Below are 71812 nucleotides of genomic sequence, written 5' to 3' on the forward strand. Positions count from 1 at the left end.
AATCCAGAAATTTGCTGGGATTTGGGCCATAAATTTGTCATAACATTTCCTTTCCAGGAGACATTCCATCTTCTGTTGGCGTTGATGGCTATGTACACTGTTATGCAAATGCAGGAGATGTTCCCGGATATCTCTCTGGAAGAGGAGGCTGTCTGTCTTCCTGTCTGTTTTTCTCAGAAGGAGGACATTGATGTAAACTCTTCTCTCTCTGTGTCTCAATGAGGGAGGTATGGCAGAGGACCCAGTCTGGTGAGGGGCTGTGTGATCACACATGAACATCTTGGCAGGGATCAGATGGGTAATGGAGGGGTTTTCATGGCCCTCGGACATCCATGACCAAATCAGTCAGAGTGGTCATTTAGTCCAAGCCAGCAGTAAGAAAACAAGTCAAGGGGAGATTGGTGTCTGGCCAAAAGCAACATGGTGGATTCGCTGTCTTTTACTCCTTGATGAGTGCCCCAGGCAGATATTCTGTGAATGAGAGCATATTCTTCTCTCCCCCTATTTCATCTCTCTACCAGAGGTGATTCATGCATGCATGATGTCATATAGGATGGCATTTCTTAAATGGTCTTATGTGTGAGGGTCCATTGGCCTTGTGCAGTGTCTGTTGTACTGATTAAAAAATGCTCTGCCTCTGCTGATAGGCTATGTCTGAAATGATGACCAGCTAAGGAATACAAGAGCTTAGAGTGAGACAACAATAATCAATTGATATTGGAACTCTGACTCATATAAAATAATTATGGGTGGCTCTCTGGTGATGGGAAGGGTCTACCATGATTTCCTCACATCATGACGGCTGAGGCTGATACGATCTTGCTTCGGCTATGTACTGATAAGCTTAAGACAATCATGGCTTCAGTAAGGGCTTCAGGAGCAGGGGCCTTTAGTGCTGTTGCAGGACATGTAAAGCGTGGTGTGAAAGGCCCCAGTGATTCCCGTCGGGCAAGTAGAAGGTATTTTAATGGCTCACTGACCCCAGTAGCCAGGCTGTCACCACCTCTCTCACAGGGTCCGCATTGTCTTGCTGTTAACTAGACATCAAGACCTCAGAAACCCAGGAGGCTCCAGCAGGCCCCTCTGACCAAGGGGCCATGAAAGAATGACATGGAAGAAAAACAAGAGTACCTCTAAAAATGTCTTAAAATCACATGGTTGGCTGGAGAGACCAGGAACAGAGACATATTTTTACATATCAGCCAACCACCGAAACATCAATTCTTCATGCAACTCTGGACTACAAAGGGAGTGCCCTGTACCCTAGTCATTATGTGATCGTCATGCTTAGGGTTATCTAAAAGGGAAGGAAATAGACCGTTTACACGGTCAAAGTTAGGTTTAGACTAGAGTGTAACAAATGCTTTATATTTGCCCCATGATGTATGGAAACCTTTTCAATGAAAGAAAAAGAGATGCCCAAAAAAATCGACATGCAAAAAACCCAACAATTAAATCAGAATTCCTGTTGTCATACTTGCAATGTTCTGGACTCTAAAGCACTTTAAACTCCAGGTATAGGCGGAGTTGGCCTTTAATGCAGGGCTGACAGACACCTTCCTTACTGTCTAGCCATGTGTTTAAAGGTCCAATGCATCCGTTTTTACCTCAATCGCAAATAATTTCTGGGTAACAAGGAATAACCTTTCTGTGATTGTTTTCAATTCAAATGAAGACAAAAATAGCTTCTTTAGCAAACAGCAATTTCTCAAGCAAGAAGCTTGCAAGGACTATCTGGGAATGGGGAGGGGAAAACGAAACATTTGCTGTTATTGACCAATAGGTTTTGAACTCTTTTTCTTATTGGTCTATTAACTAATTTATGCCATGGAAGGTAAAAACTCAATCCCACCAAAACAGGCTGAAATTTGCAGTTTTTTTTTGCAATTTTCAAATAGCTCTTACACTAAAAGGGCATTATCATCATTTTCACAATTTCACATTATTATCCCAACCTCATAGTGTGGGACTATATATAAAACACATGAAATCACGTTTTTTGACTGTACTGGGCCTTTAACCATGCAGATTACCTTTCTATCTAATAAACTATGTTAGAGTTTACACATCCTCTTCCAATCATAATGTGAGGAGATCAAAATAATAATAAAAACTGTTTACCAAATCTAACTCATTTTAAAATGTTGATTACTTCTCTGTGACATTATCATTCACCTGATGACAAGACAAGACATGTGAAAACCTTTTTTTGTTTGTTGTTAACGTATGATGGGGGTCCTGGGTCGCTGGTTTGCCTTGGTACCTGAGAAAGAGACCCCTGACATATACTATGCTATTATATTCGGTTCTGTTATGTAGACTATTATCATTATGGGATCTTGCAGACATTGATGTAGCTTTGGTCTAACTTTATGAAACGAGCACCATTCGTCTGAGTAGCCTGTTCTCTACGCGTAAAGTAGATTCTGATTCTACAATGGGGAAGATTTGTGGGCTTGACTCTCGTTGGCTGAGCGCTCCAAAGCGTCACCGTCTGTCACTGCTAAAGCCGTAGGCTTTCCCCTGGTCTCTCTAGTAGTATTAAACAAGTGTGGAGCTATAAGCTGTAAAGTGTGCCTGACATACGATTTACCTTTTTTAAACACTTAACGCCAATCTACATATGAGTAAAAAGATAACACCAATCAAGCGCATCCTGGAATTGCACTGCAGATCAAACTGTGGACGGCTTTTCTCACATTTTGTCACATTCAAATACTAAAGAAAGACCTAACTTGATGGAATAACGCGTTTTGAATCGAAAATATGGAAAATATATTATTACATCTGGTGCATTTGTTATTATTTTTAAATTCCAGTATCGGGGAAGTTTCATCCGTGGAGCCATCCGACATGACGCAGCACGAGAGCAATATCGAACAGGCTACGGATCACTCCTCCGCGCGCGAAACCGCATCTCGGGACATGGTCTCAATCAATATGTTCAAACTCTATGAAAAGTACAGTAAGGAGCCTCACCGTTATCGAGACGGAAATACCGTGAGAAGTTTTAAAGCTATTCCAAGTGAGTGTTCTCCTACATGTTCATATTTTACTGCAAGATACCAGAATATCACACTTAATATGAACGTGGTGGGCTGCTGACAGCTGTAGGCAGGGTACTTTGAACGCAGCAGCTAGAGTAGCCTTGGAACCATACAAAGTGACATAAACATAGTTTTGCAAGAGCAAAAAGTTAATAATAATTAAGTTGGGCTATTTGATTGTGTTTTATATAAGCATCAACCATGCCCTGTCACCGTTTTGGTATAGCCTCACTGTGATCAGAGAGTATGGGCTACTGTTACTATTCATGAGATGTTAGACAAGAGCCTATTATGACACTCACTCAGACACTATTAAAGGCACACAGACAACTCTATTCCGTGCTCTCCTAAGCATTTCCCTATGGCTGAGACCTATTCAGAGGCAATTTTTATTTTTCAAACATTAGTGGGAGTCAAGGGATGATATTAAGAATATTGTTTATGGTAGTCAAAATAGTGTGTATTGCAATCAGTGTAATCATGCCATATAATGATTGCACTGTAGCCTATTGCATGTGATGATATTTCACCCACAGATAATAATCAGTGGCTTTTATGACATTGTGGTTGCAGAAAAGCTGTGGAAAGTAGGCTACATGTTGAAAAAGAATGTGTAGAATTAAAAATGCTGTCGACACACATGATCATGCCTTTCTTTTCTTTGCAGGAGTCTCCGCGGACAGCGTGTGGCTCCATTTCAACCTGTCGACCATCCAGGAGTCGGAGGTCATCCTGTCCGCCACATTCCACTTCCTGGACCAGCGTCCCCGCCACCGGCCCTGGATCTGCCGGCGCTCCCGAAATGCTTCCTGTCGCCTCCAGCAGCTCCCCCCGTCCCAGCTCCTCTTCCGAGGAACGTCTCCAAACTCAGCCTTTGCCTCCCCGCTGGGCAACGTCACCCTGCCCCCTCCCAGGAGAGGGTCCTGGCAGACAAGGGAAGTCTCCGGTGTAGTCAAAGAGGCCCACGTCCTGGGAGAGCTCCTCATCTCTGTAGAGTTTGACTTTGGGGTGAGGCCCCAGAGGAACCAGGAGCGCCTCTCTCCAGCCAGCCTACCATACGTCCTGGTGTATGCCAACGACATGTCCATATCTGAGCCCAACAGCGTGGCCATGACCTTGCAGAGGTACGGGCCTTTCCCTTCAGGCGAGGAGCCCACCCGGTCCCCCAATGCATCTCCTCCAGCCTCCAGGCTGAAAAGAGAAGCAGTGTCCCCCCTGGACCAAATACAGAACAATGACCTGCCTGAAGTCCAGTTTCACACCCTGAAGAACCATGAACTATGGGAGAGCACTTATTTTGCTCCCAAGATTAAGCCCTCAATGAAACATGGGCGAAAGCAAGGCCAGGACAGCAGTGACGGCTTGAATAAGCCCCAGGTGCTGAGCTTTGATGAGAGGACCATGAAAAAGGCTCGCAGGAGACAGTGGAGTGAGCCCAGGGTCTGCGCCCGACGCTACCTGAGAGTGGACTTTGCAGACATCGGCTGGAGCGAGTGGGTGTTAGCCCCGAAAGCCTTTGATGCCTACTACTGTGCAGGCACCTGCAGATTTCCTATTCCAAAGGTAAGTTAGTGTAGTGTTTTACTTCAGTGTGTCGTGTAGTATTTTTTTAGTAAATAAAATGTTCCACTGTCTTGAAAATATGCTTGAAATTGATTTAATTCATCCGATGATACTGCATACAGGGTATGCTGTATTAAATACATGCCTGACAAATGTGATGTCATCCTCATATTTCCTTGTGAAAGAGAATCCCTCTCAACTCCAGCTTCTTTCCCTCTCTGGCTCCCAGTTTCTTCGGCCCTCGAACCACGCCACCATCCAGAGCATTGTGAGGGCGGTGGGAATCGTTCCCGGCATTCCGGAGCCCTGCTGTGTTCCGGACAGGATGAGCTCTCTGAGTGTTCTCTTCCTGGACCCCAGCCGGAACATGGTGCTGAAGGTTTACCCCAACATGTCTGTGGAGACCTGTGGCTGCCGGTAGAACCACCCGGGAAAGAGCCTCAATGCATAAATGCATAAAAAAAGATGACAATGAATCAGACAGAGTGGAGCAGGAGAGACATTCAGTCAATAGAGTACAAAAATAAATGCATCTTTGGATGAGACTACAATGGATGAACTCACCATGGAGGGAGATATGGATTATAGATAAGGGTTTTACGGGTGGTGGGATGCAGAGAACGCTATGTCTGACGCTCCGATGAGTGTGATTCACACAGGATTTCCTCTGTCATTCAGCAGCTCGACTGTAGGTGATTTGGGGACTGTTTGACTAACTGTCAGTTCCAAGCCTTCAGCCATCCAGAGCTGGCTCTTGATCTATACCCAGACTCCAGAGTAACTTAAATACTGGACCCTATTGCCATATACTGCACTTAGACTATTGGACTCAAGTCTTCCTACGGCACCAGACTCAAAAGCTCAACCTCTGTAAATAATATTGTAACTAATACAACTAAATGGGACTTTTTTTTTGTAAATAATTGATGGAATCCTAAACTATGCTTTGCCTGTCGTTTATGTAGTGTTCACTAGGTGTTTGAAATAATCTGCTAAAATAAATGGTTAATGCATGAGAGATTGTACTATTTTAATAAATAATTCCATATCGTTTTCTGACTGTATGCATACTGTGGTCATCTTATAGGTACTCACTGTGGAATATCAAATGTAATGGTTGCATTAGTTTGAATTAGGGATCCGCTGTCATCATTTTCAAAGAAAAGGGAGATACGCAGCACATTGCTGCCACCTGCTGTTTTGAAATAGAAAATAGTTACAAAATTGGCATTTTTGAAGATGTGGACCTGAGATTTATTGTTTTGATGTTATTGATGAAACAATTCACCACTAGTGCACAATTATTACATCCAACATTTTCAACATCATACTGTATGTACAGTTGATTCATGTAAAACTACCACAAAGGTGTTGAGAATATTGTGCTTATGTAACTTCTATTTCCCCATTACAGTTTTTCTCAATCGCTTTGGCTCATTTTCTGAATCCGTCTGAACATTATCTAAACTGTAAGTACAATTGTCACAACTGTTTTATGGGACATCACAACTCTATTGCACGTCTGCAAAAATGTAGTAACTCACCCAAAACATTTAATTCATGCTTCAAAACCTAATTACTGAGTCATTGAATTGGCCAATGCCACCAAAATGAAAAAAAAATTGTCATCGTGTGAGCAGTACTGGTCAAAATGTTTAGATGTTTTTTCACCATGACAGTCAACCCTGGAAATGTTTGTTATACACACATTTCAGTTTTGTTCTACTTTTTTTGTAGACACTGACTGCTTAATATCATATACAATAATGTCAGTTTTGTCTAGCTGAATGCTATTGTGTATCACACTGAGCTTTTTAGATACCGACTTCAACAGTAGATAAATGTTTACTGGGAGAAGTCAATACTGTACATTTGTATGTATACAGTAAAAAAAATGTGTAGCAATGTGTTACATGTAAAACAGGAAATTCACATTTGCATGTCCATTTTTACATATTTCTTACATGTAAAGTCATACACAGTGAACAGAAAAGTTGACACAAAATGGTAGTTCTGTAAAAAAACAATCAATTGTACCTCCTCACAGTACGTAACACTACAAGTTCCCTTCTTGGTGGACATCCTGTCACTCTTGTTGGCCTGGCAGGTCATTTTCCAATTTAGCAGACATCACAAACATTCCATGTCATAGATATTTATGGAATATACATGTATGTCTGACAGATTTTGATCATTCAAATGGATCATTTGGCACGTGATGGCTCACACGATGAAAGAATGCTTAGAAGTTGTGAAGAGTATGACAGTTTCAATGAGAATCAACTCGTCAGTTTTGATCAGCCATGTGCATGTAGTTATTGTGCAAATTGTAGACAATTGTACTTACTCTTTTGCACACGTGCCAAAACACGTGCAATTTGCTTAAATGAAAAGGAAATGCAAATCTGGTCTGAACAAGAAAGTAATTGTTTTGAAAATTTTGTTTTGAAAAAAATCATTCTCATTCGAGAATTGAGCCAAAGCGATTGAGAGAAACTGTAATTGAATTGTGAATATGTCCATTTTTTATCGTTTCTGCTTAAATTGCCAAAATATTGCCTAGATTGACTGTAAACTTAAATGGAAATAAACTGAATAGAACATAAAGTATAGTTTGTATAATGAAAAACATGGAAGATTGTGTGGCTTTGTAATCATTTTAGGATGATGTTGGCCTGAGTCCTCTTTGTGTATCATCATCCTATGATGATACACAAAGAGCATCCTACATACTTACAGTTTTAGTCAATAGGCTAATATTAGAATTAAAGGCTGCTCCAGGAATGTTTCGGAGATAGGAATGTGTTACTCATTTCAGACAGGTTAAGAAAGTCCCTTCATTTCCAATGCATTGGAAAATGTATGTCAGAGGATATTTCAATGGTCTTCACTCTGTTTTTAGGGAGGGGTGGGAGGAGTGCCCCTGACTCAGGCCAACGTCCTCAGACACATTTGCCTCTGATGTACCCCCCACGATGACACTGGATCCTAGCCACTGTATGACACACTGGTGATGAAGAAGGTGTTCTACCCAACATAGAATGATGCAGCTTGATTCATTCAGTGCTAGCAATTGAACCTGTAACTGAAATTGAAAAGTACATTTGTTACTGTTTTCTCTGTTGAACAAGTATGATATCTATATTGTATCTGAAAGATAAACAAGTCTTACTTTGTTCAGGGTTGGGTAGGTTACTTTCTAAATGTAATCCGTTACAATTACTAGTTACTGGTCCAAAATTGTACTCGGTAATATAACTTTGGGATTACCCAACCTCAGTAACATAATCACTTTTAGATTACTTTAATTATAATTATAATTACTTTTAGATTACTTTCCCCTTAAGAGGCATTAAAATAAGACAAAAAGGATCCATCAAATTAATTTGGTGTATCATTATAGTGGTTTCTGACTTGTGCCCAGACACGCTCAGATGGAACCAACTTATTATTATTCGACCATGCTGGTCATTTATGAACATTGAACATCTTGGCCATGTTCTGTTATAATCTCCACCCGGCACAGCCAGAAGAGGACTGGCCACCCCACATAGCCTGGTTCCTCTCTAGGTTTCTTCCTAGGTATTGGCCTTTCTAGGGAGTTTTTCCTAGCCACCGTGCTTCTACACCTGCATTGCTTTGAGATATCAGCTGATGTACGAAGGGCTATATAAATACATTTGATTTGATTTGATTTGATTTGATTTAAACTTGCACCTTTTTTTCATTGCTGAAATGAATGTCATTGAGAAAGCAGAAAGGTGTCATCAATTATTTTTATTGCAAACATCCTTTCTAAATTCAGTAGTAATCCAAGAAGCAATAATCTAGTTTTTCAAAAGTATCTGTAATCTGATTACAATACTTTAGCTGGTAATTTAATTCATTACAGTTGCAGTTTTTTTAATATTCAGATTACATGTACGTCAGTTACTCCCCAACCCTGATATGTATTTCACTGCCTTTCCGAACATATACATTTTGATTTCCGTTGGCCTGAGCTTTGACCCGCATGTGGGAAGCAAGAGAGAAGAATTTAGTAAAGTGTTTGTCAGTAGCCCCACAATTTCCAGCGTCTCTCTCATTATCGCAGTGTGTCTGCAAATGTTTACAGAATCTTCATTAACTTCAAGCCCTCTAACGATAACAAAGCCTAAAACAAGACATCAATGGTCGAGATAAGAATGGCCGTGCTACTATTTCGGTTGACATGAGGCTACTGTTTACTCTAGAGCATGGGAGTGGACCCCCAGAACTATAGCCCTAGCGTAGAAGAATCTCAATTTCAACAGATTGTCACCCAAAGTCAGTTTTAAATACATAGTGGGAACTGGGAAGGTAAAGCGTGTTGATTGTGAAGGATCTGATCTGAAGATGCAGTGCTCAAGGCGTTTCCTCTTCCAAATGTGTCTGAGTTTGCTGGTGTCCACGGGCTCCTGTCGGTGCAAACCACTGAACGATGTCCTCCAAAGTGAAGATCGCGGGGGCTTCTCTGAGACTTCCGAGCAGGACCTGGTCGAAGAGGAGGACAGGTTACACAGCTTTCTGGGAACCATGAAGGAAGAGTTTCTGAGGAAACTCAATTTATCCGATGTCCCACGGGAGCACAGCAAGATATACCCGCCGCCGTTCATGATTGAACTGTACAACAAGTATGCCTCCGACACGTCCTCGATGCCTCGTTCTGATGTCATTCGCAGCTTCACCGTTCAAGGTATGTACATAGGCAAGTCAAACATGAATTTGGGGGATTTTATCAATGATCACAACATTTTCATACATAGACACTGTATTATGTATGCTTATTAAGCCTGTGTGCCTCTAAGGCTGTTGATACAAATAAGTGATATCAAATATGAAACTATGTATGCCTTTTGCCCAATGTTGCAGATGTCAGTCACTCTGAAAAAAATGGCACCAAGTCAAAACACAGACTTCTGTTCAATGTAACTGTCCCAAATCACGAAGAGGTCAACATGGCAGAACTCAGGCTGTTCACCCTGCTGGATAATAGGACAACCTCAACCTCTACCAATGGGATCGGGGCTTCCATAAAGGTCTATGAAGTGGAGTATAAAGGAAACAAGGCCATTGCCCACCTTGTGGATGGGAAAGAGGTCATTGGGACTCATCACTCTTGGGAAACTTTCAATGTGACCACTGCCATCCAGAGTTGGGTCAAGTCGGGCCGCGGGGCCAGTGAGTTTGAAGTGGTGGTCGACAGGTGGGACTGTGGGCCTTTCAAAGGCGGAGGTTTGGACGTGAGCGTGGGCGTGGGCGTGGGCGTGGGCGTGGGCGTGGGCGTGGGCGTGAGGGATAACACGGCAGCTGCTTTGATAGTCTTCTCCGACGACCTGGGGAGCAGGAAGAGAGAAGCCAAGAAGGAGCTGAGGGAGATGATAGTTCATGAGGAAGAGACACTCTTCTCAGGGAGCGACTGGCAAGGGACCGACTACAATGAGATCCCCGTGGACCTACACCCCAGGCGGAAGAGGCAGGCGGACACCAACTACTGCCGACGGACTTCCATGCGAGTCAACTTCAAAGACATTGGCTGGGACCAGTGGATCGTAGCACCCCCTGAGTATGACGCCTTTGAGTGTAGAGGGGTGTGTTACTACCCCCTGACTGACGACATGACCCCTTCCAAACACGCCCTCATCCAGACCCTGGTCAATCTCAAGAACCCCAAAAAAGCCAACATGGCGTGTTGCGTTCCCACAAAACTCGACCCCATCACGGTCATGTACCAGGAGAATGGTGTCATCACTATACGACACCCGTACGAGGAGATGAAGGTGGCAAAGTGTGGATGTAGGTAGTGAGAGGTAACATCCATGGTGGTCCACTTTAACCCTTACTGTAAATCTGTACAGTTCTGTTGTGAGATGCATTTGAGTTATTTTATTGAGTATATGTTCAGCAAATGCACAGTCTGTCTAGAATAGCAATAAAGCCTATGATACAATATTTATAAATTATTTATGAGCGTTATCATTATTATTATTAGGGTTTTAGAAAATAATATAGATCATAAATTGGATCTACAGATGTAGGATCTTAGTTAGGTGCGCATGCAAAGCAATTACACAACTCTAGATTTCTTACATACTCATATTATTATTATTATTTAATTTATTCTGTTCTCTCAGACGCTTAAACGACTTAAGCTATGAACATGAATCCAACGTCCCAATGTGCAGACTGCCCCAACAGACTGGCCACCATTAGCATAAAAGAACTCACCAACAATAACTCTTGAAATGTTCAAGCTGGAGACACCAAACCAACTTTCACATTTCCAGACGATTCTAATTTCAGATTCTCTAAAACTTTAATCAACTAGAACGATAAACGTTTGCATAAATTAGCATAAAATAACTCACCAACAGTAGCTCTTGAACAGTACAAGTTAGAGACACTAAACCAACTGTCATATGTTCAGGCTATTGTAACTTCACATTCTTTCAAATCGTAATCAACTATAACTATATAAAGCGACCAGCGACTCCTGTGGCGGGCCGGGCGCAGTGCGCGCTAACCAAGGTTGCCAAATGCACGGGTGTTTCCTCCGACACATTGGTGCGGCTGGCTTCCGGGTTGGATGCGCGCTGTGTTAAGAAGCAGTGCGGCTTGGTTGGGTTCTGTATCGGAGGTCGCATGACTTTCAACCTTCCTCTCTCTCGAGCCCGTACCGGAGTTGTAGCGATGAGACAAGATAGTAGCTACTAAAAAAATAATTGGATACCAAGAAAAAGGGGTCAAATTCAACAACTAAAAAAACTTGCATCAATTATAACTATATATATGTGCATTCATTTGCATAACTCTTCAGCCATTCAAGCTAGAGACACTAAACCTACTTTCAAATGTTCAGGCTATCCTAACTTCAAATTCTTTAACACATGTATCAACTATGACTGAATAAATGTGCATAAAATAACTCCCCAACAGTACGTCTTAATCTGTTCAAGCTAGAAATACTGAAGCAACATTTAGATGTTCAGGCTATCCTAACTTGCAATTCTTGAAAACTTTCATAACGATAAAAATGTGCATACATTTGCATAAAATAACTCACCAAAAGTAACTCCTCAACTGTTCAAGCTAGAGACACCAAACCAACTTTCACATGTTCAGGCTATCCTAACTTCAATTATTTCTTTATTTTTGAACTATAACTATGGACATTTGCATACATTTACATAAAATAACCTACCAACCATAACTCTTGAACTGTTCAAGCTAGAGACACCAAACCAACTTTCACATGTTCATGCTATCGTATCAATCAAATCAATCCTTCACCAGCTAGCATGCACATCACATTTTCTTCAGAAAATACACTTTTCTAGTTTGATCACTCTTTTGTTGCTGAGGATTTTCCTGCACAGCAGGAAATGCAAACTTGTCGTGTATTGGAGTTTTTTTAAAGGATTCTCAAGTTTGTCATTACCTCTTTGACATTTCAGACTTGATTTGCCTAACAAAAAATTTAGCAACCCCTACAAAAATGTCCATTAATTATAATCCACATAATAATTCACATTTGTTGCAGGATTATTTTCCTGCTGTAGCAACCTGGCTCAAATTAAGATCCTACGTCTGTATTAAGTCTGTGTGCATCTGTAGTTTGATATCTATAACAAAATTAGCATGATATCTAAAGAGTTTGTACATAGTGTCGTTTATTTATCAGTTGGCTATGAGGACTATCTTGCTCTACAAGTTTTAATGGTATTAGAGTTTTAAGTATTTTTATAGCAGGGAATTTCTGATTATGACTTCTAAATTATTGCTTTGAATTAAATATGGATTGTTCTCATTAGTTTCATATTAGAGTCAGAGATTGTGGATTATAGGTAAAGGTTGCACTATTACATAACAGTGCATTTCTGTGCTGCAGTTGTACTATATGAATATTCAATGTGCATTTATAAAGTTAAACTTTTGTGGAAGTTCTTCATTGAATAATGTGTAAAGAGCGCACTCTACAGGTGAACAATAAGCAGTTGTCTCAACACATCCATAAAACTTAAAACGGAGTATCTTTTTGTAACTGTGTGTTCATTTGAATGTATAATTGTTCTATAAAGTAAGGAATTGGTTTGAATGTATTATTTTTTTCTTATATATCTTACTCCTTCATTCATTTTCAGTTATTTTGAATATCTTTGTAATTATTGAAACGCAAATACTGCACACACGTCTTAGTATTCAGTACATGTTGATCCCAACATGTCAAAACCAGACCATATTTCAGTTGTGAACAGGTCACATATTAGTCAATACCATAGTGGTAGATAAAGGACTCCAGTGCCCAAAAGTCCATTTTAGCACGAGCAGCGCCATTGAGGACTTCCGCCATTTTGAAGTAGTCAACTGAGTGGGATTTCCTATGGGCTTAGGAAGGATCACATAATTCCATCCAGGTCACCAGGAAGGATCAGCCAATGAATTATACTCGTGAGCAAACATTCCATAACTGCAGGTGGCAGTAAAGCGCCAACCTTGGCTTTATAGTTGTTCAAACAACACACTCCAGGTGGAATTGTGCACCCTTCGTCGAAAAATTATCTTACAAACGCCATTATGGGAAAGACACAATGAATTTGATGTCTATCTATAGTCAATGCACATCAATGTATTATAATCAGAGGTGATGTGTCCCCTCCTAATGAAGCTAATGTTTGTCAGGAGGGGATGAAAAAGTCTGGATGTAGACACTTACATCACCACTTGACAATAAAAACAAATAAAGCCCAGTCTTAATATACCACCTTTCCATTAAAACACTACATGACGTCTGATTTTAGCCTAATTAACCGAGACCACAATTGCCTAAATTAGTTCCTCCCCCTGATGACCTCCCCTCTATCCATATTAGTGCCAAACATGCCCTCTTAAATGACGCAGTGAGCAATGAACCGGGAGTGGAGTCTTAAAATGAGATTCCAGGTCCTGATTGGTCACAAAGAATCACCAGACGGGCTTATGTAAGACTGGGTATTAGAAGTTAAAGTGAGATTAACGTACATACTGTGCTGCAGCATTAGATTATATGTGGTTGCGTAATTATGGGTTGTAAAAATTCCCAGTGTTGTAAGGCTTGTATTAGCCTGCCTTTAAATTTCCGTTTTGAACTCACTCAACCATAAATTATATTCCAACCTAAATGAACACAGTGGAAATGTCATTAAAATCAGTGAGTAAAAAAATGTAAATGGTGAATATATACTGCGAGTATTTTCAAACTAATGGTAGTCCATGTTCATATTTATAATCACTTCTGCTAAATCTTTGGTTTTCATCCTAAATCCCGTGTTCAAGGCAGTGTATCACATGTACACACGTGAACACAAACTGTGTAATCATCTCATCCACTCGCCCCAGACATGACCTCATAAAGCCTGAACCTTATCTCCACCTGGCCAAACCACACTGCCTTATAACTGACTGTGAGTTTCACAGGGGGCTTTCATACTAATCAGGTAGTATTTGACCTCTACAATCTTCTCTAATCTATTTTCTCTATCTCATCCTCTTTTTTTTCAAGAAAATGTGTATGACATGGTAGAGCATTTCATAGAAATTCTAATAAAGAATATGGGATGCGAAGGTTTTTTTATTTGATTTGATGCCTAAAACTAAATACATCCCGACAGAAGTCTCGTTCTTTACAGTAATACAACAAATTAAATACAGTAAAACTAGAAAAGGTACTGGCATACCCAAATACCTACTTCATAATACCTTCGATGTAACATCTCCAATTTGAGAAAAAACATTTGTCTGTGTTTGTCTGGTGGACGCACCGCAGATAATACGATTAAAGGTTTATTGAGAACAGAAGCCTCTTATGTCGTTGTTGTTGTCCGAAACCTGCCGGTGAAAACCATTCTCTCCTGACAAAGGACCGTCCCGCTGAATGAATGGACCAAAAAGCAGGATAACGCAGATCAAATATAACATTCTCCACCATAATGGCAGTAAGTCGGTTCTCACAAGCGTTGCTGGTGCTTTTTTGCCATGTTCTCTACTCCAGCGCTTCTTTCCAGCCAGCTCTGGTGCTGGATATGGCGAAAATTCTCCTCGACAACTACTGCTTCCCTGAGAATCTAGTCGGGATGCAGGAGGCCATTCAGCAAGCCATCAACAGCGGAGAAATCCTCAAAATATCTGACCGCAAGACCTTAGCATCTGTGCTGACGGCTGGCGTGCAGGGTGCACTCAATGACCCTCGGCTGACTGTGTCCTTCGAGCCAAACTTTGTCCCAGTGATGCCGCCTGCTCTCCCATCTCTTCCCACGGAGCAGCTCATCCGGCTGGTCAGAAACTCTGTGAAGCTGGAGTTCCTTGAGAACAATGTCGGCTACCTGAGGATCGACCGGATTATAGGGGAGGAGACCGCAGCCAAGCTTGGCCCGCTGCTCCAGGAGAACATCTGGACCAAGGTCACCCACGCCTCCTCGTTAATCTTTGATCTGCGCTACAGCACAGCTGGGGAGCTGGACGGAGTCCCTTTCATCATCTCCTACTTCTCCGACCCAGAACCTCTCATTCACATTGACACAGTGTTTGATCGGCCCTCCAACACCACTAAGGAGCTATGGACTATGTCATCTATCATGGGAGAGAGGTATGGAAAGAGAAAAGACCTCATCGTATTAACCAGTAAGCGTACTATGGGTGCAGCTGAGGCAATCGCCTACACTCTGAAGCATTTGAACAGGGCTATAATTGTTGGAGAGAGGTCAGCCGGGGGGTCAGTGAAAGTGCAGAAGATAAGAATAGGAGATTCTGGTTTCTACATCACAGTTCCTGTGGCCAGGTCAGTGAACCCAATAACAGGCCAAAGCTGGGAAGTGAGTGGAGTGTCTCCCTCTGTAAATATCAATGCCAAGGAGGCTGTTGCCAATGCCAAAAATCTATTGGCTGTCAGGAGTGCCATTCCAAACGCTGTCCAGAGCGTCTCTGACATCATCAGGCAGTACTACTCATTCACAGACAGAGTACCGGCTCTCCTTCAACATCTGCAATCCACCGATTTTTTTTCTGTCATTTCAGAGGAGGACCTGGCGAATAAAATCAACTACGAACTGCAGTCTGTGTCAGAGGACCCTCGTCTGGTGATCAAACTGACCCAAGATCACCCGGTTATCATTGAGGAAGACTTTGAACCTGAGAACATACCAAACGATCCAGCATTTCTCACAAACCTGGTGGATACAGTCTTCAAAGTACGCATCTTAACTGGAAACACTGGTTATCTCCGCTTTGACAAGTTTGGAGATGTGTCAGTGATGGCCAAATTAGGAGAGCAGATTGCCCAAAAAATCTGGGAGCCCCTCAAAGACACAGAGAACCTCATCATCGATCTGCGATACAACACAGGTGGGTCCTCAGCTTCCATGGGCATCCTGCTCTCTTTCCTCCAAGACCCATCACAACAGTTCCACTTCTTCACCCTATACGACAGGATCCAGAACACCACCACTGAGTTTAACACGCTTTCCGGCCTCCCAGGCCCACCCTATGGGTCTAAACGGGGAGTGTACATCCTGACTAGTTACTATACTGCTGGTGCTGGGGAGGAATTTGCTTATCTGATGCAGTCTCTGCACCGTGGCACCGTCATCGGGGAAATCACATCCGGGACCCTGATGCACTCCAAGTCCTTCCAGGTGGAAGACACCGACATTGTCATCACCGTCCCCTTCATAAACATCATAGACAACAACGGGGAGTGCTGGCTAGGTGGAGGCGTGGTCCCTGACGCCATAGTGCTTGCTGAGGAGGCCGTTGACCACACCCATGAGATCATAGAGTTTCACAGGGAGGTTCGCTCACTGGTGGAGGGGACGGGGGAGCTCCTGGAAGTACACTACGCCATCCCTGAGGTTGCCAACAAGGTCAGCAGAGTGCTGCTCATCAAATGGGCCGAGGGCTCGTATCGATCGGTGGTGGACTATGAGTCTCTGGCATCCCAACTGACAGCTGACCTCCAGGAGACATCAGGTGACCACCGGCTGCACATATTCTACTGCGACATCGAACCCGAGTCTCTGCATGACATGCCAAAAATCCCAACAGCTGAGGAGGTGGGTTACATCATTGACGCGCTGTTCAAGATTGAGGTGATGCCCGGGAACGTGGGCTACTTCAGGTTCGACATGATGGCAGACATAGAAGTGATGAGAGCCATCGGCCCTGAGCTGATTAAACTGGTGTGGAGCAAGCTGGTGAACACGGACACAATGATCATCGACATGAGATACAACACAGGTGGTTACTCCACAGCCATCCCACTCCTCTGCACCTACTTCTTCAATGCTGAGCCCCTGAGGCACCTCTACACCGTATTTGATCGCTCCACAACCACCATGACCGAGGTCATGACCCTGCCTCAGATCCAGGGTCAGAGGTACGGCTCCACCAAGGATATCTACATCCTCACTAGTCACATGACGGGGTCGGCTGCCGAGGCGTTCACGCGGACCATGAAGGACCTTAACAGGGCGACGGTGATCGGGGAGCCGACCATCGGAGGGTCCCTGTCCAGTGCCACCTACCAGATCGGGAACAGTATCCTGTATGCCTCCATACCTAACCAGGTGGTCTTGAGTGCTGTTACTGGGAAAGTGTGGAGTGTTTCCGGGGTCGAGCCACACGTTGTTGCTCAGGCAAATGATGCTCTGAGTGTTGCACAGAGAATCATTGCAGCAAGGCTTTTAAAGCGAGATCAAGGGAAATAATGGTCACGTTATTGTTTCATTTTCCTGTAAATGTTAACTTTGTTTGTCCTGTATTTGTGAATGATGTTTTTTGTCGTGTGTGATTTCTAACAGAAATGTTATTTATTATAATTATTTTTCAGAAATCTGACATATCTGTGGTATAACATAACCACCCCGAAGTTTGTAAAAAAAAATATATATTTTCAAAATAAGGTTGATAGTAGATTGCACATTAGTAATCCTTAAGGCACCTTATGAAAGCTTTCTTTTTGGACATGATTATAAACTCATTTAATAAACAGATCCTTGACTGTTGCAGGTCTGGGATGAAAGTAGTTGCCTTCGATGAATTTGACCAAAATCCCTGTGCGTCATTTTGTATGAGAAATGTACAAATAAATCCTCTTGTTCATATTTCATGAATATCTAAATGTCTTCTTTTTTTTTTATCTCCCCGAGCTACATTTGCTGTTGGCCTAAATATGTGTGAGGAGAAAGGGTTAATATTTCATTTCATTTCATTATACTATCATCATGTATTTAATCCGATTAATGCAAATACTTTCTATATGAATCTGTTAATGCATTTCTTATTTGTCCTTTTTGTCATTTGTCAAGTCATGTAATTTGTCATGTTGCGAGTGAAACATCATATTGCCATAATGTAGAAGAGTCTTCAGACAGTCAGTAGAGGGAGCATTACCCATACAAACCTGTGAACTATTGTGCTCAGTTCTCCTACTGTGTAGCATCAATGATATCAAATATCAACTGATTGTGAATAGTGTCATGACCAAATAGAGGCCATATAGCTTCAGAAGAGGAACACCCATTATCTATTATATACTGGTGTAGTAGGTTGAATCTAACTATATGGCAAATGTTATTGCTTGCGAGTAAGTTTTATTCCATTTCTAATCAACACTTGTTGAATAAACTGTTGAATAAACCTGTGAGTTATTATTACCCGAGGCGGAACTATTTCGAGTTCAATGTGATATTTACAGACCATAATGCTTAGGGTCAGCCAACGGCACATTAAGAGAGAGGAGGGGGTGGATGGCTTGACTATTTCAAATTCTATGTTCTTAATAATAAGTTCTATGTTCTAAGTATAATGCTGATTGATCATGTGCAGCACGAGTGAGAGATTATAAGCCTAAGTATGGTATAAGGACCTTTTGTCAAAATATACAGTTCAAGGTAACATTACACTTCACATCAACTAGCTGACCAACAGAAGGCCTGATTTTAAGGTAGAAACAAAGTAATAATTCATTCAGAAAACAATGATCTATTTAATTAACGCTGATCTACAATCAGTGAGCTTTATTCATCAAATGAAAAACATGCACAAATGTATAACACATTCAGTGATGTGAATATTTCCACCAAGCATAATCTCAACTGACATTTGTGTCTACTTAAACCTTACCTCACACGCATAGCAACAAGTATACATTGAACATCTATATCTTGGGCAATATGTTGCACCTACATTGTTGGCCTGTTATTGTCTTACCAAAGCACTCAAGATAAGAAGATTAAAGGTTTATTGTGAGGAAAATCCTCTTATGTGTGTGTTAACAGAAACCTTTCAGGAAAAAAGGTCTCATTTGACCAAGGACCACTTTGCAGACGGACGTTCCACCGCAGAGTGGCTATTACTGTGGTTTACTGCTATCTAGAAACCCACCAAGATGGCAACGTCTCTCCTCTTGTTGGCATCGGTGCTGGTCCTCAGCAATGTGGCTGTCCACAGCGCTTTCGCACCCGACCTGATTGTCGGCATGGCTAAAATTCTCCTGGACAACTACTGCTCCCCGGAGAAACTGACTGGCATGCAGGAGGCCATTGACGCTGCAAGCAGCAACACAGAGATCCTCAGCATTCCCGACCCTGACACTCTCGCCTCCGTCCTGACCGGTGGGGTCCAGAGCACCATCAGTGACACCCGGCTGGTCATCTCCCATGAGCCCAACTACGTCCCAGCGGTGGCCCCTGCCTTGCCACCCCTGCCCCCAGACCAGCTCATCGGTGTGCTCCAGAGCTCCATTAAGCTGGAGGTCCTGGAGGGCAACATCGGCTACCTGAGGATCGACCACATCATCGGGGAGGAGTTGGCCGACAAGATTGGCACCCTCCTCCTGGAGCTGGTCTGGAACAAGATCCTGCCCACGTCCGCTCTGATCTTTGACCTTCGCTACACAGGCAGCGGGGATCTGTCGGGCATCCCATACATTGTGTCTTATTTCACTGATGCCGAACCTCTGATTCACATTGACAGTGTGTACGACCGTCCCACCAACACCACCACCGAGATGTGGTCTATGCCCACACTGCTGGGCGAGAGGTACGGAACAAAGAAGCCTCTCGTCATCCTGACCAGTGCGAACACCAAGGGAATTGCAGAGGACGTCGCCTATTGTCTGAAGAACCTCAAGAGGGCCACCATTGTCGGGGAGAAAACCGCTGGCGGGTCCGTGAAAATCGAAAAGATCAAGGTTGGGGACACCGACTTCTATGTCACAGTGCCCTCGGCTAAGTCCGTCAACCCCATCACAGGGAAGTCCTGGGAGGTCGCCGGCGTGATGCCCGATGTCGAGATCGGTGCTGAAGAAGCCCTGGCCGCTGCCATTAAGATCATTAACCTCCGTGCCGAGGTCCCTGCCATTCTTGAGGCTACTGGCGCTCTGGTGGCCGACAATTACGCCTTTGAGAATGTCGGAGCGGACGTTGCGGAGAAGCTGGCGGCAACGAGCGGTGACTACAACTTGATATCTTCAAAGGTGGAGCTGGAGACAAAACTCTCCGCTGACCTCATGACACTGTCTGGAGACAAATGCCTGAAGACCACCCACAACATCCCAGCCCTGCCACCAATGGTAAGAAATGAATGTTGAATTGTAGCCTATGTAATACATTTAGCTATTGAGAATACTTTTATGTCAATCAAGATAACTTTTTTTAAATGAATATTTTCCTGAAACAATGGTCTGTTGAATTCAGTAGACCTTCAATAGAATAACATTGCATATCAATTACGGGGAATATTTTTGAGACATTTATGTTGATTTCAGAATCCATCTCCAGAGATGTTTATTGAGCTGATCAAGGTCTCATTCCACACGGATCTGTTTGAGAACAACATTGGTTACCTGCGCTTTGACATGTTTGGTGACTTCGAAGAGGTTCAGGCCATTGCCCAGATCATCGTGGAGCATGTGTGGAACAAAGTTGTTAACACTGATGCTCTGATTGTTGATCTCAGGTAGGACATCTCTTCATAGTGAAAATCAAAGCTCAAATTATGAGCATAGCAACTACTGGCTTACCATTTAGTTGGGGTAAATTGGGACAGTTGAACCATATGGAAAGGTTTTATTTCCTAAATGTTTAATTTTTCATATTGAATGAGTTAGAAAATGTGTTTTTGCAGGAACAATGTGGGCGGACCCACCACTGCCATTGCAGGCTTCTGCTCCTACTTCTTTGATGCAGACAAGCAGGTCTTGCTGGACAAACTGTACGACAGACCCTCTGGCACCACTACGGAGCTGTGGTCTCTGCCTGAGCTCACTGGTAATGAACTTCCCAGTTTCATGATGTGTAGGCTACTGTATAACGAGTTTATCAATTTGGATAAAGCAGAATATAATTGTGGGCTGTCAGCAGAATAGAGCACGTCAGGGATAAAAAAATTACTTGTCTTCTTTCTCAGGCGCAAGGTACGGCACCAAGAAGAGCCTGATCATCCTGACCAGCGGGGCCACGGCCGGCGCCGCCGAGGAGTTTGTCTACATCATGAAGAAGCATGGCCGGGCCATGATTGTGGGCGAGACCACCAACGGCGCCTCCCACCCCCCTGAGACCTTCCGTGTGGGCGAGAGTGAAGTGTTCCTGAGCATCCCCACCACCCATTCAGATACAACGCAGGGCCCCGCATGGGAGGGGGCTGGGGTTGCCCCTCACATCCCTGTGCCAGCCGACGCAGCCTTGGACACTGCCAAGGGCATCCTCAACAAGCACTTCGCCGGCGCAAAGAAGTGAACTCCCTGACCGGGGAAGTTGGCAGCCAAAGGGGTTTAACATCTTATGTTCTCAGAGGAACGAAGTATTTAGGGTACAGTTCAATGCACTTCATTGACCAAGTCTAGGGAGCCAGCCTCTGCACCTAAGCCTTCTTATCGTAGCCTGTTGTAGTGTTCTTATTTTGCAAGAATATGTGAGAGATTATGAACAAGATTGTGGTGGTTTTTACTTGTAGTTTTTACTTACAAAAACTACTGTGATTGTAGACGGATTTAAGAAATGCTATACTGAAATGTGACTCTTAAAGAAGTGGTTCATAAACTATGAATGTGTTTGTGTTACTGATCCACTAGCTCTTGGCCTTGGGGCTAAGATTTGTGAAAGCAGCTTCGCAAGACCATGAAAGCTGAAACTAGTTTAAAAAGGTGCATTGAATCAAATGCTGAAACATATTTGCTTTTCCTGTGATATTCTTACATATTTTCGAGTACCATTTTTTAGGACCTTTACAAACAAATGGTTCTGTCTGTTGGGGGTGCATTCTCTAATTTGATGCAGGGTCTTTTTGCTGTGTATGGGAAGAAGTGTTGTGTCCATACATAGTGACTTTCCATGTGAGGCAATTGGGGTTGCATAAATTCCAATGGTGGGACACAATAAAGTCATTGAGAACACAAGAATAAGTATATATGTTGTGGATCAGAGGTTAGGAGTGGATCAATAAAGCCAAGCAGCTTATTATATTATATAACACCAAACACGTTTTTGCCCAACAATGGAATAACTACAAATCCAACCAGATTTTCTCAATTCAACACACTAACACCTCAAATGAAATCAATCCCACCCATTGTTACACAGACCAGTGAGATAAACTATATATCAGCCCTGCAGCAAAAAAACAAAAACATTTCAGCACAACTATTCTTTCAGATTAGAATTGTATACCTTCCCGGAGCAAGTTCCTCAGTTCAAGTAACACTTAATCATTCTGGTTTCTTCCTCCAGTTTCAACTTGGCCTGTTATCACAAACATAGTGTATTGGTATTATGTTAGAGGAGGTACGCTCAATACAATACAATACAATTCAATGTACTCCCTTTGTCTCGTTCCAGAAGATAGCAGCGCAGCTCATTTCTAACAGGAACGTCACTGTAACACCTCAGAGGCACACAGATACTGGTCACTGGGAGTGGATATCCAGTGAGTGGGCCAGCTTTTGGCAGACACAAAGACCTGTATTTTCAAAACACAAGGAGTTAAACAGGATCCAGTAAGTAAGGGAATAACTATACATAAACACGTGGTAAGCGAGGGGCAGGGGGTATTAGGATTTACTCCTGATGAGGCTGATCACAGGCCACAAACAGTAGCTTTAGTGTAGCTGCATGTGCGTGTGTGTGTGTGTGTGTGTGTGCGTGCGTGTGCGTGCTTGCGTGCATGTGTATGTGTGTGTGTGTGCGTATGTGTGTATGTGCGTGCATGCGTGCATGTGTGTTGTGTGCGGGAGAATTGGGAGATATTATGGAGAAAAACATGTCATAGGTCCAGTTTTCCTGCAGTCATCACTTTCATTTGATAACGCTTGTTTTGCTTGTCTCTGGAGGCGTAGCTTTGATTTACAGCTGACTCATGTGGTACCTGTATCAGCTTGCTGGCTATGGCTTAAATACTGTGGACACACAGCTCCTACCTGCTTGGCTCTTCAATATTTACACTGAAAACCTCCAGTAGGCAACGGAGAGAAGATACGAATGTGCAAATCAACATGTTATGTGTTCATTACAGTCCCAGCAATTGCATGTCATTCTAACTGTGTAATTACATGCCAATTCTATAGGCACTTCATTCCAAAGTGCTAATTAACTGGTAGGGCAAGTAAACAAGGGTTACGACTTAGTGAAGACTCATGCTTAAAAATAATGGATGGCTGCTTGTGTTTGAAAACAGTATAATTAGCCTAACTTACAGTGAGTAAGATTTGATCCTGAACAAATAAATTCACTTTGTTTGTCTAGGGAAGCATACATCCATTGTGCATATAACATTGTGGGCATATATGCTGTAATAAAAGCATGCAAAGCAGCAAAGTGGTCAAATTAGAGAGCAGTGGCGGCCGCTGATTGGCAAAATACCGGGGGAGTGAGGTGGTTGGAGTTGTCAACAGAGCAGCATGGCAGAAATACGTTTTCAAACTCTAGCTACTTTAGACCCCTGTCCTTTGACTGCCTTTGGATGTAGTTGTGTGGTTTATCAGGTCCCAGGCTCCCATGACTGTTATGATTATTTATTTAGAAGTTAATTACAATCTGCTTTTTGTTTTAGAGCCATCTGTACCTGATAAAGCAGAGCTAGTCTCACGGGCGGAAGTAAGCCGTCTGGCACAAATAGTCTGGCGCAGTGGCGGTTCTAGCTTGTATGCCCCCCCCCCCCCCCATAGAACCAGGGCGCCCACTCCAACAAGGTTAATTGACCCACAGTCCCCCACGTGATATCATTGACGTGATGTGCAAATGAGCGATAGAAAACGGATCGCGCAAATGTCACCATTCCGATTTTTTTTTGTGCGGGTGTCCCGTGCCACCGACGGTGGCATCTTGCCCATGTCGCCTATACCTAAATCCGCTACTGGTCTGGCGTGAAGAGCCGAAGAAACAATCCAAGCAATGTTCGCATGGTCTATGTGCCCACGGAGGCGGGGCTACTGCTGGCAGTCACTGAGGGGCAGAGTAGTAGGTAACTGAACAGCTTGGTTTAAACTATATATTTTGGAAACAGGAAAATGTACACTTTGATGAGAATTTTAAACATAATCCATTATTTAATGTATATATATTTTTATGGGGTGTTTCCCCTAACGCCCTAATGGGTGGGATGCCGCTGGTAGAGAGCCCTCAATTAAAATACTGACCTTTGCCACAGCCCTTCCATGCTATGGGTAGGCTAGCCTTGAAAGGATGGTCATGCGAGACTACAGGTGAGGTAGATTCAGTGGCAAGTGGGATGTGGGATGCCTGCCAGCAAAGACACTATACAACACAGCCCTAAACACATTATTTGCACTACAATGGTAACAAACGGTGCCCACAAATGGCCTACATAAATCTGTCCCAACAGTCCATTCAGTCTCATTTACTGCCTTTAAAAAAAACATAGCTGATATGGCTGACTTGCTTAAACAAATGTGGTTTCTACTGACAATTGAGATCTACAAACAATGGCATAAAGGGGACGACAAGGGGATAGGAGGCAATCCGTAATAGCTAGGGCAGACGTAGACAATAAAACTATTTGTTTAGCTCTTTTGAAATGTACAGCAACAGAATTGAGAACATGGGCAGTTCTTACAGTGTTCTCCCTGTACACTAAGACAGAACCGTAGGATAAATAAAAGGGGCATATAAACAGACAAGGAAAGCTGTTACAATATTCAATGATTACATTTCTCTAAAACAGGTTATTGGCTAAATGTGCACCACCAAGTCAGAACAGTAAGCGAAATTAAGAGGGGTAAATAGACCAAAAAGTTAGGGTGAGGCACGTGGGCTACTAACATCTTACTACACAACATACACTTAGTATGACTTTCTTAGCTACAGTATACCCTGGCATACCCTGGCTACAGTATCTCCCTGGCATATTACATCCCAGTTGTCTTGAACTCACTGAAGTCAAGTTTCGCAGTTCCGAGCATGGCCAATGTTGAATGTTAATAATTTAAACTTGGAAAAGAGCCCCTTAATCCCAGATGTGGGACCACACAGCCACTGTGACTGATTCCTTCCAAACCACTCATTGTTGATTTAGCGATTTCCAACTTGTGGTGTAATGTTTATGTTCAATGGCCGATGAGCACCGATACATTGTTATCTCTAATTTCTCTTCATTATTTATCTTCATATGACAAGGATAAAAAATAATTTGCCATAAATATGTAGCAACAGTTGTCGTTTTGCTAGTCCAGTTTAGGTCAGGTGTGTATTGCCTGATCTTTCGCTTATGTCGGTTGGCTCACGCTAGGATGACATGTCTAATTAGGAAATAGCACTGAGATTTGTTTATCAAATAAATACCAAGTAGGCATACGTAATGATTTCGTAAATTATTATTACATTTGTATTGCCGAGTTGAGTTACTGGGCTCAATAACTTTCAGGACAGATGGGATTTTTCTATAACTACATCAGTGAATGCTCAGCTCATCACTTCGTTGTCCATGCCTGTTTTCATGCCTGTTTTCCAAAATTTTGCTTCTTGAGAGGGAGGCGCAAGGTGGATTTTTTTTTCTCTCCTGGCAGAAATATGAAACCTGGTTCATTTCAGCCAAGTTTGTCCCAAGCTCCCAGTTCTTAACATTGCTTTGCATTGCCCGTTTCCATTTTGCTTTTTTAAACTAAAACTCGTTTTGACAATTTGATAGGAAACGTAATTTGTGAAGTATCTATTCTAACGCAGTGAAACATCTGTATTTGTTTATGAAATAAGCCTAGTACACTATCATTAAAAAAAAGACGAATATGAAAGGATTATATGTTTATATCGGATAGTAAAATCACTCTGAACAAATTATTTTATATTTTTTCCCGAGGAGAACAAAGTGCCGTAAGTTTTATGGTATTTCTCGCCCTCATCGCCCATCCAATATTTGCCAGGAGGGAGGCAGTAATTTCTGGAAACTGAGTGCAACAACAATCTCGACAGCTTTGACCGTGTGTTGTTTTGTTATGGGCATCTCTGCCTAGAGAAGTAATTAAAACACTTTTGGGGATGTGAGACGGCATTGACTTTTTCCGATTGAGCTTTTGGAGGAATTTACCTTTTCGTGTGGAACAATGGCGAGGTTTTTGATGAAAATGTCTCTCGCCCTACTTTTCCTTGGATTTTTTATGTTCACTTTAGCATCCGTCAATGCTGAACCAGAACAAGTAGATAAAGAAGAGGAGGAAAGTACATGTCAAGGGGCTTTCGACTTGTATTTTGTGCTTGACAAGTAAGTTACTATCAAAATGCCACATGTATTATTATACTGCATAGGCTAAATAAACGAAAGATACCGTTATATTGAGATGCCAAGCTTCTCTGTTTACACACATATGTCCATAGCATAGCCTACACTGTTCAAGTCAAATCAAAAGTTAAAATACAAAAGTTTTAGTGTTTTTACAACGTTGCAGACTGTTAATGCACTTACAAATAATGAGTAATGTAAATCAGCTATTCCAGCGCTTACAGCTGTTTCTGTAAAGTCTGACCTTTCTCTTTTTTGCACAAGACAGGGATAAAGAATCTTTATAGGCTGCTCACAAATTAACTTGATAAATTCATTTTTCACCTCATTAAAGTCATTACTCAACAGGCAGTAGTGTGCGTGGTGATGCAGTCGGAGGCGGACTCTATGCATCGAACACACCGACATTGTCATTGCATTTTGGTACACCAGAATTACATTCATTTCCAATGAAACTCTGCGTTTGCCTTTGCAGCATTGCGTTTGCAGAGGCATTGGCAGTGCGTTCGGTGTACGTAGACGGCTTGACAGAAATGGTAGCACAGGGTGAATGTTGAACTTTTGTTGCATACATATCCAGATGATGTTACGTACTATTTTGCTCAAAAATGCTTTCGGTGTGTTCGAAGCGTTAGGTGAATAAGCAGTTACAAGTGATCATATACTTCTCTGCATCTTTTTTTTATTCCTTCTGTCCTAATGGGGGAAGCATGATCTGTGCATGCCCGCGGGTACCTTTACAAGGTCCACTACTTAATTTTTCACATTAAAGAATGGGGAGTAAGACACAGTCTGTACTGTCCTTACATGACTACCTACAACTCACATTCAGGAGTATAGTTTTCATAGAGTGGCCAATTCATGCATTTCCTCCTATCCACCCACATAGGAAAAATCTTTGTGGTTCCAACATATTACGCTTGACCAGCAGCAGGCCTCTCTCACTGTCTCAGGAGAGAAAAGTAGACTATACAGACCTTTCTGTCCTGCTATAGCCTAAGCCTAGCGCCTTTATGTAGTAGGTCAGAAGCATATTTTTTAGATAGAATGTCATTTATCAACACAGCTCATAGTAGATGTATGATTAAACCTTGATATATTGTGGCCCTGGTTGAGGATGTTGGTGCCACTGTTTGAGGTTCCTGACTTCAAACAACCGAACCGCTCATTAGGGACATCCCCTCATCCCTCAGGCCTGAGCTGTTTATTAGATGCACAGACCTACGATTAAGGTTAACAGGATGTATGGAGGTTAACAGGATATAGCCCTTTGTATCGTGGCTTGGCTACTGAGTCATGCTTAGGGTCTGGAGTTTTTCCTGAGCTGGAAGAACTCTGTGTCTTATTTACTGTATATTCTGCGGGACCAAGAGTTTCTTTCTCCAGGCCAGGTCAGGGGTAAAAACTCCTGCCTCTTGTCATGCTTCATCGGGCTACAATTAGTCTACAGCAACTTGGTCTCGAGTTTCTTTGAATATCAGTCCATAAATGACTAGTTTATGGAAAAAATCTCCCCCAGCCAACTGGTCACTGAATAAAGGAAAATGGACCATGTGGATATCATGTATCATTACTGTCGTGGGTCCAAATGGATGGTGGATCAAAGAGAACCAATTTTAAGCCGTCCTATGTTGTGGCGTATCATAGGCCGACAGAGGTATGAGTTTGTGCTGAATCAGACTGGTAGGCCCTATCCTGCAGTTTTGTAAGGAACACAACACAAAGGGATTGTTTTAGGCATGTTTCTAGCACCACAGACCGGTACTGATGCCAAATGTTCTGCACAATCAAGATCCTGAAAACACACTCCCTACCCACCACTGTAGCTAATTCTCGTCAGATGGTATGGGGAAACACCCTAGTTTTACCTTTGGTCTGCTAAAATAACTTCCTTGTCCTCACTTAGGCTACTTGTCACTGGCACACCCGCATTTACCACTTGTAGGACGCGAAAACACTGGCCCACGGGACATTCACCGTTTATAGGAAACAGGATCATGATGCGAGAAGCTCTGATGCTCTAGCAGATTTCCACAGATATCAGGGTGGTTCCATAAGATTTGGATCACTTTCAGTCCTTTTGATTTGAACAAAACCTTCCATGCATGTTTACCCAACGGTAGAAGTGGTCAGAAAGTAACCCCTTTTGACCTGAATATCAAAACATTCAGGAGATAGAGGTTCTCAAAGTTTGACCTGTTTTGCATACCCCACCCTATATCATTTGATATCCATATGATATCATTTGAAAGCTTTACAAAGAGAGATGTCAAAGTATTTTATAATTTATTGAACAAAAATGTATTTAAAATACAAATGTTACTTCTTTTTTTTTTTTACCTATAAAGCCAATTATCTAAAAACACGTAAACTCTTATTTTTTTATGTTCATATACATTATGTTGTAGCTTAGACCCTATTTTGCATCATTAGAGTTGTTTGTGTTGTGCCCACCATCGGTTGAGACTCGGCGTGCTCTTGAATACAGGAGTGGGTGTCAGTCATGTTTTGTTTGATGAATGTACTAAAATGTGTGTAGAATTGACAAAGATGGTTGAATGTTCACACATCAGAGAATGTTTTTATTTTGCGTTTTTTTAAATTAGGTTTCCCATTAGCCGACGCCAATGGTGACAGCTAGTCTTAATGTGCATTTGAGTGGGAATATCTGCTGTTTTAAATTATACTGTCAATCTTCCATAGGGAACCAATTGAAATCATAGAAATATAGATACTAGATTAGACATTCCCATTCAAGTTGACATTCGACAGTGTGAAGACCGGCAGCCATCTTTTTCGTTGTCATTGGAAGTTACATTTGAAATTGAAATGGTGTACCAGCTAAATTGCAGTGACCTGAAGGGATAGGTCCATTCTATTAATTATCTTTCTATGATTGAAATGACACCCACCCTGTATTCAAAAGTTATGCTGTGTCTCAACCAATGGAAGGCACAACACAAACACCTCAGATTATGTCAATTAGGGTCTAAACTAGAACATATGCGAAAATAAGACAAATCTGAGTTTACACATTTTTACATAATTGCTGTTGAAGATTAAAATATTGCATAATTGTTCATTTACATAAAAAACAATCTTAAGATATTATAAAATTGTTTGTAAGCTTTAAAAATGATATCAAACTCAACTGTTTATCTTTTCCAGTGATGAAGACATGGAGGTCTAATGGTAGGGGTTGGGTATTCAAAATGGGTCAACTTTGAGCACCTCTATCTCCAGAATGTTTTGGCATTCAGTTCCAAAAAGTCACTTTCTGGCCGCTTCTACCATGTGCAAACATGCATGGAAGGTTCCGTTCAAAAGGGGTGCAGTCAGAAAGTGATTGAATTCATATGGAATGACCCATCATTGTTTTCTGATCAAGCGATAGGGACAAATGGAAACAGTTATGTTTGGCACTCGTGTTTTCCCAATGGTCGCTGCATATAGCAGCCATTTTTTTCAAGTCTTCGTCATTCTTGTTCTTCTCCCAGACCATCCATTGAAGTTGGATGTTAAGTCATGATAATTTAAAAGTCCAAGCCAACCGGACTACAGCTGAAGTCTATAAATAATTGAAATACAGTATGTCAAAACCTTCTCATTGTGGAATGCGCTTTTTGATCTATTCAGGACCATGGTGCCTCTTTGGCCTCCATAAAGCGCTAGAAGTAGCTTTTGGCACGTGTGTTTTGCAGGAGTAAGTGCCCTGTTAAATGTTATCATACCGTCTAGAATTCCGAGTGTGTTGAGGGAGCCGAGTGAGACAGACATTTTAAAGGTATTGCAGTCATTGAATGGCAGTAATTTATTTAGATGAGAAAATATTGCACCCGGAGAACATTTTGAAAAGAAGAAAGTGAGAGAGAGAGAGAGAGAGACAAAATATTCAAGAAAAAGAGAGAGTAGGAGAGAGAAAATAAAGATTGCAGATGGGGGCCTAGTACACAGCAAGTAGGCCTCAAGCTAAAAGTAGGTTAGTGGGTTCTCCGTACAAATCCCTATGCATAGTCAGTTAATTGGTCGCAGACTGGGGTGGTTCTTACCATGCAGGCCCATCTGGAATGTGACACTAGCTTCATGGTGTTGAATTTTCCTCTCAACACGCGTGAGAGCAGAGCCCATCGCCTTTACTGAGCGCCTGGCCTGATGGAGCTTTTTCCCCTAGACCCCTGGCCCAGACCGACTGAACCCTCTCTCTCTGTCTGTTTGTCTCACTCACTCTCTCTCTCTCTCTCTCTCTCTCTCTCCCTCTCTCTCTCTCTCTCTCTCTCTCTCTCTCCCTGACTCACTTCATTTGGCTGGTTCTAGCAGTGCGTTTTCACCCAGTCAGCATAAAGAAAGGCTTGATTAAAAATAAAATGTATTTACTCCGGGTCGTCCAGGCTGTTTAAAATAATGAATACTTTCTCTGACATCTAGCACAGTCCTGACATGGTCTGTTTAATGATCCATGTTGCCTCCCCGAGTGCCATGAGGTGTTTGGATACAGTACAGCTAAAGCAATCAAATCAAATGCTCTAGAAAAGTAGAGACATAGTTGTTGCTTGTGGCCTTGAGACCATAGCCTGTCAAACTGGGTGTACACTACACGGTTTTGGCCCCAATTTAGCTGTCCCAGACAAGTTTTTGAGATTGGAGACAAAATCCCCATGTCGTTGCCTACTTGGGGCGCGCGGGAGTCCCGAGTAGCCCTCAGAGACGCAATCTCAGGGCTACCGATCCCATTTTTGAGCAGTTCCAGAAATCCAAATATTTTGTGTACTCTCGAGCAGGAGCCATGACCATCATTAGTATGCATTTATACTTGCCCAAGTGTCAAATCGTTACATCTCTGACAAGGTCTTTACACACAATGTCATTCAATTCCAAATGTATTGGCTAGATATTTCAACTCTGTATGGCAAGTGTGAATGTTTGACTGAAAATGTTTACGGAGCTGCTTTGAGCCACAGCTAGTTCCAGCTATCACATCACATCCTTGTTTTAGCGAGACAGCGTGGTATCAAGAATCGTCACGACCAAAGGGAGAATCTCGTAGTGTGTGACCCCCCCCCCCCCCAAGCCCCCCCACCCCCCACATCGTGCCACATCGTTTAGTGTGCACACCACCGCCAAGACAAAAAAAAATGACAGGAAAGATGGTCGTCTAATGTGAAGGTCTCGCGTAGCATCAGTCATCCTGTTGTTCCCCAGGGCAGTTTTAAAGGACTTGGTCAGAGCACTGACCTCACCGGTCCCTCAAATTTGAGGATGCTGATCTATTTTGGCCTTTTGTCACTTGTTTGGGCTGACAGACAAGGCACTGGACTGTACATATTCGAAGGATATTTTCAGCCTCCCCTAGCAGATGACATGAATAAAAAGCCAACACGTTGCTTTAATTATCCCTTGTCCTAATGTTACCCCGATCGATCTCTCTCTCTCTCTCTTTCTCTCTCTCTCTCTCTCTCTCTCTCTCTCTCTCTCTCTCTCTCTCTCTCTCTCTCTCTCTCTCATATATATAAGTATAGTCAGAGGATCTATCAATTGTATAACACACTAGGAAAAGGAAACATATACTCAGTCATTTTATGATATAATCGCCAACTCCTGTTGTCAAGGCCTTAATCATTTTAGTCAACAAAGCTGTTGAAGCTTGGGTTAACAACTTCCGAAACATTTTACATGAACAAAACCCAAACCTTTGAGCTGTAATGGTTTGACTCAGTCTATTAAAATTACATCAAAGAAGAGGTACCACAAACATTTTCAACGAGGATCTTACAAGAAAATAGCCCACTTCCTTTCCTAATGCTGTTTATACAGGTGAGGAAACTGCAAGCTCGGCCACAATCCCACGACTGCCTGGTACCTCAGAGAACAGTCTTGTCCAACACAAATAATATCCATCGTAATGCACAAAATATCCGAGGCGGGAGTTCTTAGCTTAACCCGTCTTAGAAAAACACTGAAACACTATCCCTATATGACTGTACAGTACATGAAAGAAGCCATTTTGAGTTGCAGCATTTTCCCCTTGTAATGAAACAAACTTGCATCCCTGACAGACTGTCTCTTCCATCAAGTCAGGCCAATCCAACTGTGTGTTGCCACGTCAGATGAACACTGTTTATCCAACACATTTGTTGAACATCCAATAAGACGTTAACTGGACTCCCCCACAAGTTTTATTTGGGTAAGGCTTGTTTAGTTTGAAAAGTCTTGCCCTCACAGGGTGCATTGATTCAGACGGATGCAATGCCTTGATGTGCTGGACAAACAGGAAGTTTGTTGGAGGGAAAAACAAGAACAAGGGAGGGAGATAGCTTATAAAAGAATATACACAACTCTCTGTCTGCTAAGTATATCATGTATGCTTATCCTACACAACAACAACAAAACATTTACACCAGGAAACCAGTACGGAGACTAAACTGGGAAACAAATGAATGTTATGTCTGGCCCGAAATTAGAACTATGTGACATCCATGTGCGGCTTCGTCAGTAGCTTTGTCCTATTTCAAGCTATTGCTTCAGCTAACGGGTGTGGTTTGGTTCAGTTAAACCAATTAGCTTATTTCCCATGTTTTATATCCTTCAGTAACGAGTCACCGCCACAACCCCCAGCCAGGTCTCTTCCTTCCATTCACACGTGGGTCTGAGAGGAAATGAAGCTCTTCACTGTGGTCCCTCAGGGAGGCTCAGAGCGGTTTCCTCAGCCCCATGGGAGTTGAGCTGGGCAGTTTGCTAAATTAGTCATGACTGGTCCTCAGATGTGTCCTAACCTACTTTCCTCCTTTTCCCGAACGCATGGAGTTAGTTTGTGTCAATGGAGATTTTCCGTGACACATTGTTAGGCCAGTCCGCTTAATAATGATATCTATGCTAGGATTGTGTGTGTTCACTTTATATTTTGCATACAATTTCTTTGCTAGGAGGTGTTGGATAAACATATAGGAAATGTGTGAAGTGTGGTTTTAAACAACAGTTATTCATATGATTTAAGTATTCATCTGTTTATCTTCCTTTCTAAGATCTGGCAGTGTCAAAAACCACTGGATAGAAATCTACTCCTTTGTGGAGCATCTAGCTGAAAAGTTTATCAGGTAAGAGAACGTCAGAAAAATATTTTCAACATCATGTATTGAAAGAAATATTTTTTTGTAATGGATTGAGATATAGCCTGTATTGAGCCAACGTGAATCCTACTTACTTTTGAAGTATAGGAACATCCCATGAAGAAGATATCAAATCAAATCAAATTTATTTATATAGCCCTTCGTACATCAGCTGATACAGTGCCTTGCGAAAGTATTCGGCCCCCTTGAACTTTGCGACCTTTTGCCACATTTCAGGCTTCAAACATGAAGATATAAAACTGTATTTTTTTGTGAAGAATCAACAACAAGTGGGACACAATCATGAAGTGGAACGACATTTATTGGATATTTCAAACTTTTTTAACAAATCAAAAACTGAAAAATTGGGCGTGCAAAATTATTCAGCCCCTTTACTTTCAGTGCAGCAAACTCTCTCCAGAAGTTCAGTGAGGATCTCTGAATGATCCAATGTTGACCTAAATGACTAATGATGATAAATACAATCCACCTGTGTGTAATCAAGTCTCCGTATGAATGCACCTGCACTGTGATAGTCTCAGAGGTCCGTTAAAAGCGCAGCGAGCATAATGAAGAACAAGGAACACACCAGGCAGGTCCGAGATACTGTTGTGAAGAAGTTTAAAGCCGGATTTGGATACAAAAAGATTTCCCAAGCTTTAAACATCCCAAGGAGCACTGTGCAAGCGATAATATTGAAATGGAAGGAGTATCAGACCACTGCAAATCTACCAAGACCTGGCCGTCCCTCTAAACTTTCAGCTCATACAAGGAGAAGACTGATCAGAGATGCAGCCAAGAGGCCCATGATCACTCTGGATGAACTGCAGAGATCTACAGCTGAGGTGGGAGACTCTGTCCATAGGACAACAATCAGTCGTATATTGCACAAATCTGGCCTTTATGGAAGAGTGGCAAGAAGAAAGTCATTTCTTAAAGATATCCATAAAAAGTGTTGTTTAAAGTTTGCCACAAGCCACCTGGGAGACACACCAAACATGTGGAAGAAGGTGCTCTGGTCAGATGAAACCAAAATTGAACTTTTTGGCAACAATGCAAAACGTTATGTTTTGCATAACGTTTCACAGCTCATCACCCTGAACACACCATCCCCACTGTCAAACATGGTGGTGGCAGCATCATGGTTTGGGCCTGCTTTTCTTCAGCAGGGACAGGGAAGATGGTTCAAATTGATGGGAAGATGGATGGAGCCAAATACAGGACCATTCTGGAAGAAAACCTGATGGAGTCTGCAAAAGACCTGAGACTGGGACGGAGATTTGTCTTCCAACAAGACAATGATCCAAAACATAAAGCAAAATCTACAATGGAATGGTTCAAAAATAAACATATCCATGTGTTAGAATGGCCAAGTCAAAGTCCAGACCTGAATCCAATCGAGAATCTGTGGAAAGAACTGAAAACTGCTGTCCACAAATGCTCTCCATCCAACCTCACTGAGCTCGAGCTGTTTTGCAAGGAGGAATGGGAAAAAATGTCAGTCTCTCGATGTGCAAAACTGATAGAGACATACCCCAAGCGACTTACAGCTGTAATCGCAGCAAAAGGTGGTGCTACAAAGTATTAACTTAAGGGGGCTGAATAATTTTGCACGCCCAATTTTTCCGTTTTTGATTTGTTAAAAAAGTTTGAAATAACCAATAAATGTCGTTCCACTTCATGATTGTGTCCCACTTGTTGTTGATTCTTCACAAAAAAATACAGTTTTATATCTTTATGTTTGAAGCCTGAAATGTGGCAAAAGGTCGCAAAGTTCAAGGGGGCCGAATACTTTCGCAAGGCACTGTATATCAAAGTGCTGTACAGAAACCCAGCCTAAAACCCCAAACAGCAAGCAATGCAGGTGTAGAAGCACGGTGGCTAGGAAAAACTCCCTAGAAAGGCCAAAACCTAGGAAGAAACCTAGAGAGGAACCAGGCTATGAGGTGTTTCCAGTCCTCTTCTGGCTGTGCCAGGTGGAGATTATAACAGAACTTGGCCAAGATGTTCAAATGTTCATAAATGACCAGCATGGTCAAATAATAATAATCACAGGCAGAACAGTTGAAACTGGATTGGCAGCACAGCCAGGTGGACTGGGGACAGCAAGGAGTCATCATGCCAGGTAGTCCTGAGGCATGGTCCTAGGGCTCAGGTCCTCCGAGAGAGAGAAAGAAAGAGAGAATTAGAGAGAGCATACTTAAATTCACATAGGACACTGGATAAGACAGGATAAGTACTCCAGATATAACAAACTGACCATAGCCCCCTGACACATAAACTACTGCAGCATAAATACTGTGACACTGTGGCCCCTTCTGATGACACCCCCGGACAGGGTCAAACAGGAAGGATATAACCCCACCCACTTTGCCAAAGCACAGCCCCCACACCACTAGAGGGATATCTTCAACCACCAACTTACCATCCTGAGACAAGGCCGAGTATAGCCCACCAAGACCTCCGCCCGCGGCACAACCCAAGGGGGGGCGCCAACCGAGACAGGAATATCACATCAGTGACTCAACCCACTCAAGTGACGCACCCCTCCTAGGGACGGCATGAAAGAGCACCAGTAAGCCAGTGACTCAGCCCCTGTAATAGGGTTAGAGGCAGAGAATCCCAGGGGAACCAGCCAGGCAGAGACAGCAAGGGCGGTTCGTTGCTCTAGAGCCTTTCCGTTCACCTTCACACTCCTGGGCCAGACACCCACTGAAGAGATTAGTCTTCAGTAAAGACTTAAAGGTTGAGACCGAGTTTGCGTCTCTCACATGCGTAGGCAGACCATTCCATAAAAATGGTGCTCTATAGGAGAAAGCCCTGCCTCCAGCTGTTAGCTTAGAAATTCTAGGGACAATTAGGAGGCCTGCATCTTGTGACCGTAGCGTACGTGTAGGTATGTACGGCAGGACCAAATCAGAGAGATAGGTAGGAACTGAATAGAATTGCAGGAAATAAGCTTTAAACCTGCAGCAATTTCTCTCCGCCAACAAGAGGGGTGTGAACAGTTTGTGTCATGAACAGTGTGAAAGAGGGTTGCGGATAAATATTGTTATGCATAAATGATTTTCTTGGATTTTATCCTAGTTGCACTGGTGCTCCCAAAATGAAACTCCAGATCGCACAGCAAAATATTTTTTGCATATGCTGCTTACCATCCCACTGCTGTAATGGCATGTGTCATAAACATAATGGCAGGTCGAGAGGTTCAAGCTGGGAGAGTAATATGGACATCTAATGTAGATAGTTTGCTACCTCAGTTTGGTTGGCATGGTTTTGCATCATGTTAGCTTTGCACATACACAAACAATAGGACAGAACTCACCACACAAGAGAATTCGGACTTATGCTTAGATGCATGGACATCAGAGGAGGCTGGTGGGAGGAGCTATAGGTGGACGGGCTCATAGTAATGGCCGAGAATAGAATCATTTGAAGGGAGTCAAACTTGGTTTGATACCATTCCATGTCCTTTATTACAGCCACTATAATGTGCCCGTCCTCGTATAGCTCTTCCCACCAACCTTCATCTGATGGACTTTTTGACGTCAAAACACATGCTTGCATATCACAATAAATCAGTGAAATAAATGGTTTGGAGTGTGTGGTCCCTTTAGTTTGTTGTTTGTTTATTGGTTGAGGTCAAACATAGTATGGCCTCTTTGAGGCTCAACAAAAGGAAAATGGTGCCAAAAGCGTACAGTATATCTAACCCTTGTGTTTGTGTGTTGTTTTTACAGCCCCATGTTGAGAATGTCCTTTATTGTGTTCTCATCCAGAGGAACCACTCTCATGAGACTGACAGAAAACAGGTACACTAACATTTTGGGGTTTGCGTCCCAAATGGTACATTATTCCCTTTATAGGGAACACGGTGCCATTTGGGACTCAACCTTTGTCGTGTATGAGGACTTTTGAAATGGAAGAAAGTTATGAAGCCCTCTAAACTTTGATCTGTTTTACTCAGCAATGAGTAGACATTTTAAAGACCAGCCAAGGACATTTTCAGTGACACGTGATTTGTGGTCTGTGTTGTTTGTTCAGGGTGGAGATAAGAAAGGGATTGAATGTGTTGAAGAGAGAGATACCGGGTGGAGACACCTTCATGCACCTTGGCTTGGAAAGGGTATTTATCTCCTTCTGACTGGGTTCTTACTTTACCACACGTTATTTACCTGTTAAACATATCGTTTTGAAAGAAGAAAAAAACTGAAGAATAAGAATAATATTGTCTTCTCTTTTCAGGCAAATGAGCAGATACACCATGAAAACTTTGGTAAGTGTCCAATGACACCCGTCACTAGATCTAGACCTAAACTTTTAAAAATCGCTCCCATTTTTTTCTGTACTTGGCCATGTTGAGGTCATACCATTGATTGACCTCTCCGTTACAGGAACAGCAAGTGTTATCATTGCCTTGACGGATGGGGAGCTGAACGAACACCAGCTCGTCACTGCACAACAGGAGGTATTCAAATAGGATTATAGGGTTCACCTTCCTGTTGATGTAAAGGAAAGACAAATGTAAAAACCTGCTCTCTGGGGTTGATTCTTGTTTGTTTTGTTTAACAAACAGGCGGAGAGAAGCCGATCTCTAGGAGCTATGGTGTACTGTGTTGGAGTGAAAGACTTCAACGAGACACAGGTAACGATGTAGTTTGCAGTGAAACAGACGCATGTCCTCTTCCCCTGTGAAAACACATTTTTGTTATTAAAACAAAAAAAGTACATAATTACATGCAGTATACTACTCACTCAATATTCTTTCACTACAACGATTACAATATGTGCTATTTATTTTTAGTAACCCGTTTGCAGACTATGTCCCCTGTAATTGTATCTACCTTCACACCTTGAACCTGAGCTTGCTTGTGAGGTTGGTAGGGCTACTTATATCCCAGGCTGCGCATTAATGATAGAGAAATTAGGCGATTTGACTAGGATGCAAACGATTAACATATTAGCTAAGAATAATGTTTCAGAGTCATGCAGGGTTAAACTGGATTCGAAACCTGATTGGCCCTATGAATCATTCTACCACCCAGATTGACATTCACAAAATGCCTGGACATAATATACTGTACTATACCTGTGTATGCTATACCTGTCAAGGCACAGTAGTTTAGGCATCTGTCCAATGTCGTTTGTACATTAGGATTGTACCCGATTGTGCTTAGTGCACCGATCATTGTACTGTTATTCTCCCCCTAACCTGGTCATGCATGTAGAGAAGATGGAGCCATACACTCTTTAAAAAAGGGTTCCAAAAGGTTTCTTCAGCTTTCCCCATAGGATAACCTTTTTGGTTCCAGGTAGAACCCTTATTGGTTCTAGGTAGAGCCCTTTTGGGTTCCATGTAGAACTCCCTGTGGAAACGGTTGTATATGGAACCCAAAAGTGTTCTACCTGGAACCAAAAAGGGTTCTACCTGGAATCAAAAAGGGTTCTTCAAAGGGTTCTCTTATGGGGACAGCCGAAGAATCCGTTTAGATTCTAGATAGCCTTTCTTCTAAGACTATAGAGAAACAATATCATTCTCAAATCAAGTGTTCCCTGAACTCTTCACTGAAGAGAATGGGTCATGATGTAAATAATATGTGTCTGTCTCTGGTTCCTGAGATGTGAGCTAGGAGGAAGCACTGGGCCTTTGTAAATAAACCTGCTCTCTCCTTCCCCCTGTAGCTTGCCACCATAGCCGACACCATCGAGCATGTGTTTCCTGTGATGGGCGGCTTCGTAGCCCTGCGAGGAGTGATCGACTCGGTAAATAAACCCCGGACAGGAAGGAGAGACAGTCCTGTTTCACAAGACATACCTTCAAAGAAAGATCAAATAAAGATGAAAAGACAAAATAGACAAAGATGTTGTAATCTACAGCTACCGAATGTCTCACGTTTGATTTACCTGTCTGTTTTGACAAAGAGTCTTGACAAGCTATGAGTTCATTTGAGCTAATATTAACCTACTCAACTCAATTCATCTCCTTATTCTCCTTCTCCAGATCATCAAGAAGTCCTGTATTGAGATTTTAGCTGCAGAGCCCTCCAGTGTTTGTGCAGGAGGTGGGGTCCCTATAGGAACAAAGCAGATCAATGCCAGTCAATGCTAGTTCCCTGTCATTGCTTAAGTGCTGTGTTCATTTCATTAAGGGGCCAAGCTGGTGCCAGTGCCCTTCCCTCTGACTGGGGCTCAGCTGGCACGTATTCATTAGTACAGAGTAGTAAAATGTAGCAAACATTATGCAATGGAAAACTTAACAACAAGCATTTCTTATTGGACATATTCAGGGAGTTCCTCCCTGTTTCACTCCGTTTTTTTATCAATTTGTTGCCAAATGAATTATTATATAAAAGGTTTAGTTTATTGTCAATCATAGTGTACAGCATTGGCAGTCAAGAGCTGAATTATAGCGTTCAGTCCATATGTAAATATAACTAAATAAACAAAGGAAGAAATCGTTTATTAGAAACCGTTTATTGTCATCATGAGGGAGTATCATTGTCACAGCCAGGGAGAAGCCTCAGGAGCCTTGGTCAGTCAAGACAGGTCCTTTCAGAATAATGAAGTACTGGTTGATAGCCGTTGAACAGGGCACCCTGCAGCAAGGCCTCTGTTGGTAGCTAGCCAGCTACTCCTTGACCACCACCAACATGCAGCACCCACCTGAGTAATGCCCCCGGCAGCCTCTAGAGTTTAGGGCGCCAGAAAACCCACTATACGTCGGCAACCGATCAGAGTAGCTCTGTAGTCCTCCCAACAAGCCTCTATCATCACCACACAGACCTCTGCTTTCAACTTACGTTGGGCTTGCTTGCCCCAGCGGTCAAAACAAAACAGCTAGCCAGATAGCTAACTAGCTAGCTAGCCAAGCCAACCAGCTGACTTGCATAGGAGTCTGATCACTCTAATGACACCAACAGACGGGAATCCCCATTGGTTCTAATGGAGTGTATCGTATTGGGGATCTTGTTATGAGAGCGTCTCTAAATGGAATTTATCCTGGCCTGCCAAATGGAAGTCAGTTTGATAAATGGCTTTTTTCCCAATCGAGAGAGACAAGTCCCATATGACCTGCAGTCTGTTTCCTAAGTATGTTTTCTGTATTATTTAACCAGTGTTGCCAAGCCAATCTACCTAATCTTGTATGCTATCCAACATAATTGTGTAATGTCTGATAGCCTATGATGTATGTATGTATGTATGTATGTATGTATGTATGTATGTATGTATGTATGTATGTATGTATGTATGTATGTATGTATGTATGTATCTGTGCTATTTTTACTCAACTAAAGCTGTTGTCTTTTATTTCCAGAGAGTTTCCAGGTGGTGGTAAGAGGGAATGGTTTCCTTCACGCCAGAAATATAGAGCAGGTGTTATGCAGCTTTAAAGTCAACGACACCCTCACAATTAGTGAGTACCTGGTTACATTTACGCAATAATGCAAGAGGGAGTGTGGTATATGGCCAATATACCATGGCTAAGGGCTGTTCTTAGCCACGACGCAACGCGGAGTGCCTGGATACAGCCCTTAGCCATGGTATATTGGCCATATACCACAAACCCCCAAGGTGCCTTATTGCTATTATAAACTGGTTAGCAACGTAATTAGAGCAGTAAAAATAAATGTTTTGTCATGCCCATGGTATATGGTCTGATATACCATGGCTGTCAGCCAATCAGCATTCAGGGCTCGAACCACCCAGTTTATAATTACCTTTAAAACGCTGTAGGCTTACCAGGTGTTTTTATACTAATGTGTATAATGTGTATTTTCAGCTGTAACATGCATGGAGTACTATAGGTGATTGAAGAAACTTAAGTTATTTAAGGAAACCGCTGACAAAAGTGTTGGGCTCTCTCCCCAGATGAGAAGCCTGTGGATATCGAAGACACGTTCCTGCTGTGTACAGCTCCGGTTATAGACGAAGTTGGGCAGTGAGTAGATCTTTTTGATCTGTAGGATGAGAGTGTGTTGCCTCTTAACCGCACGTCTAGCCGATCACTCTCCAGCCCTCGCAAACAGAGGGAGAGACCCAGAAGAAGCCTGCCGTGCATTAGGGTGTCTTCACGATCCCTGTCAGGGCCACAGTCCACTCCTCCTCTATTCTCTCTATATGACGATGAGCACTCGTTTAGATCCTCATTGGTTAGAGCCCTGTGTATTCATAATGAGGACGGTGTTAAGGTTGCCCCTTAATCCTAACCACAGACACACCCATCATCCATCGGCTGGCTTCGTTTCTCAATCAACAAACCACTTTAGAGCCTCTTTTTTTCATCACCACATTCCCCTAATTTCTCCCCTCCCTGCTTACTTCTATCCTGTCCTCTCCTCTACCTTCTCCCTCCAGCCTTCTACCTTCTCCTCTCCCCTCACCCTTCTACAGTGACTCCTCTCTCTCTCTCTAACTCCCTTCCCTCTCTGCCATATTTTTTTCCCTCATTTTTTCTCTCCTCTTTTGTCATCTTTTCTTCATCTGTAGAGTAATCTGGCAGTTAGCACCCCATGGTCAAATGTATCACCCTTTCCTCACACACACGCACAAACATGCTCACATCTCTACAAAATGTGAACATGGCCCAAGTCCAACTGTCCATATTTGTCCTCTGATCGTTGCTTCTTTAAGGGATAAGAAGCTGTTTTGCTGGCACTGAGGTATGCGTGCACATGAACTTAAACCACATACCCGACTCCAGACTGTCAAACCTGAAGAGGCTTTATCCGTCAAAAATGGACACTACTTCACATACCCACTTGGATCAGTTTACGTGCTTTGCACCCCTAGGAAAAAATGTGTGGAATTCAAAATGTGTTTTTTTTTATCCTTGAGGTTTGGTATGTTTTCCTGGCTAGAATTGTTTTGCGCCCAGAAGCGAAAGGTACTGTGATATGGGCATCAATTGTTTTTGATCGGGCAAGGTAAAACTTGTCTTGGCTGACAAAGGGTTTAACCAACTTTGATGCTAGTGCCGATGCCCTACTTAGTCTCAGACATGTAATAACATGTCTGAGCAATAATAGCCTGTTTGTTTGTTGGGCGCAAAGCTCTTTTTGTGTGGCGCCTTGGCACTGGACAACGGTGCCATTTTGACATTCAGCTGTTTTGTCCAAGCAAGTCCTAGCTAGCATAATTTGCTTCCATTTGGCATGTCCTGTATTGAATCCCTGTGCATCTTTGTGTTTCAGGGTTGTTTATCTGCAAGTGAGCATGAATGAAGGCCTGTCGTTCATCACTAGCTCTGTGCACATCACCACCACAGAGTGTGTAAGTATGCTCTTCCAATCACATTACAACTACTACTCAAAAACTCACTAGAAATGGTCTTATGTTGGGAAACAATTATCCTATTTCCAGAATTTCTTTACTTCTTTTGTCTGTTCTATCTCAATCTTTTTCAGTTTTTCATTTCTGCCTCATTTTCTTGTTCAGGGGCATTTCTTTTCTCAGCATGTTTTTTCAGAGGGCTCCTGTTTTGCTTGAGTAAGTTTCCTCCTCCTCTTCTTTTCTTCCTCTGCTCTATCTGGTGCTCTGTCTGGAGCCAAACCACAAGGGGCTTCAGCAATGATCCACCCAAAAGACCCCCCCACGTCAGAGGGACTTAAACCAGCACCTCCTCTCACCCACAAAATAAAGAAAAAACACCACCACATCCCATCCACAGTCTATAGGCTCTAATAGGAACCATTTTGTCCCCTATTTAGATCTTGAGACCCCTCCTCAACCTCTCTCATCTCTCGTCAGTCTTCTCTCATCTCTCGTCAGGGTCCTAACCCTGTCTTAACGATGACTCTTATCTCCCCCTGGCAGTTTGATGGTACCATCCTTCTCATCACCCTTCTGGCTCTGTTCCTGTTGATGGCAATGCTGTTCATGTGGTGGTTCTGGCCCCTCTGCTGCACAGTGGTAACCGTCAAAAATTGGTTCAATATGATGGCAATTATGGGCCACATGTTATATTATACTGTATAGAGTGGACCCTTTAGCAGAGTAGCTGATTTAATGACCCTTTAAAAGTAACCTGGCTCAATGTAATGCAAATGGTGTTGTTCTTGTTTGTGTAAGAGTGTTGACAGAATGTAATAGATATGAGTTTAAAAGTGTGTAACAATTTCTTTGTCAGTTTTGCAGATGATAAATGACAAATGCCAGGGAATGATAATGAACACCTGATGCGACCACTTAGTCACGGTCATCAATTAATATGAATGTGACTTTCCACCCTGAACTTCCTGTCTAGGTGATCAAAGAGCCTCCTCCAGCACCCCCCTCAGAACCAGTAAGTCAGCCCTTGAAGGCGCATTTAGTTTTTTCACAACCAAACCTCTTATTCTTTTTGATGTTAAATTGCAGGCATGTTATAGAAGGGTCCAGACACTTTTTTTGCGATTCCACTTGTTTTTTTTTTGACAGACTTGGACCAACCAGCAAGTCACTTCCTCATCTCGTCATGCAATACAGGGACTCAATGCTCCAGAAACACCCAAATAAGTCAATTTTAGAAACAGAAAAGCTCTCAAAATAGTGATGCGGGACTTTAGATGTTCAACACCTGAAATGTTGTCATTCCGAACTTGATCCACAAGGTCATATTCAATTTTGTTGCGACTTTAGCGATTTTACCGTCCATTCTAGCAGCAGGCCACACGGAGAATGGAACAGCTGGATAGGGGAAACAGCTTGAGTCTTGCAAAAAGAAAAAAAAGAAATACAAATAAAAAACAATTGTTTTAAATAGTCTAAACGGTTACAGGCGCCGTCATTGCTCCCTGCGGGAGTATTATACAGACAAGGCAACTTAGACTATGGAGGGTTTTACGCACGTCCAAACTTTTCTCAGGAACTGGACAAAGACCCGATATGAAGAGAAATGGGGAACGTCCGCTCACCATTATACTTCCGATTGTAATGTATTCTAACCATCATGGAACCATTTCACAGATCACATTTAAACTCCCCCAGAAATAGCAGACGGAATTGCAATTGCATTCCAGCCAATGTACATTCTCAACACAAACTCATGGACGGCGGAATCTTTCCAATAAGTTTTTTTTTGTGTCAAATTAAACGAGAGAAAAATAAGAAAAAAAACATTTAGGATCTGGTCAGAGGCATGATGTCATACATCGCCTCTCTCGTGCCATGAGCATACAGTGAGCATAATGTGGCCTAAGGACTCTTGGGGCAGGAGGCATGGATGCTTGTCCTATCCACTGAAGATAGTTTATTAAATATTATACAATAACCATACAATAGGCCTAGTTACAGCAAACATGTAGCCAGTCTAGTTTTTTTTGTATTGGCTTTAACATAGAAATATTTTTCTACACACATTGTAATCGCCTCTCGAAAATGCACTGCATGTTCGAGCCATGGACAATTGAACATGCAATCTCCATAGACAAGCGTTGGCAGTAGAATGGGCTCTCAGAAAGAGCTCAGTTTGTCATATTTCTGCCCTGCTAGAGTTGCCCCGGTCAACTGTAAGTGCTTTTATTGTAATGTGGAAACGTCTAGGAGCAACAACGGCTCAGCCGCAAAGTGGTAGACCACGCAAGCTCACAGAAAGGGACCACCGAGCGCTGAAGCACGTAGTGCGTTAAAGTCGTCTGTCCTCGGTTGCAACAACCACTACCGAGGTCCAAACTGCCTCTGGAAGCAAAGTCAGCAAAATAACTGTTTGTCGGGAGCTTCATGAAATGGGTTTCCATGGCTGAGTAGCCACACACTAGCCTAAGATCACCATGTGCAATACCAAGCGTCGACTGGAGTGGTGTAAAGCTCGCCGCCATTGGACTCTGGAACCATGGAAACGCCTTCTCTTCACCATCTGGCAGTCCGATGGACTAATCCGGGGTTGGCGCATGCCAGGAAAATGCTACCTGTCCCAATGCATAGTGCCAACTATAAAGTTTTGGGGAGGGGAAATAATTGTCTTTTGTTGTGTTTCATGGTTCGGGCCAGGCCCATTAGTTCCAGTGAAGTGGAAATCTTAACGCTACAGCATACAATGACATTCGAGACAATTCTGTGCTTCCAACTTTGTGGCAGTAGTTTGGGGAAGGCCCTTCCCTGTTTCAAGATGACAATGCCCCCGTGCACAAAGCGAGTTCCACACAGAAATGGTTTGTCGAGATCGGTGTGGACGAACTTGACTGGCCTGCACAGAGCCCTGACCTCAATTCCATCGAACACCTTTGGGATGAATTCTAACGCAGACTGCGAGCCAGGTCAAATAGCCAAACACCAGTGCCGGACCTTACTAATGCTCATGAGGTTGAATAGAAGCAAGTCCCCGCAGCAATGTTCCAATATCTAGTGGAAAGCCTTCCCAGAAGAGTGGAGGCTGTTACAGGAGAAAAGTGGAGGAACAACTCCATATTAATGTAATTGATTTTGGAATGAGAGTTCAACGAGCAGGTGTTCACATACTTTTGGTCATGTAGTGTAAGATTAGCCAAACATCACCGTTGATATGGCCTGCTAGTCACTTTGCCAAGTGAAAGGTAAACAAACTAACAGGCAAATATCTTAGGCTACAAGCAGATTCAACACCAAGGACAGTGACAGGAATTCCCACGATGTTTTACATTTTAGTCATTTAGCAGACAAGCTTATCCAGAGCGACTTACAGTAAGTAGTGAGTACATACAGTGCCTTGCGAAAGTATTCGGCCCCCTTGAACTTTGCGACCTTTTGCCACATTTCAGGCTTCAAACATAAAGATATAAAACTGTATTTTTTTGTGAAGAATCAACAACAAGTGGGACACAATCATGAAGTGGAACGACATTTATTGGATATTTCAAACTTTTTTAACAAATCAAAAACTGAAAAATTGGGCGTGCAAAATTATTCAGCCCCTTTACTTTCAGTGCAGCAAACTCTCTCCAGAAGTTTAGTGAGGATCTCTGAATGATCCAATGTTGACCTAAATGACTAATGATGATAAATACAATCCACCTGTGTGTAATCAAGTCTCCGTATAAATGCACCTGCACTGTGATAGTCTCAGAGGTCCGTTAAAAGCGCAGAGAGCATCATGAAGAACAAGGAACACACCAGGCAGGTCCGAGATACTGTTGTGAAATTTAAAGCCGGATTTGGATACAAAAAGATTTCCCAAGCTTTAAACATCCCAAGGAGCACTGTGCAAGCGATAATATTGAAATGGAAGGAGTATCAGACCACTGCAAATCTACCAAGACCTGGCCGTCCCTCTAAACTTTCAGCTCATACAAGGAGAAGACTGATCAGAGATGCAGCCAAGAGGCCCATGATCACTCTGGATGAACTGCAGAGATCTACAGCTGAGGTGGGAGACTCTGTCCATAGGACAACAATCAGTCGTATATTGCACAAATCTGGCCTTTATGGAAGAGTGGCAAGAAGAAAGCCATTTCTTAAAGATATCCATAAAAAGTGTAGTTTAAAGTTTGCCACAAGCCACCTGGGAGACACACCAAACATGTGGAAGAAGATGCTCTGGTCAGATGAAACCAAAATTGAACTTTTTGGCAACAATGCAAAACGTTATGTTTGGCATAAAAGCAACACAGCTCATCACCCTGAGCACACAATCCCCACTGTCAAACATGGTGGTGGCAGCATCATGGTTTGGGCCTGCTTTTCTTCAGCAGGGACAGGGAAGATGGTTCAAATTGATGGGAAGATGGATGGAGCAAAATACAGGACCATTCTGGAAGAAAACCTGATGGAGTCTGCAAAAGACCTGAGACTGGGACGGAGATTTGTCTTCCAACAAGACAATGATCCAAAACATAAAGCAAAATCTACAATGGAATGGTTCAAAAATAAACATATCCAGGTGTTAGAATGGCCAAGTCAAAGTCCAGACCTGAATCCAATCGAGAATCTGTGGAAAGAACTGAAAAATAATTTTGCACGCCCAATATTTCAGTTTTTGATTTGTTAAAAAAGTTTGAAATATCCAATAAATGTCGTTCCACTTCATGATTGTGTCCCACTTGTTGTTGATTCTTCACAAAAAAATACAGTTTTATATCTTTATGTTTGAAGCCTGAAATGTGGCAAAAGGTCGCAAAGTTCAAGGGGGCCGAATACTTTCGCAAGGCACTGTACATCTTCATACAGTGCCTTGCAAAAGTATTCATCCCCCTTGGCGTTTTTCCTATTTTGTTGCATTACAACCTGTAATTTAAATTGATTTTTATTTGGATTTCATGTAATGGACATACTCAACATCATCCAAATAGGTGAAGTTATATGAAAAAAATTACTTGTTTAAAACAATTCTAAAAAATAAAAAATTAAAAAGTGGTGCATGCATACAGTGGGGCAAAAAAGTATTTAGTAAGCCACCAATTGTGCAAGTTCTCCAACTTAAAAATATTAGAGAGGCCTGTAATTTTCATCATAGGAGATAAAATCCAGAAAATCACATTGTAGGATTTTTAAGGAATTTATTTGCAAATTATGGTGGAAAATAAGTATTTGGTCACCTACAAACAAGCAAGATTTCTGGCTCTCACAGACCTGTAACTTCTTCTTTAAGAGGCTCCTCTGTCCTCCACTCCTTACCTGTATTAATGGCACCTGTTTGAACTTGTTATCAGTATAAAAGACACCTGTCCACAACCTCAAACAGTCACACTCCAAACTCCACTATGGCCAAGACCAAAGAGCTGTCAAAGGACACCAGAAACAAAATTGTAGACCTGCACCAGGCTGGGAAGACTGGATCTGCAATAGGTAAGCAGCTTGGTTTGAAGAAATCAACTGTGGGAGCAATTATTAGGAAATGGAAGACATACAAGACCATGCAAGATCTCACCCCGTGGGGTCAAAATAATCACAAGAATGGTGAGCAAAAATCCCAGAACCACATGGTGAATGACCTGCAGAGAGCTGGGACCAAAGTAACAAAGCCTACCATCAGTAACACACTATGCCGCCAGGGACTCAAATCCTGCAGTGCCAGACGTGTCCCCCTGCTTAAGCCAGTACATGTCCAGGCCCATCTGAAGTTTGCTATAGAGCATTTGGATGATCCAGAAGAAGATTGGGAGAATGTCATATGGTCAGATGAAACCAAAATATAACTTTTTGGTAAAAACTCAACTCGTCGTGTTTGGAGGACAAAGAATGCTGAGTTGCATCGAAAGAACACAATACCTAATGTGAAGCATGGGGGTGGAAACATCATGCTTTGGGGCTGTTTTTCTGCAAAGGGACCAGGACGACTTATCCGTGTAAAGGAAAGAATGAATGGGGCCATGTATCGTGAGATTTTGAGTGAAAACCTCCTTCCATCAGCAAGGGCATTGACGATGAAACATGGCTGGGTCTTTCAGCATGACAATGATCCCAAACACACCGCCCGGGCAACGAAGGATTGGCTTCGTAAGAAGCATTTCAAGGTCCTGGAGTGGCCTAGCCAGTCTCCAGATCTCAACCCCATAGAAAATCTTTGGAGGGAGTTGAAAGTCCGTGTTGCCCAGCAACAGCCCCAAAACATCACTGCTCTAGAGGAGATCTGCATGGAGGAATGGGCCAAAATACCAGCAACAATGTGTGAAAACCTTGTGAAGACTTACAGAAAACGTTTGACCTCTGTCATTGCAAACAAAGGGTATATAACAAAGTATTGAGATAAACTTATTTTCCACCATAATTTGCAAATAAATTCATAAAAAATCCTACAATGTGATTTTCTGGATTTTTTAATCAAATTTTGTCTGTCATAGTTGAAGTGTACCTATGATGAAAATTACAGGCCTCTCTCATCTTTTTAAGTGGGAGAACTTGCACAATTGGTGGCTGACTAAATACTTTTTTGCCCCACTGTATGTATTCACCCTCTTTGCTATGAAGCCCCTAAATAAGATCTGGTGCACCAATTACCTTCAGAAGTCACATAATTAGTTAAATAAAGTCCACCTGTGTACAATCTAAGTGTCACATGATCTGTCACATGATCTCAGTATATATACACCTGTTCTGAAAGGCCCTAGAGTCTGCAACACCACTAAGCAAGGGACACCACCAAGCAAGCAGCACCATGAAGACCAAGGAGCTCTCCAAACAGGTCGGGTACAAAGTTGTGGAGAAGTACAGATCAGGGTTGGGTTATAAAAAAAATATTAGAAACTTTGAACATCCCACGGAGCACCATTAAATCCATTATTCAAAAATGGAAAGAATATGGCACCACAACAAACCTGCCAAGAGAGGGCCGCCCACAAAAACTCAGGGACCAGGCAAGGAGGGAATTAATCAGAGAGGCAACAAAGAGAACAAAGATAACCCTGACGGAGCTGCAAAGCTCCACAGCGGACATTGGAGTATCTGTCCATAGGACCACTTTAAGCCGTACACTCAACAGAGTTGGGCTTTACAGAAGAGTGTCCAGAAAAAAAGCCATTGCTTAAATTGTTCTCCAAAAGGCATGTGGGAGACTGCCCAAACATATGGAAGAAGGTACTCTGGTCAGATGAGATTAGAATTTAGCTTTTTTTGCCATCAAGATAAATGCTATGCCTGGCGCAAAACCAACACCTCTCAACACCCCAAAAACATAATCCCCACAGTGAAGCATGGTGGTGGCAGCATCATGCCGTGGGGATATTTTTCGTCGGCAGGGACTGGGAAACTGGTCAGAATTGAAGGAATGATGGATGGCGCTCAATACAGGGAAATTCTTGAGGGGAACCTGTTTCAATCTTCCAGAGATTTGAGACTGGGACGGAGGTTCACCTTCCAGCAGGACAATGATCCTAAGCATACTGCTAAGCAACAATCGAGATGTTTATGGGGAAACATTTAAATGTCTTGGAAGGGCCTAGTGAAAGCCCAGACCTCAATCCAATTGAGAATCTGTGGTATGACTTAAAGATTGCTGTACACCAGCGGAATCTATCCAACTTGAAGGAGCTGGAGCAGTTTTGCCTTGAAGAATGGGCAAAAATCCAAGTGGCTAGATGTGCCAAGCTTATAGAGACATACCCCAAGAGACTTGCAGCTAGCTGTAACTGCTGCAAAAGGTGGCTCTACAAAGTATTGACTTTGGGGGGGGGGGGGGGGGGGGGGGGGGGGGGGAATAGTTATGCACGCTCAAGTGTTCCGTTTTTTTGTCTTATTTCTTGCTTGTTTCACAATAAAACATATTTTGCATCTTCAAAGTGGTAGGCATGTTGTGTAAATCAAATGATACAAACTCCCCCCCCCAAAAAAAAAATTTTATTCCAGGATGTTAGGCAACAAAATAGGAAAAATGCCAAGGGGGTGAATACTGGTCCCCCGTAGGAATCAAACCCACAACCCTGGCGTTTCAAGTGCCACGCTCTACCAATTGACGGTTTGGTCCAACAAATGAAAGTGGAAGATGCTATTTTTTTTACTCAATTATAAAGGGAAAATAATAAGCAGTTGCTATAACTTGTTCCTAAACATTCTTCCCACAGTCACGGGCTCCTTTCAGTCAATGGGCATCGCAGATAGGCCTAATGGGGCCAAACTTTTCAGAGAAGCTGGAGAAAAATAATGTTCAATATAAAGAATAAAGGGAATGTCTGTTGACTGTTTTGCTGCTTGTGATATTTTAATAAAACATAGGTTAAAGGCCACTGATTAGGCTACTGTGAGCCTCCGTTGGCAAAATCGATGCCATAACCAATTGTGTTATTTCTAAGTCCAGCTTTTGGTGAATCTTAAATATCACCACTAGCTCTGCTTAAAATTGGTACGTAAGCAAACGTTTTTAAAAGACACGCCTAAAATATTTCCACACATCCCACCTCAGCGCAAGCGAGCTGATGGAAGACAGGTAAATGACCAACCCTCACGCCAGGGTTGAAAAATAGCAGAACCCTGGCTTTTATAAGTCAATAAGTTAAGATTGTGATTTTGACAGTAGCTCCGACTTAACGCCAGCAGAAAATAGAGCCCAAGGCATATCAAACACTTGATTGGAAGTTCATTATTTGCTCCCATCTTTTCTATCTGCCAGGAATCAGATGATGAAGATGGCATGCCCAAGAAGAAGTGGCCAACCGTGGATGCATCCTACTATGGAGGAAGAGGAGTCGGAGGAATCAAAAGAATGGAGGTGAGGTGGATCCAATCACTTTACAGTTACACCCAAATAAATGTCCATCTTTATCTTCCATAATTCCTCACAAACACATGACAGTTGGAACTTTATTCTAGACTCTTCCTCACCGCCTGTGTGTAGTATGTACTGTAGGCCCACTTCCACAGGTACAGTAGGTCATACACCATCTTTGTTCCACTCCTACAGGTACGCTGGGGGGGGAAGGGTTCAACCGAGGAGGGGGCTAAGCTGGAGAAGCCCAAGAACGCTGTGGTGAAAATGCCAGAGCAGGAGTTTGAGCCGTACGAGCCCAAACCCAAGAAGGCCCACAACAGGAAGCCAGCCACAGACAGGAAGTGGTACACCCCCATACAGGTAAAAACACTCTTCTTCTCCTTCCTTTCTACCTTTCTTTCTCAGACTAGTTTATACACTCTCTTCCTCTCTACCTATACATGTATAATAGGGTACTGTGTGTAGTATGAAATACATATTGGCCATGCACACTTTACACAGGTAACATTTTTGACAATATTCACTATAGCCATGTCTCCCTCCCTTTGTTTGCAGGGTAAACTGGATGCCATTTGGGCCCTGTTTCGCCGCGGTTACGACCAGGTTTCTCTCATGCGGCCTCAGCCAGGAGATCATGTGAGTACTAAAGCCTTAAAACACCATGGGAGCCCGGCCTTAGCCCTATCCCTCATCATACAGCCCTACACTCCCCCCCCCCCCCCCCCCCCCAAAAAAAATGCCCCTGCAGTGCCAAGATCCATGATAAGGCAGAGCCCAAAACCTGCTTCAAATCAGCCGCTGCCATAAAAATAAAATAAATCAGAGCTGTGGACGTGCCCCAGAGAGATCCACTTTATGTTTTAAAAACCTTGACGTTAACTACTTTCTGATCGGGCACATGTTTGAACTGCAATACTGACCCTTTATGTCAAAACGGAGATTGGAGTTTGGTTTGGGGTTGGTTGAAGGTGTTTTTTTGCTCTAGATATGCACTTGGAGGGGCTGGGCTATATGAGACTCTTTATCCCATAGCCCTCCTCTCCTTTCTTTCCTGCTAGATCTGCAGCTAGCCTGCTGAGGTGGCACCTCTCCAGGTGCTTGTTAAAATCATGCGTTATTTGCAGAAAACAACCCTTTTTTTAACGGGAATTCCACATGTAAAGAGTGTTCTCTCAGCCAAATGTATGAACTGAGAAGAAGTGAAGTACTGCCAGATAAGCTCACAACAACAACACAGAAAATAAGCTTTCGACCACAAAGGGAAACAATGATGCCTATGCTAATGATTGGCTTCCTTCAAATTTCAATGATTTCTCCCGGCCAAATAGATGTTGATACTTTGTTCAAAAGGTTTGATCCAGGAAAACGATCACCACGAGCAAAAGGTTCAACATGATGCATTGCTTATTCCAGAGGAAGTGTTTCCGTGTAATGGTGTCGCCTACTCAAGTAATTTGCGGTCTGTTACGAAGGAGCAGAAAAATTCCCAGGCAGGCCTACTGGTACTGGTGTAATCTTTTTTTTTTTTTTAGGGGGAATGGAAACAAATACAAGGCAGGCAAGCTCTTTCCTGTGTAAAGTGTGACCTGAGGAGAACCATTAAACTGTCTTACTGACATTTCAGCATGTATGTCCCCTAGGCCATGCTAGCTGCTAACACAGCTCTTATCACTCCCACTCACACTCCCTCTCTCTCTTTCTCTCTCTCTCTCACACACAGACACATATTCACACACAGGACATATTGGCGTTCACAGCATATATACACAGGCCTTGTGTGTTCCATTGGACCCATTTGGCCAAGGTCCGATCTGGATTCCTGACAGACATATTTCAGTCTGTTGCTGTGTTGCATTTTATTACCATGCAGATTGCTATGACGACGGCCGTATCCTGAATGGCACTATTGAGAGAAGCCTTGGCTAAAAGCCTTTACAGTTCAATCCCTAGTTTCCTTTGATTTCATCAGTCCACAATGGAGCTGCTATGTCCCCTAGTCAATGCATCCTCTCCGAATACAACCCATGTAGCTATGTAACTCCATGGCACTGAAAAACAGAAAGGCACCATCTGTTCATCTTTTATTTTTCATTCTCTTTGACCCTTCCGTCAGTCTTCTCCCTCTCTCCACACCCCTCCTCTCGCTCCATCTTCCTCTCCCACTCCACTATGGGATTCTCTGTGCTGGTTTTGGACACAGACCCTCTCCCTGTTTGCTTAGTTTAGGTTGAGTGCAGTATAGTGTGCAGGGTATGATTAGCATGCTTAGTCTGGTTTAGTCATCTCCCTCTCGCTCCGTGTATCCCTAGTCCTAGGGACCTCAGCTATTTGGACCTCAGCTATTTGCCTCCAACTACTCTCCAACTTCTCCGCGAGCTCCTACGTAAAAAATCACGTGCTCGAGCAGATCGACTCCTGAGGTGAAACTAGAGGCTTTGATTTAATGTCTCCCCTGATGGAGAGTTTGCACTGCGAAGGGCATGAGGTAATAGGCAGCGGAGACAACCGCGAGAGTCGTCTCGACCAGCGGGGACACGAACCCTGCTGAAGCAGCCCTGGCTAGTCTGCTTTATGACATCTGGGTTTAATGGCAGACATTGGAAAAGGGAGGTTCGAAGGACATTCTTTGTCTTGCCTTTGTATTGTAAGTTTGTGGTTCAATGTCGCAAACCACACTGGTTCGATGTGAAGTACTCGCAGAAAGGTAGCTGAAATGAACCTCTCAAAGGGTCTGCAGAGAATGAAAGGATATGTGATTTTATGTTCAACATCCCTCTCTTGTTCTCATCCTGTTATTGACTGGAAGGAATGTCAGAGACTTTTAGAGTGGATTTGAGGAGACAGTGTTTGGTTACCAGTGGATTTCTGTTTTTTTTCTCCTTGACACATAATTTACAAGTCAGAATGAATGGAATGTTTTTTTGCCGATACGGCCACTCAGTGTGTGTGTGTGTTTGCATAATGTTAAATGCCTCTACAGTCGTACAGTATGCCCTAGTACGTCCATGCCTTCCTATCTGTGTGGGGGATGGAAAAAGGCTTACTGGGTTGTCTTTCCAGTAAGGGCATGAATCTGAGTTAGGCCATAAACCACGAGAGTTCACAGTATGAGGCCACTGTGGTGGATGGTGGGGGTTCAAACTATGTAGCTGCTGTGGACGAGAATAGAGAGCAAAACGTTTATCAACAAAATGAACTTAATTGTCTCTCTCCCCCCCTACCAATCCTCTGTCTCTGTCCCCCCCTACCAATCCTCTGTCCCCCCCTACCAATCCTCTGTCTCTCTCCCCCCTACCAATCCTCTGTCTCTCTCCCCCCCTACCAATCCTCTGTCTCTCTCCCCCCCTACCAATCCTCTGTCTCCCCCCCCTACCAATCCTCTGTCTCTCTCCCCCCTACCAATCCTCTGTCTCTCTCCCCCCCTACCAATCCTCTGTCTCCCCCCCTACCAATCCTCTGTCTCTCTCCCCCCTACCAATCCTCTGTCTCTCTCCCCCCCTAACAATCCTCTGTCTCTCCCCCCCCCTAACAATCCTCTGTCTCTCTCCCCCCCTAACAATCCTCTGTCTCTCTCCCCCCCTAACAATCCTCTGTCTCTCTCCCCCCCTACCAATCTTCTGTCTCTCTCCCCCCCTACCAATCCTCTGCCCCCCCCCTACCAATCCTCTGCCCCACCCCCTACCAATCCTCTGCCCCCCCCCCTACCAATCCTCTGTCTCTCTCCACCTTTATCTATTTTTATCTCTCTCATTCTCCATATGGTGCTATAAACAACATGGAGTTTTTGGAAAGCAGCCACAGTTTCATTGGCAACAGCAACAGTACATTGGAACAGAACATTGGACTGGGAAGAGGGCGTAGGGGGGTCACAGCAAGGGCTGATGGGTAACCGTCCAGCCAGCTGGTCCTGGTTGGAACAGACAGAAAGGGTAGTGACCGTCCCATGACCATGGGGTCAGCTGGGCTCAGAGGTGTTAGCCTAGATGGGAGTTAGACACCTGTGTGCTGTACGTGGGAGAGGGGCTGGATCATGTCAGGGAGGGGGGTACAATGTAATCTGAGTTATGTCTTTACTGTAGCTTTATGGGGTCCTGTATACCTCCAGTATACACTGATCCCAGTGTAATCTGATGTTACTGTCTCTTTCCCCCCAGGGTCGATGCATCAACTTCACCCGGGTGAAGGACGAGGCAGCGGCAGCAGCCAAGGCAACTCCCCGGGCCCATAGCCCCCCTCCCGCTTCTGACTACCGTCCCCTGATCAGCCCCACTACAGCGCCGCCACCACAGACCAGCCCGCCCCCGCGAGCGCCGCCCGTCACCCAGCTGCCCCCAGGGCCACCCCCATCCCGCACCCCCCCAGGTCCCCCCTGCCCCCCTCCCACACGCCCCCCACCCTGCCCAAACAGCAGACCATGAGAGCAAATTAGGGACCCCACTCCAATAAAGAAATAGTCCACATTGCCAAAGATGCTCCCTCAAACCCGAAAAAGAAGCACAGTATTTATTGGAGTTGGGGTGAAATTAGCAGGAGACAATGGTTTGTTGCTGGACAGCAAAATATGTAGTCATAGAAAGAAACCTACTGCAATGGATGAAATGATTTGATCAGCTACTGAGTATGTTATGATGGTTAGTGGCAAGGCGAAAGTAGAGTGAGACTGTGTGAATTTGTGTAACTTTAGTCATCTCTGAGTCGGTTTACTTAGAACCACAATGATTGGATTTTGCTATCAAACCAATCTAGATGATGTAGAATTTGGAGCTTTTTTGCTTGTCTCTTTTGTACATTTTTAGATGTATCTTTAGATGTGTCTCTATTTTGTCAATTGGAAGATGTGAAAGGGCACATTTTTTTAGGGGGTCAACAAAACATGGCACTGGTTTGATTAAATGTAATATTTGTTTCTCATGTCCAAATCAGTTTACACAGACTGAGAAAGACAGTTTTAACCCATGTGGGTTATTCCATATTCCGCTCAAAAAACCCATTTGAATTACTTCCATTTGGTAGTGTTGCCGGAAGCCATAAGCGTATAAGCATAAGTTGACACTGGGACACTTTTTTTTTATATGGCCTGAACACGTAAGATTTCTGCTTATACAGTATACTCTCTCAGGATAGGAGCACATGGTCTGCCAAAAATGAGGCGCACAAACACCTTGATATTTTTTTGTTTGTTACATCCCCTGAACGAGTTAGTTGAGAATCATACATAGGCGTAGCGTAAGAGATTTGTTAGCATAAAAATGTTGCATTTTGAAACACTTTGTTGGTGATTATCTCTAAGGATGAACCCAGGTTTATCTAAGTTTATCTAAGTTTTATATTGTTCGTTTTTTTTAAATCACTTTTGAACCATGGACCTCTCAAAACAAAACAGCTAAAGTCAGGTCATTGGCTCTCATCCATTTTTTTACAGTCCCAAAACTGTACTTTCCTTTTATACATTGTATTTTCTACCTTTATCTTTTTTGATCTAATCACAATCACATTGCAACTGCAGGGCAGTTCACCGCGTCTCTAATTTATTAACCCCAAAGACCTAGAGGAGCGTACTTGAATACGACAAAGGTGTCCACTGACAAAGGTGGACACTGTGCATGTAAACAAACAACTATTCACGCAACTTCATATGGCAGTGTTTCTCAACCCCATTGGTCTATAATCCGGGCACTAGGTCATGGAGTATTCCCTTCCTAAGTGCAACTGTCCTGTATCAAAAGGCACGTGACATTTCAGTGATTTGTCCATGAACCATCACTGATTTAAATCAAGCCCTCAAAAGGAGGAAGTCCATAGCATGCCGGTCCTTGGTACAGACAAAGGTTGAGGAATACTATTGTATGCTTATCACACACGGTACCTTTCAGAATTGTTCTACTTAGATCTTTCTACTCTCTTTGTATAATGTTACTTCATTCGATTATGACCTATAATACCATTGTGTTACTATATTCCTTTGTTATTTTGTAGCACTGCTGAAAGCTGTTCAGGATGATGATGATGATGATGATGATGATGATTAAGAGAGGTGCATGCATTTCGTTTGTTTTTATCGGTACGGCACAAATAAAGCTCTATGGCACCCAAGTGTAATTATATAGTTCTACTTTTTGACAATGATGAACATCCGCCATTTTGTATGACTGGATTTATGGCTCTTTATTGGAACATCATCCCACTCAAGCAATGGCATAGTAAGAGGAGCGAGCAACAACGTTAAGTAGACCTCATTATTATGTAGTCCCTGGTGCGTTTTTGACTCTATGCTTCAGAATGATCATCAGGACCATTGTGGGGTTGTGTTCTCCTGAGAAAAAGCTCTGAGACGCTAAAATAAGGGGTGTCAAACTCATTTTGCCCCAGGGGGCCGCATTCGGTCGTCAACGAGGTCCGGAGGGCCGCACTGAAAATGTGTTCTATTTCCTCGCTGTCAAAATTTGCAAAGAAATAGTCCTTTAGAATTAGAATTTCCTACACTCCCTGTCTGTATAGCTTTCATTTCAGTGATTATTAGCACGCTGGTCCATTATAATTTTTGATACTATTTCGATTTTGTTTTTGTGATTTTAAAGTATAAAATGGCCCGCTGGCCATATTTCTGACACCCCTGCGCTAAATGTTAACCATTCTTTTACATGTTAACCATTGTTTTTCATGTATTAATGGGAGTACTGAAACAAGTATGGAAAGACGTCTTAAGATTATTTTATTTTTTTTGTTTGTTACAGTATTAATAAAGGTTGACTTTCAAGCTTTTATATGAAACGAATGGGTTGTTTTTGTGTGTGAGTGACCTATCTGAGGTCAGTGGGGTCACCGGTGAGCTCCTGGGTGGTCTTCAGCAGCCTGTCTATGATGGGGTGGAAGGGAGAGCTTATCCACCTGGGCTAGTGTCTGAAGGGTGGCTGTGGATACCCTCCTCACCTCCCGGACAGGGAAGCTCAGGGGACACCACCACCATGGAGGGAAAACACATTTAGAACGCTGTTACTAATACACCATCAATACTCCAGCCACTTGTTTTAACAATGTCTTCTACTGAGGGGATTGTGAGCACATACATTTTATTACCATAGAATTAGTCATGAGAATATTACATTTAATAGGATCTCTATGTTTGTTACACTGTCACAAAAACTCGTAATGTACCACGATGCTGTATGTAGGCACAGATATTATCTCACCCCAGACAAATGAAACACCTAGGGTAATATTCAGACTGTGCCAAACTCTACGTAAATACAATTCAATTCAGCAAGGCTTCATATTATGTGAATTATGAGGGGCTCTGTGTTGTAAAAGGAGCACTCACTGACCCCTTTTTCACACGTTCGAGATTCTTTGCTGCTCCACCCAGTACATTTGGATAGGAGACAACAAAAACACATGCACAAGTGCACACACACACTTTCAGCAGCTTCAGTATGATCCACTTTGCCACGATATGGAGTTGTGGTCACAGCCTGGTCTCATGGACTAGACGTAACATAGTAAATGTAAATCCGGGATAGGGCTGTGGCGGCCACAAAATTTCGTCAGCCGGTGATTGTCAAGCAAATAACTGTCGGTCTCACGGTAATTGACCTTAATTAACATAAACACATTTAGTATTTCCTGGCTTTCACACATAGCCTACAAGCCACTGATGCAGACTTTGAGATAGGTCTAAAGAAGCATGATATGAAGAAAATGTAGTCTATTTCAGAAGAACAGAATAGCATACTCTGAATTGTCCTTATGTTAGGTCCTGATCTGGCTATGCCAAATGGATGTGGGCTACACTAATTCATTTAGCAAACAAGATTTGCTTAGAATTCCGTGGCATTATTTTGTATTATTTCATCGTATGTAGAATACAACTGAACATAGCTGAATAAAATAGAAAGGATATTTTCTCCAAACAATTTGAGGGAGTGCGCACATGCAGCTATTCTGTGTTGAGCGATTAACAAATAAATAGCTACTCCTATATGCTAAATTTAGTTGTTCTACAAACATTGGGCTATATGTTTTGATTTTTAATACATTCTAAGGCTATATGATGCGACTCTAGTGATGATTTGAAAAAGGTTTCTTGAAAAGCATGAACTCTGCTTTTTTTTGCGCAAGCTGTACACACTTTACTAGTCTCTCATTCACAATTTGACAAGCTCTTGATAATGCCTCAAATTTCACAACGGCATCCCCTTTGTGTGGCCGTAATGCACCCAAAAAAGATCCATGCCTTTTGCAGCTAGTGGACGTTGAGCCCTTGGCCCAGGGTGCTGTGTTGTGCCCTTCTCCCTGAGTGCTGCACTCTGAAGCACCTCCACTCATTTTTCTCACAGGCCACAAGTGATGACAGACACATCGGGGACACAACTGAGCGCGTCCTTATCCAATTCCGCGGTGCATATTGAAGATATTGGAAGAACTGTCCACATTTACTTGTTGTCAGACAACAAGATGAGTAGGCCTAATGAACAGCAAAAGCACTAGCCTATATCAATCTACTATCCCCCATAGTACAAAAATCTACCTATTCGATTCTGCGCAAATAAATAAATATTACAAACATAGTCTGGGACAGTTATGGGAAGCAATAGATCGCAAATGAATACTAGCATCAAAAATACAATGTGGCTCAAGCAACAGATCAGAACGTTTAACTTTAAATGTTAATAAACTATTAAGCTATTTCTTCACATTAACCGCGCAGCAATGTGCACATAGCAGTAGGCAATATGCACGAATGTTCCATTAACGGGACACCATTGTCAAAAGTGACCGCAAATGCGATTATGCATGTTATTATAAAGGTGCATTTTTATGGTGAAAATGATCTTCCCCGAATTTGAAACTCACTCGCTGCTTATGTATGCCAGTTAAGCTCTACACCCCTTGTAAAGCATATTAATGTGCTTCATTTTAAGAAGTTATTTGGCTACTTTAGTTGTGATACAAACCTTATCAAAACATATAGGCCTATGAGCTAGGCTACATGAGGTGTGCGACTATGATTCGAAAAAGTTGTTTCTTGCCTAATGCTGGGCATCATTTACAAGTAATAATATATAATTGACAAGTGATAGGCTAATATTGTCACCCATCAGACTATTCTTGATTTAATCTTCTTGTCTTTACAAAAACAAAATAATATCTTTGTGAAATTTGTTTTGATTTAGAATGGACCATTATCATGCACCTGTCTCGAAACAGGGGCAGTGGAAAAAATACATGTCATCTATGCACTTAAATAGCGAATGGAGGACGCTTTTCCAGTGGTTCATTTTCATTCCAGCCAGGTATGCTATACTCCTGTTGTAAAGATAAGCAATGTGCTTAATATTAGGAAAGCTGAGAAATAAATATAGTAGACCAAGCTTAAGGAAAGCTGATTGGATCCTCCTCTTTTTAATAGAGGCCATCACTCTGTTTTCTCACGCAATTGCATCGCTTATAGAAGTGTTGCGCAACATGAGCTCATGGGCTCTCATGAAGTGTTTCATTAGATTTTCCATTGATGTCAGAGTGATCAGAGGGACAGTAGAGTGCTGAGTAGCAGGCAGTTAGCAAGTTTTGTAGGCTACTAATGACCATCAGCAGCATCAGAGTTTGGAGAAGCCTAATTACCATGACTAAACAGTCACGTGGAATTTGACTGCCTTCATGACTCGTGACAGCAAGTGTGGCAGTAATACGGTCACCGCAACAGCCCTAATCCGGAACACTCAAATTAGTATGAAATGTTACAATCTATTCTTTTACTTTTAGATTTGTGTATTGTTGTGAATATTTAGATACTACTGCACTGTTGGAACTAGAAACATAAGCTTTTCGCTCCACCCACAATAACATCTGCTAAATATGTGTATGTGGCCAATACAATTTGATTTGATTTGATTTGGTATGGTACCATGAGACAGATGTTTACTTAAGGCAAACACAAAAGTAGGGTGGGTGGGTGTATAATGCAAACTTCTAGCAACCCAAAGGTTGTGAGTTCAAATCTTTTATCTTTAGTATTTTTGCTAATTAGCAACTTTTTAACTATTTTCTGCATTTTAGCTACTTTGCAACTACTTAGCATGTTAGCTAACCCTTCCCCTAATCGTAACCATTTTAGCTATCCCTTACCCTAACCTTAACCCTTATAGCTAACTCTTCCCATAACCCTAACCTTAACCCTTTAACCTAACTCCTAAACTTAACCTTAACCCCTAGCCTAGCTAACATTAGCCACCTAGCTAGAATTCATAACATTTCACATGTTTTGCAAATGCGTAACATATAATGCAAATTGGAATTCCTAACATATCATACGAAACGGCCGATGGACATCCACAAATTAATACATACCATACGAAACGTAACATATCCTACTAACTGGAGTGACATGGAATTAAATACAGAATAATATGAAAGGCTCTGAGACCAGGTTGCAGCATTTCACAATGATAAGACAATGACTTATCAATGACCCAAGCCCAGCTCATTTAATTAATCACTACCATTGTGTCGCTGAGTTGTCATAATGCTTCAGCAAATGTACATTATACTAGGGGCGTTGGAAGACACAATAGAAGTAACCTAATGTAAGTCCCTCTTACTTCCCTGAATGTCTCTGCTGATCCCACAGCTATTGTATGCAGTAATCATGTGCCTATGAACCAGAGTGATACTGTTAGCACTGAGACAGTGTGCCCTAGTAGGAAGTCCACTGTGTGCAGCTCACCCTGCACTAACATAAATAACTTGAGTATGTTTATCCCTGCTAAACTTCCCAATAAGCAATAAAAACAAGCATCCCAGAAAAGTGCTAAAAAATAGCCCTTGTTAACGTATGTAGCTTAAGAAACAAGGTTCATGAAATCAATGATTTGCTGGTAACAGATGACATTGATATTCTGACCATCTCTGAAACTCACTTAGATAACTCCTTTGCTGATACAGTGATAGCAATACATGGTTATACGATCTACAGAAAATACAGAAATGCCAAAGGTGGAGATGTGGCCGTTTATATTCTGAACCACATGTTACATACTATTGAAGTAATATGGATAAGGTTCATCTGCCTCACCTAAAGCCCATTCTGGTGGGAAGCTGCGATAGACCACCAAGTGCTAACAGTTAGTATTTGGATAACATGTGTGAAATGCTTGATAAAGTATGTGATATCAACAGAGGTATGTTTTCTGGGTGATTTAAATATTGACTGGCTTTCATCAGGCTGCCCACTCAAGAGAAATCCTTAAACTGTAACTAGTGCCTACAACCTGGTTCAGGTTATCAGTCAATCTACCAGGGTAGTTACAAACAGCACTAGAATTAAATGAAGATGGCGCCAGAGGGGATGGCTGTCGTCTTATCGGCTCTTAACCAACCTTGCTATTTTGTTTGTTTTTTCGCATTTTTCATAACTTGTTTTGTACATAATGTTGATGCTACCATCTCTTATGACCGAAAAAAGGCTTCTGGACATCAGAACTGCGATACTACAGACACCCAACCAGGCTTAGATCCCCGGCATTCGCTGGAGAAGGAAAATGAGATTTTGTGGAAAAAGATCAGGGTGCATTGTGAGGATCAGGCAATAAGTGGCTAATCTACATTTGCCTTCCATCCTGCTAGCTAACGTTCAATCACTGGAAAATAAATGGGACAACCTAAAATCATGTATATCCTACCAACGGGACATTAAAAACTGTAATATCTTATGTTTCATCGAGTCGTAGCTGAACGACGACATTAAGAACATGCTGGCGGGTTATACACTTTATCGGCAGGATAGAACAGCAGCCTCGGGGTGGGTGCCTATGCATATATGTAAACAACAGCTGGTGCACAATATCTAAGGAAGTCTCGAGGTTTTGCTCACCTGAGGTAGAGTATCTCATGATAAGCTGTAGACCACACTATCTACCGAAAGAGTTCATCTGTAGCTGTCTACATACCACCACAGACTGATGCTGGCACTAGAACCGCACTCAATGAGCTGTATACCGCCATAAGCAAACAGGAAAACACTCATCCAGAGGCGGTGCTCCTAGAGACTGGGGACTTTAATGCAGGGAAACTTAAATCAGTTTTACCTAATTTCTATCAACATGTTAAATGTGCAACCAGAGGGAGAAAAAAAATTCTAGACCACCTTTACTCCACACACAGAGATGCGTACAAAGCTCTCCCTCGCCCTCCATTTGGCAAATCTGGCCATAATTCTATCCTCCTGATTCCAAGCAAAAATTAAAGCAGGAGGCACCAATGCCTCAGTCTATAAAAAAGTGGTCAGATGAAGCAGATGCTGAACTACAGGACTGTTTTGCTGGCACAGACTGGAATATGTTCCGGGATTCTTCCAATGGCATTGAGGAGTAAACCACATCCGTCACTGGCTTTGTCAATAAGTGCATCAAGGACGTCGTCCCCAGGGTGACTGTATGTACTGTACATACCCCAAACAGAAGCCATGGATTACAGGCAACATTCGCACTGAGCTAAAGGGTAGAGCTGATGCTTTCAAGGAGCAGGACTCTAACCCAGAAGCTTATAAGAAATGTCGCTATGCCCTCAGACAAACCATCAAACAAGCAAAGCATCAATACAGGACTAAGATCGAATCGTACTACACCGGCTCTGACGCTCGTCGGATGTGGCAGGGCTTGCAAACTATTACAGGCTATAAAGGGAAGGATAACAGAGAACTGCCCAGTGACACCAGCCTACCAGACGAGCTAAATAACTTCTATGCTCGCTTCAAGGCAAGTAACACTGAAACATGCATTAGAGCATCAGCTGTTCTGGACGACTGTGTGATCACGCTCTCCATAGCTGATGTGAGTAAGGCCTTTAAACAAGTCAACATTCACAAGGCCACAAGGCCAGACGGATTACCAGGACGTGTACACCGAGCATGCGCTGACAAACAGGCAAGTGTCTTCACTGACATTTTCAACCTCTCCCTGTCTGAGTCTGTAATACCAACATATTTTAAGCATACAACCATAGTCCCTATGCCCAAAAACACTAAAATAATCTGCCTAAATGGCTACCGACCCGTAGCTCTCATCTCTGTAGCCATGAAATTCTTTGAAAGGCTGGCCATGGCTCAAATCAAAACCATTATCCCAGAAACCCTGGACCCACTCCAATTTGCATACCAGATCCACATATGAGTCAATCTCTATTGCACTCCACACTGCACTTTCCCACCTGGGAAAAAGGAACACCTATGTGAGAATGTTATTTATTGACTACAGCTCAGCCTTCAACACCATAGTGCCCTCAAAGCTCATCACTAAGCTAAGGACCCTGGGACTAAACACCTCTCTCTGCAACAGGATCCTAGACTTCCTGACGGGCCGCCCCCAGGTGGTAAGGGTAGGTAACAACACATCCGCCACGCTGATCCTCAACACGGGGGCCCCTCAGGGGCGCGTGCTCGGTCCCCTCCTGTACTCCCTGATCACTCATAACTGCATCATTAAGTTTGCTGTTGACACAACAGTGGTAGGCCTGATCACCAACAATGATGAGACAGCCTATAGGGAGGAGGTCAGAGGCCTGACAGTGTGGGGAAAGGACAACAACCTCTCCCTCAACGTGATCAAAACAAAGGAGATGATTGTGGACTACAGGAAAAGGAGGACTGAGCACACCCCCATTCTCATCAACGGGCTGTAGTGGAGCAGGTTGAGAGCTTCAAGTCCCTTGGCATCCACATCACCAACAAACTAACATGGTCCAAGTACACCAAGACAGTCGTGAAGAGGGCATGACAAAAACTATTCCCCCTCAGGAAATTGAAAAGATTTGGCATGGGTCCTCAGATCCTCAAAAGGTTTTACAGCTGCCTCACTGCCTGGTATGGCAACTGCTCAGCATCCAGTCACAAGGCACTACAGAGGGTTGTGCGAACGGCCCAGTACATCACCGGGGCCAAGCTTCCTGCCATCCAGGACCTTTATACCAGGCGTTGTCAGAGGATAGCCCTAAAAATGATCAAAGACTCCAGCCAACCGAGTCATAGACTGTTCTTGTTGTGCACTTGAGTGAGGACCCAAAAGCGATTTAACAAAAACAGAGTCCTTTAATGTAGAAAATGGCAAAATAGACAACCCTCAGAGAGGGCGACAAATGAAACAGAAAGTCCTTCTGATATTTACTAAAGAGTCCCCTTCTTAGCAGCAGAGGAGAATAGCTGGGTTGCGGCGACAGACTGCTGGTCTCTCTGGGTAGGCGCGGGTCGTAGCGGACAGAGGTACCTGATCACACGTAGCATCAGAAGAACAGGCAGATTCCAACAGGATGGGACAAGGGTGAAGCAAACAAGATGATAGTTTGGTTCTGGCATGAGAAACTCAAACGAGAATCTGACAAGGAAAGAAGCAGGAACAGAGAGAGAAATAGAGACCTAATCAGAGGGAAAAAGGGAACAGGTGGGAAAAGGGTGAACGAGGTAGTTAGAGGAGATGAGGAACAGCTGGAGGAGGAGAGAAAGAGAAGGTAGCCTAATACGACCAGCAGAGGGAGACAGAGTGAAGAGAAAGAACAGGAACAAGACATAATATGACAAGACATGACAGTACCCCCCCACTCACCGAGCGCCTCCTGGCGCACTCGAGGAGGAAACCTGGCGGCAACGGAGGAAATCATCGATCAGCGAACGGTCCAGCACGTCCCGAGAGGGAACCCAACTCCTTTCCTCAGGACCGTACCCCTCCCAATCTACTAGGTACTGATGACCACGGCCCCGAGGACGCATGTCCAAAATCTTACGGACCCTGTAGATAGGTGCGCCCTCGACAAGGATGGGGGGGGGGGGGAGACAAGCGGGGGCGCGAAGAACGGGCTTAACACAGGAGACATGGAAGACCGGGTGGACGCGACGAAGATATCGCGGGAGAAGAAGTCGCACTGCGACAGGATTAATGATCTGAGAAATACGGAACGGACCAATGAACCGCGGGGTCAACTTGCGAGAAGCTGTCTTAAGGGGAAGGTTTTGAGTGGAGAGCCATACTCTCTGACCGCGACAATATCTAGGACTCTTAGTTCTACGCTTATTAGCGGCTCTCACAGTCTGCGCCCTATAACGGCAAAGTGCAGACCTGACCCTCTTCCAAGTGCGCTCACAACGTTGGACAAAAGCCTGAGCGGAGGGGACGCAGGACTCGGCGAGCTGAGACGAGAACAGCGGAGGCTGGTACCCGAGGCTACTCTGAAAAGGAGATAGACCGGTCGCAGACGAAGGAAGCGAGTTGTGGGCGTATTCTGCCCAGGGGAGCTGTTCTGACCAAGACGCAGGGTTACGAAAAGAAAGACTGCGTAAGATGCGACCAATAGTCTGATTGGCCCGTTCTGCTTGACCGTTAGACTGAGGGTGAAAGCCGGAAGAGAGACTGACGGAAGCTCCAATCAATCGGCAAAACTCCCTCCAAAATTGAGACGTGAATTGCGGACCCCTGTCCGAAACGACGTCTGACGGAAGGCCATGAATTCTGAAAACATTCTCGATGATGATTTGTGCCGTAGCGCCACCTTTTGCTGCGATTACAGCTGTAAGTCGCTTGGGCTATGTCTCTATCAGTTTTGCACATCGAGAGACTGAAATGTTTTCCCATTCCTCCTTGCAAAACAGCTCGAGCTCAGTGAGGTTGGATGGAGAGCATTTGTGAACAGCAGTTTTCAGTTCTTTCCACAGATTCTCGATTGGATTCAGGTCTGGACTTTGACTTGGCCATTCTAACACCTGGATATGTTTATTTTTGAACCATTCCATTGTAGATTTTGCTTTATGTTTTGGATCATTGTCTTGTTGGAAGACAAATCTCCGTCCCAGTCTCAGGTCTTTTGCAGACTCCATCAGGTTTTCTTCCAGAATGGTCCTGTATTTGGCTCCATCCATCTTCCCATCAATTTTAACCATCTTCCCTGTCCCTGCTGAAGAAAAGCAGGCCCAAACCATGATGCTGCCACCACCATGTTTGACAGTGGGGATAGTGTGTTCAGGGTGATGAGCTGTGTTGCTTTTACGCCAAACATAACGTTTTGCATTGTTGCCAAAAAGTTCAATTTTGGTTTCATCTGACCAGGGCACCTTCTTCCACATGTTTGGTGTGTCTCCCAGGTGGCTTGTGGCAAACTTTAAACGACACTTTTTATGGATATCTTTAAGAAATGGCTTTCTTCTTGCCACTCTTCCATAAAGGCCAGATTTGTGCAATATACGACTGATTGTTGTCCTATGGACAGAGTCTCCCACCTCAGCTGTAGATCTCTGCAGTTCATCCAGAGTGATCATGGGCCTCTTGGCTGCATCTCTGATCAGTCTTCTCCTTGTATGAGCTGAAAGTTTAGAGGGACGGCCAGGTCTTGGTAGATTTGCAGTGGTCTGATACTCCTTCCATTTCAATATTGCACAGTGCTCCTTGGGATGTTTAAAGCTTGGGAAATCTTTTTGTATCAAAATCCGGCTTTAAACTTCTTCACAACAGTATCTCGGACCTGCCTGGTGTGTTCCTTGTTCTTCATGATGCTCTCTGCGCTTTTAACGGACCTCTGAGACTATCACAGTGCAGGTGCATTTATACGGAGACTTGATTACACACAGGTGGATTGTATTTATCATCATTAGTCATTTAGGTCAACATTGGATCATTCAGAGATCCTTACTGAACTTCTGGAGAGAGTTTGCTGCACTGAAAGTAAAGGGGCTGAATAATTTTGCACGCCCAATTTTTCAGTTTTTGATTTGTTAAAAAAGTTTGAAATATCCAATAAATGTCGTTCCACTTCATGATTGTGTCCCACTTGTTGTTGATTCTTCACAAACAAATACAGTTTTATATCTTTATGTTTGAAGCCTGAAATGTGGCAAAAGGTCGCAAAGTTCAAGGGGGGCGAATACTTTCGCAAGGCACTGTATATCTATATACATACAGTACATATATACACATACCCATATACAGTGGGGCAAAAAAGTATTTAGTCAGCCATCAATTGTGCAGGTTCTCCTACTTAAAAAGATGAGAGAGGCCTGTAATTTTCATCATAGGTACACTTCAACTATGACAGACAAAATGAGAAAAAAAATCCAGAAAAACACATTGTAGGATTTTTAATGAATTTATTTGCAAATGATGGTGGAAAATAAGCATTTGGTCAATAACAAAAGTTTATCTCAATACTTTGTTATATACCCTTTGTTGGCAATGACAGAGGTCAAACGTTTTCTTTAAGTCTTCACAAGGTTTTCACACACTGTTGCTGGTATTTTGGCCCATTCCTCCATGCAGATCTCCTCTAGAGCAGTGATGTTTTGGGGCTGTTGCTGGGCAACACGGACTTTCAACTCCCTCCAAAGACTTTCTATGGGGTTGAGATCTGGAGACTGGCTAGGCCACTCCAGGACCTTGAAATGGTTCTTACGAAGCCACTCCTTCGTTGCCCGTGGAAATATTTTGTAGTGACGTTGCGCAATTTGGAAGCTGTTTTTTTCTGGTTCAAACACGCCAAATAAATTGACATTTTGGATATATATGGACGGAATTAATCGAACAAAAGGACCAATTGTTATGTTTATGGGACATATTGGAGTGCCAACAAAAGAAGCTCGTCAAAGGTAAGGCATGTTTTATATTTTATTTCAGCGTTTTGTGTAGCACCTGCAGGTTTGAAATATGCTACCCTCTTTGTTTACTGTTGTGCTATCATCAATAGCTTCTTATGCTTTCACCGAAAAGCCTTTTTAAAATCTGACATGTTGGCTGGTTTAGCTTTAATTTAGTATCTTACGTGTGATTTAATGAAAGTTAGATTTTTATATAATTTTATTTGAATTTGCCGCGCTGCATTTTGGAAGCGTCCCCTATACCATAAGAAGTTAACAGTTCCTCTTTTCCAATGCAGATTCATTCAAGAATTCTAGTCTTATGATTCAAACACATTTCACTTCATTATACAGTGACAGGGTGGAATACTGTTAGTTATTGCCTTAACATTAATTTGAACGTATAAATCATTTAGTCATTATCTTACCATTACCTTAAACATATAAATCATATGGATTTCTATAACAAAGTCTCTCCAACATAAATGAGGTAGAATAAGGAATTCCCCATGGCAGTTGTCTAGGCCCCTTACTTCTTTCAGTCTTTACTAACGAGTAAAGCCAGTGTGTCTATGTATGCGGATGACTCAACACTATACACTGCAACACTTAACATAGAGCTGCAGTTAGTCTCAGAATGGGTGGCAAGGAATAAGTCAGTCCTAAATATTTAAAAACTAAAAGCATTGTATTTGGGACAAATCATTCACTAAACCCTAAACCTCAACTAAATCTTGTAATGAATCATGTGGAAATTGAGCAAGTTGAGGTGACTAAACTTCTTGGAGTAACCCTGGATTGTAAACTGTCATGGTCAAAACATATTGTTACAACAGTAGCTAAGATGGGGAGAAGTCTGTCCATAATAAAGTGCAGTTCTGCCTTCTTAACAGCACTATAAACAAGGCAGGTCCTACAGGCTCTAGTTTTGTCACACCTGGACTACTGTTCAGTTGTCTGGACAGGTGCCACGAAGAGGGACTTGCAATTGAAAAGATTTGGCATGGAAGAGGGACTTTCCAAATTGCAATTGGCTCAGAACAGGGCAGTACGGCTGGCCATTAGATGTACACAGAGAGCTAACATTAATGATATGCATGTCAATTTCTCCTGGCTAAAAGTGGAGGAGAGATTGACTTCATCACTACTTGTATTTATGAGAGGTATTGACATATTGAATGCAATGAGCTGTCTTTTTGAACTAGTGGCGCACAGCTCAGACACCCATGCATACCCCACGAGACATGCCACCAGAGGTCTCTTCACATTCCCCAAGTCCAGAAAAGACTATGGGAGGCGCACAGTGCTACATAGAGAAATGACTACATTGAACTCCATTCCATATCAAGTAACTCATGCAAGCAGTAAAATTTGATTTAAAAAAAGTATAAAAATACACTTTAAGGAACAACGGGGAATGTGAAGCAACAGAAACATAGTTACAGAATCATGCATACACACACACACACACACACGATAGCATACACACTATACACACGTACACATGGATTTTGTGTTGTAGATATGTGGTAGTAGAATTTGATATGGTTTTTTTGCGTGCTGTGCAGATTTGATTCTCATCCATTTTTAGCTAGCAGTGGCTAAAGTTTGAAGTATGTTAATGTGTTGTGAAATCTGTTGTGAATGTATTGTAATCTTTTACAAAATTTATATAACTGCCTTCATTTTGACGGACCCCAGGAAGCGTAGCTGCTACCAAAGAGGTTGTTAGTATAGTCTTGGAACACCTCGTTTGTCAAATACTGCATATTCCTTCAGAGCTCAAATTGTCACCAAAAAGAATGATAATCTCCACCCAACTTTAACCAGGAATGTGTTATGCAACATTGTCTATATGTCATAATAACATGTAATTGTACTTCCAGCTAATTACACAGTTATACATCATGAGATCAGAAGACAACTCTGACCACAAAACATATTGTTCATGCTCGTCTATGGCTATGGGAATATTCATCATCAAAGTGAAATCCCTTCTTTTTTGATGTAATGACTGTAATACACCAAAAATAGCGGCATGAACAGTTCCAGCTGTATAATTGACATGTATTCTCAATTTTTCCCCTGTGCTTGCAGAACTAGAGGGGATGTGGCAGAGAGTGCAGGCCAGAGCATGCCCCTCCTCTCCCGGGGAAGGGAGAACACATGGCCGATAAGGTCTGAGATTTTGGCCCCGGCAAGCACATCAACGACTCGGAGGCCTTTATCAGCATAAATCACAGCCTAGCCCCACTAACTATGGTGAAGCTGTTTTCACAGCCCAAAGCCAAAACAATATGGCCCAGGTGTAGGGAGGGAGCTAGGCAGCCTACATTGTGAGAGGAACGTGATTTATAAGGACAGCTAGGATGTGTATTAACATAAAATACCCTGTGAAATATCCTCAAGTAGCTGCCCAGTATTCCCAAAAGGTTTCTGAGATAGCTTTTTCGTTGTGGCCTTTTGTCTGAAAAATACCTAATTCGAAAAACAATTCCCATTTCCTGTTTAATCCCTGTTATTCCTGAAATCAGAGCATTTTTAACCGGAAGACCATAATGACCTGACACAGTGATGACACTGGGAAATTACCAGAGGGTTGGAGATTGCAGCCAACCCCCACACTACCCAA

The 71812-nt window shown here is 42.8% G+C and overlaps 4 protein-coding genes across 4 annotated transcripts; all 4 read left to right on the forward strand.

The window, feature by feature from the left end:
* Positions 1-2532: 2532 nt before the first annotated feature.
* On the forward strand, positions 2533-6036 carry LOC109870474 (growth/differentiation factor 10). Its single transcript, XM_020460991.2, has 3 exons — positions 2533-3025; positions 3715-4610; positions 4840-6036. The coding sequence occupies exons 1-3, from the start codon at positions 2767-2769 to the stop codon at positions 5029-5031; spliced, it is 1347 nt and encodes a 448-aa protein (XP_020316580.1). The 5' UTR covers positions 2533-2766; the 3' UTR covers positions 5032-6036.
* A 2804-nt stretch (positions 6037-8840) lies between these two features.
* Positions 8841-12723, forward strand: LOC109869929 (growth/differentiation factor 2-like). Its single transcript, XM_020460240.2, has 2 exons — positions 8841-9324; positions 9501-12723. The coding sequence occupies exons 1-2, from the start codon at positions 8985-8987 to the stop codon at positions 10430-10432; spliced, it is 1272 nt and encodes a 423-aa protein (XP_020315829.1). The 5' UTR covers positions 8841-8984; the 3' UTR covers positions 10433-12723.
* A 1492-nt stretch (positions 12724-14215) lies between these two features.
* Positions 14216-22059, forward strand: LOC109869973 (retinol-binding protein 3-like). The gene is made up of 5 exons (XM_020460296.2): positions 14216-17251; positions 19918-20232; positions 20428-20618; positions 20787-20929; positions 21069-22059. The coding sequence occupies exons 1-5, from the start codon at positions 14594-14596 to the stop codon at positions 21395-21397; spliced, it is 3636 nt and encodes a 1211-aa protein (XP_020315885.1). The 5' UTR covers positions 14216-14593; the 3' UTR covers positions 21398-22059.
* Positions 22060-25692: 3633 nt separating this feature from the next.
* LOC109870248 (anthrax toxin receptor 1-like) lies at positions 25693-58345 on the forward strand. The gene is made up of 18 exons (XM_020460667.2): positions 25693-26369; positions 33407-33478; positions 37231-37302; positions 37535-37616; positions 37736-37766; positions 37885-37958; positions 38067-38135; positions 39173-39253; positions 39492-39552; positions 40806-40904; positions 41360-41429; positions 42682-42760; positions 43304-43399; positions 43734-43772; positions 51483-51581; positions 51774-51941; positions 52137-52217; positions 55736-58345. The coding sequence occupies exons 1-18, from the start codon at positions 26212-26214 to the stop codon at positions 55997-55999; spliced, it is 1695 nt and encodes a 564-aa protein (XP_020316256.2). The 5' UTR covers positions 25693-26211; the 3' UTR covers positions 56000-58345.
* Positions 58346-71812: the final 13467 nt, after the last annotated feature.

This window comes from Oncorhynchus kisutch, linkage group LG25 (genome assembly GCF_002021735.2).
Source record: "Oncorhynchus kisutch isolate 150728-3 linkage group LG25, Okis_V2, whole genome shotgun sequence".
Taxonomy (NCBI): Eukaryota; Metazoa; Chordata; class Actinopteri; order Salmoniformes; family Salmonidae; genus Oncorhynchus; species Oncorhynchus kisutch.

What these genes read in the sequence shown, in the direction of transcription:
- LOC109870474 (XM_020460991.2), top strand. Translation starts at nt 2,767, where the DNA reads ATGGAAAATATATTATTACATCTGGTGCATTTGTTATTATTTTTAAAT. An exon ending in AAGTTTTAAAGCTATTCCAA is followed by an intron (nt 3,026 to 3,714) that starts GTGAGTGTTCTC and finishes TTTTCTTTGCAG; the next exon opens with GAGTCTCCGCGGACAGCGTG. An exon ending in GCAGATTTCCTATTCCAAAG is followed by an intron (nt 4,611 to 4,839) that starts GTAAGTTAGTGT and finishes TCTGGCTCCCAG; the next exon opens with TTTCTTCGGCCCTCGAACCA.
- LOC109869929 (XM_020460240.2), top strand. Translation starts at nt 8,985, where the DNA reads ATGCAGTGCTCAAGGCGTTTCCTCTTCCAAATGTGTCTGAGTTTGCTG. An exon ending in TCGCAGCTTCACCGTTCAAG is followed by an intron (nt 9,325 to 9,500) that starts GTATGTACATAG and finishes CCAATGTTGCAG; the next exon opens with ATGTCAGTCACTCTGAAAAA.
- LOC109869973 (XM_020460296.2), top strand. Translation starts at nt 14,594, where the DNA reads ATGGCAGTAAGTCGGTTCTCACAAGCGTTGCTGGTGCTTTTTTGCCAT. An exon ending in TGAGTGCTGTTACTGGGAAA is followed by an intron (nt 17,252 to 19,917) that starts GTGTGGAGTGTT and finishes ATCACAGGGAAG; the next exon opens with TCCTGGGAGGTCGCCGGCGT. An exon ending in GCTCTGATTGTTGATCTCAG is followed by an intron (nt 20,619 to 20,786) that starts GTAGGACATCTC and finishes GTGTTTTTGCAG; the next exon opens with GAACAATGTGGGCGGACCCA.
- LOC109870248 (XM_020460667.2), top strand. Translation starts at nt 26,212, where the DNA reads ATGGCGAGGTTTTTGATGAAAATGTCTCTCGCCCTACTTTTCCTTGGA. An exon ending in TCGTCACTGCACAACAGGAG is followed by an intron (nt 37,959 to 38,066) that starts GTATTCAAATAG and finishes TTTAACAAACAG; the next exon opens with GCGGAGAGAAGCCGATCTCT. An exon ending in GGCCTCAGCCAGGAGATCAT is followed by an intron (nt 52,218 to 55,735) that starts GTGAGTACTAAA and finishes CTTTCCCCCCAG; the next exon opens with GGTCGATGCATCAACTTCAC.